The sequence below is a fragment of the Chenopodium quinoa genome, unplaced genomic scaffold (genome assembly GCF_001683475.1).
Source record: "Chenopodium quinoa cultivar QQ74 unplaced genomic scaffold, ASM168347v1, whole genome shotgun sequence".
Classification (NCBI taxonomy): Eukaryota; Viridiplantae; Streptophyta; class Magnoliopsida; order Caryophyllales; family Amaranthaceae; genus Chenopodium; species Chenopodium quinoa.
The window spans coordinates 4,637,376-4,709,464 of record NW_018745617.1 but is presented as its reverse complement, the minus strand read 5'-3'; the positions used below and the strand labels follow the sequence as shown (position 1 = coordinate 4,709,464).

At 39.1% G+C, this 72,089-nt stretch overlaps 4 protein-coding genes across 4 annotated transcripts in view; 1 reads left to right on the top strand and 3 right to left on the bottom strand.

Annotated features, from left to right (window-relative positions):
• LOC110716572 (fatty acyl-CoA reductase 3-like) overlaps positions 1 to 3,847 on the bottom strand; it is a 9,178-nt gene extending 5,331 nt beyond the window's left edge. The window contains exons 1-5 of the mRNA XM_021895198.1: positions 3,697 to 3,847; positions 3,492 to 3,595; positions 3,202 to 3,401; positions 1,029 to 1,129; positions 277 to 469 (exon numbers count right to left, since the gene is read on the bottom strand). Coding sequence (XP_021750890.1) covers positions 277 to 469; positions 1,029 to 1,129; positions 3,202 to 3,401; positions 3,492 to 3,595; positions 3,697 to 3,775 — 677 coding nt within the window. The 5' untranslated portion in view covers positions 3,776 to 3,847. The remainder of the gene's footprint in view (positions 1 to 276; positions 470 to 1,028; positions 1,130 to 3,201; positions 3,402 to 3,491; positions 3,596 to 3,696) is intronic.
• A 22,184-nt stretch (positions 3,848 to 26,031) lies between these two features.
• Positions 26,032 to 27,126, bottom strand: LOC110716764. Its single transcript, XM_021895397.1, has one exon. The coding sequence runs from the start codon at positions 27,124 to 27,126 to the stop codon at positions 26,032 to 26,034; it is 1,095 nt and encodes a 364-aa protein (XP_021751089.1).
• A 2,066-nt stretch (positions 27,127 to 29,192) lies between these two features.
• Positions 29,193 to 29,924, bottom strand: LOC110716763. Its single transcript, XM_021895396.1, has 2 exons — positions 29,703 to 29,924; positions 29,193 to 29,657 (listed from the first exon to the last, which is right to left on the bottom strand). The coding sequence occupies exons 1-2, from the start codon at positions 29,922 to 29,924 to the stop codon at positions 29,193 to 29,195; spliced, it is 687 nt and encodes a 228-aa protein (XP_021751088.1).
• Positions 29,925 to 39,127: 9,203 nt separating this feature from the next.
• On the top strand, positions 39,128 to 40,126 carry LOC110716762. Its single transcript, XM_021895395.1, has one exon. The coding sequence runs from the start codon at positions 39,128 to 39,130 to the stop codon at positions 40,124 to 40,126; it is 999 nt and encodes a 332-aa protein (XP_021751087.1).
• Positions 40,127 to 72,089: the final 31,963 nt, after the last annotated feature.

Sequence of the window (72,089 nt, the reverse complement as noted above, 5' to 3'; positions counted from 1 at the left end):
TACCTAATAATGAAAATAAAAATATCATGCCAAAAGTAAAGTTGTAAACAATGTTGTTCCCCAAATATTAAATTATATGATAAAATGTTATAATCAAACATCTTATTAGTCCAATCATACATGTTGATTTTGTAGGAGACAAATTATTAGAAAACTACTCACTTCACTTCTCTATATGTGATTTCACAATCTCATGCGAATCTATGGCCTATGACTTTAATTAAGGTTATAATCAAAGTTTAAAATTCAAAGGAACTAAATTCAAAGAATTCTTACCTTTGACTTCCCAAGTTCTTCATAGTTTGTCTAATAGCCTTCTCAGGAACATCATTGGCTTTAAGATTGCTTAAAGTTTCCGCAACAATCTTTTTCTCATTTTCAATATCCAAACCAACCATACCATTTAAAGCTTCACCCATGACATGTGCCTTTTCTGATATTATACCGGCTTTCTCTCCACATACATATGCTAAAACGAAATATAAATAAGTAATTTCATTAAAAATAAAAATAAACTATCAGCTTAAACTTTTACCTAAGTTAACACATAATATCAAAGTTAGGTCATATTCACTTCATCTTAAAAATTAATATTATGTAAAAAAATTTTAAGTTTAGTAAAAATAATTTAAGTTTAGTAAAAATAATATATTTTAAGTAAAATTAATTTCAATTTACTAAAAATAATTTTAGTTCAGTAAAAATCAATTATTTTAAAGAAGAAATATAATAGAAATTCAATAAAAATAATTTTAGTTTAGCAAAAATTAATTCCAATTCAGTAAAATTAAACAAAAACTATTTTAGTTTATTAAAAATAATTTATATTTAACAAAAATAAGATGAAGTGAACGAGACCTTAGTATGACAAGTATGTCATTACAGATTTAAAAATTACTCACAAGTCATAAATAGTAGTAGAATAGTTAACATTAGGTATAACAACTCATGTTTAGAGATCGAGATTGACTATAGATTCAATCCTAGGACAATTATATACAGTACAAAAATAGAAATTAATTTCTTACCAGTTGATACATGGATAAGTAACTTGATATTAGTACAATTCTTTGCAAAGTTGATAACATGCTTTGGTCCTAGGGTATTCACACCCAATGCAATGTCGTACCTACAATAATTAAAATATTTAATGAAATAATACATTATTAGCGTTGCTGACTAGACAAGCTGACCCACGAGCTCAAGATCTTTAAATATTAAGTAGGTGGTCCATAAAAAATGTAACATAAAAGGATTTTCCAAAATATGTAGTAAAGCATCTCAGCTGGCATGGCTTTGACGCTTTATCAATTGCTTGTCACACATTCGCAAGGTTAAGGAGAAAATCTTGGTCTCTAATAACTTGAGTTCATTATGACTTGAATAATGTTTATTAGTACTTAAATTGAGTTTAGATAGTATCACGGAACCTCAATAACAAAATACTCCGTACTACTTTTTCATTAATATCAACAAAAATTTGTTAGATTTAATTAAATATTTATAACTAATACTAAAAGATCAACCGCTGATATCATTCATTTATCCAACTTGTACACGTGTCAACTTCTTCTTCAAAATTTTCCCGCCTAAATTTTTTTTCCCTTTCACATTTTTTTTAATAAAAAGAATTAAATATTGACTACAAAATATTTTAATACATAATACTGTACATTAAACTGTTCACAATTTTTTTAATAAGCCTTTTGACAATTGTTTACCTAATACCTTACGATTTTTTTTATGGAGTATTATTTAAATAGCTCTTTTTTTTATGATATTTGTGCATCGCACGGAAGTTGATCTAGTTAGTATTAAGATTGATACTATTTAAGCACGATATAAACGAGCAATATTAGAGAAACAATTTTTCCAAGCCTAAGGCTTAATTAGACTATTAGAATAGTGTTGGTTTCATTTTCATTTTTCATTTGTTTTTAGAAAATTTGGGCCTTCAAATTTTTAATTTTTTGTAGATCTTGTTAAGATTTAATTAAGTATTAACCTATATATGCATTATTATTGTTCAGTAATTAAATTGTTATCTCTAAAATCCCATATATTCAGACAAAAAGACATTCTCTTCCGTCCCAAACAAGGTACCTTTTGCAGTATTCATATAAGGAAAAAGATAATGCAGTCTTTAAGGCTGCATATAAGAAGCTAAAAATAAAAAGAAAAGACAATAAATAAACATTTATTACCCCGATTTACTCGTGAATTGTCGATAAATTCCCAACTTAATATTAGTACTAAAAAAGGAAATATATTAAATGCTTATATACAACCCTAAGCACTGCTTATAGCATTAATAATATAACTTTGTGACCATATTTTTTTTACTTATATCAAAAAACAAAAATACCATCATTTTAAATGCTGTTAATATGAAGAATATTTAGTTGGATACAAAATGTATTGTAATTCTATAATTGTCAAACTTGTTTATAGCCATGTATTATATTTGATATTTTCAAAGATAATATATAAACTACATGTTCAGATTTTTTTTTTTTGTTTTTTTTTTTTATTTTTTTTTTTGCATTCCTTGAAATTAAACATTCAACCTTTTTAATTTCTCAATTTCTAAGTTCTACAACGACGTACTTTTATACCATTAGGTGAGCTAACTTTCCATTTGCTAATGAAAAGGAATACTAGTATATACTTGGTACATAAATAAGCTAAGAAAGATAACTTATAGAATAATACTCCGTAATACCTTTACTATTCCTTTTTTGCTTTCTTTTAATGCACCGTTTAATTTAATTTAAAACGTTTTCATGAAAAATAATTTTTCAATTAGCTCTCATTTTCTATCTACAAAAATTTAATAACTACACATTTTTGTACCATGAACATAGTATACGAATACGACCTTAGCTTTTTCACGAGCTAGTCGAGCCCTACTAGTTCTTTTTATTTCTATTTATTTATTTTTTATTTTTTTCACAATAGCAAATGCAAGAGCCCTACTAGTTCATGAGCAATATAATGAAAATAAATCAATTTTATCATGCACATTTTCTAAGTATTGGAAAATAGCATACTACGTCCGATTTTTTGTTTTTTTGTTGTAACTTTGAGGTATTTTGTGTGATATATAAAATATTCCAAAGTTGCAACTAAAAAAATCAGAGGTAGAATAAATAAACAAACAAATAAATAAATAAGAATGGACTTAGTATTGTAGAGTGTTACCTTTCGTCAAATCTTGTGGTTGCAGCTACGTTTATAACAATATCTATATCGTCGTACATTTCTTTCACTTGATCATCAGTAAGTCCTAAGTTCTCGTACGAAGTATCACCGGCAACTGCGCTTATTTTTTCCGACACGAAAGACTCGAAACTTGATCCCCATTTTTCTCTTAGTACTTTGAACAACTCCTTTCCTAACACCTACATCCACAACAACATTGTTATGATAATGAGCTACGTTGTTACATAACCTACTTACTAATTATGTAACTTTGTTTGTAATTGGCATACCTCATCTTGAACCCGAGCTTTGAGTGCTTGAGCATCACTAGCCCTTATGAGAAGGTATAGTTTGTTCAAATTTGGTTGAACCCGAAGTATCTTCTCCAAAAGAACTACATAAATAGATCGATCATCGTGCAAACAAGTTATAATAAAGAGAAAGAGATCAATCAATACGGGTAGCTATTAAAAGAGCGAGAATAAGAATACATACTCTTAGCAATGAAGCCAGTAGCACCAGTGATTAAGATAGTTTTGTTTGCTAAACACTCAGTTATGCTCCCAAAATCCATGATCAAAGTAACAAATATTAGTAGTAAAGTAGAAAAATTAAAGCTAGATTTACAAATGAAGTTATAAAATTAGCTGAAATGGCTCAACCTATTTATTGGAGCAGCTGAATAGATGTCTACATCAAATATATATTACCCAACGACAATTACCAATAATAAGCAATATGACGTTACATGTGAATAATAGTGGTCATACTCTTCAATTAAAAAATTAGGGAGTAACACGTAATACAATTATTTAAAGGGTCGTTTATTTTAGTCACAGTAAAAAGTATAAAAGAGCAAAACCAGTGACCAAACTTTTTATTAGCTGAAATCTTGTATATATTAATATGTTGATATGCCACGTTCCAAATCGTTAGGAATAGTCTCATCCGTGTGTTTTTGATAGATTTCTCATCAAACTCGTTATAAAATACGTAGTAATATTTTCTTAAATAATTTAATTTCATTTGGAATAAATAATTTTTTTAAAAATAAAAAATAAAAAATTGTCTAAACGCTCAGTATGTTTTAAGCTAAGTTATGCTTCGTTCAAAGACACATGGGACAAATGTATAGAGACAATCTACTGAGAAGTCTTAAATAGGAGTATTTTTTTTAAAAGGTAAGGAATAGGGTTTTACGTATCTCACATGTCAATGTAGGATTGCAGGTTATTCTAGGTTAGCAAGCTAAGTCATTATGAGGTGGAGAGAAGGGTAAAATTATCCTCACGTCAAATTCCATGTACTGAATCTTGATCCCACAACCTTATGATTATAAAATGCAATTAAGTTGCGCTTGGTATGAAATTGTAAGTATTGCCCTTCAAAATTTTTACCATCTAATCAGGGGTAAAGCCAGGATTTGAAACTTACTGGGGCCGAATTCTGATAGTTTAGTTTCAGATTTGACCCCAGTTAAACACCTGATTTGTAATCTCCCAATAAGGACTTTTTACATTCGGTTAGGCTCGGACTCAAAACTATTTATATTATTAATTAGCGGTGATAATTACTTACCATTCAAAACAAACCTTGAAGAGGAAAAACAGACAATATTGGAAGAGCAAAAGAGCAAATTTAAGTGTGAGAAGAACCCAAAGAAAAACTCGTTACTTAGAGTGTGAGGAAAGAGGCTTTTTTTTTTTTTTTTTTTTTTTTTTTTTTTTTTTTTATATTAAATCATTGGCCTAAAAAATTAAACCAAAAATTACTGTTCAGGGGAGTCTAACCTCAGAGGCTCAGACCAAACATACTTGACACAAGGATATATGTTAACTACTAAGCCAAGGAAATATCATTAACAAATGAGTTAGTTAATTTGTATATATTGTAGAAGTTTATAGGGGCCAAATAGAAATTTTAAAGACCACGGAAATGGGTTACGGGGGTCGGGCACCTGCCAGCCCCCCATGTAGCTCCGCTCATGCATCTAATCAAGATGACATCCAACTAAATAAAAATAAGTATACCAAGAATAACTTGCTCTAGTGGTAAAATTTGTGATTCACAACTATGAGATTGTGGACTTGTGAGACCAAACCCTACTAGAGTCACTTTAGGGCGGGGATTCCCTTACCCTCCCCCCTCCCCCCTAAATGTCTAGCCTACTAACTTAGGTCGGGTAGACCTGTAAGAAATATCGGCCTAATAGGAAACCTTTTCTTTATTACCAACCAAAAAGGAAAAACATAAGTATACATTTTGATCAAAATATTTATACTAATGCAGAGGCAGAGCTAATGAGGGACAAGTAGTAGCGGACCTACAAAAGCAAAAGGGGTATCACATGCTACTTCGAAAAAAAAAAACAAAAGTTGTTCAAAGAGACCGGTTATATGAAATAACTGGTCTCTTAGAGGCCACTAATAACAAACCTAGCGTTGTTCAGTGTGAATATAGAAGACACTTGTCATGTAAAAACAGGTCTCTTATATTCTGTTGTTTTTCACGTTCAAATAAAATAGGTCTCTTAGGTTTTTTTATTTTTTTATTTTTTTTTTAAAATTGAATCAAATTACATTTACTTATTTTTGTACATAATTTTAAATTTTTTAAAGACCCCCATGTAAGTTATATTTTCTTTTTATATATAAGTTAATAATACTTCCTCCGTTTTTTTAAGATGCAACACACCCTTTAGCGCGGTTATTAAGAAAGATGGGGTTTACATGATATAATATACTTTAAAATAGGATAAGTGGTTGTTAGGAGTGTAATTTAGTGGGCCATGTGCTTTAAATAAGGGAAATAGTATAGTTTTTTTTCCTAAAGTAACTTTCCTTTTATAGTGTGTTGCAAGTATTGTGACATTTCCTTTTTAGGAAAGTGTTGCAAGTAAAAGAAAACGGAGGAAGTATAAATTACCATATAGTTGTTTCAAAAAAAAAATAACCATATATTTTTAAACCTTATGAATAGTACATTCAGAATACATATATACAAAAGTATACTATTAAACCTATGGTATACTTTTTTTTAACGGATATGGTATACATTTTAATTTGATCTTATTGATAGCTAGAATATAATTTATTCCATATTTGTGAAATAAACACATTAATTCCTAATATAGTTACATATTTTAGAATTTATGAAAATTTTTAATACTTAAAAAATTAATCTTCCAAAATGAATTTTTAAGATTTAAAGGCTAATTATTAAAGGATAATACTAGTATATAATATAATTTTTTTTCTAAATTTGTTTTATTATTATAATTGTTATTATTTTATGCTACCCTTAATTCGAATTCCTTGATCCATAACTGGGGACAATGGGGGACAGCTATTCTTAATAAAAAATCAAGTTAATAATAAATAAATGTTATTGCATGCATAAAATAAAATCAACATTTTAGATGGCTCAGTGGTAAATCCAATTTGTAAAACTCTATCGGGTACGCGGCCATGGGCGTAGGGGTGAAAGTTCGGTTTTCGGTTTGGTTTATAGGCCAAACCGAAACCGAACCACCCTAATTCGGTTTTTGGTTTTTGGAAACCAAACCGCACCACTTTACTTTTGAAACCAAACCAAACCAAACCATATAAATTTCGGTTTCAAAAGAAAAAACCGAACCAAACCGAATTTTTTTGGGCCTTGTTTATTTGGGCTTTAATCTGCAATTTTTGTGGGCTTAAATCATATAAATATTATATTCATCAACATATGTAGTAGCATAAATGCTTAATGAGATTTAAACAACATTAACAAGTTCTAAAACTTCAAAGTTATAATTCAAAGTTTTAAAAGTTCAACACTTCATCCAAAAAAAAAAAAAATTGTTCAACATTACAACTTTAACAATTGTTTAACAGCAGTAGCAACAAGCAGCATAGACCAAGTTCTAAAAGGCAGTAAAAAAAGTAGCAACAAGCAGCATAGACCAAGTAGCAACAAGCAGCAGGGCAGCAGCAGCATCATAACAGCAGGTCAGCAGCAAAAGCAGTGATAGAGCAAGGCAGTAGCAAGTCTGGCAAGTGGCAACAGCAAGTCAGCAATGAGCAAAGAGCCACATCAGTCTATTATTTCAAGCACTTCATCAATATCAGCATCACCAACTGCCATATTCTTCAAGTCTATCATAATTCATAACAAAAATAACCAAGTTAAAAATATATACACATAATGAAAATAAGTAACTTATGATTAGATGTTCTTATATATTACCCTCTTCAAGAAGCTCAACTTCCTCTAAACATTCTTCAATACTTGGAAATGGTGAAGCACGTAACCAATTTTGAGCACAAACAAGACCTTCTACAACTCGAGGAGTTAATGAGCTCCTAAACTGATCTAGAACCCTGCCCCCAGTGCTGAATGCACTCTCAGAAGCTACTGTCGAAACAGGGACAGCAAGAACATCACGGCCAATTCTCCCCACAGTAGGAAACCTTGAACAATTGAACTTCCACCAGCTCAAAATGTCAAATTCATCAATATCCTCCGCTGTATCCTCCTCCAAATATTTGTCTAACTCTATTTTTGCATCTCCATCTCTCTCACACTTGTGTTTCTTATACTTACTCTTTAAGACTTCAATCTTTTTATGTTTGGGACTCAATGGAGTTTTGCCATCCTTACTTGAAGACACTTCCTCCCTATTCACATCATTACTAGAAGAAACACGATACTCCTCATACAAAGCATTCAAAGCTACCTTCACATTATCAACTAACTTTGATGCAACAATAGGGTCATAAATTTCAGTTATCATCCACTCAACATAATCAAGCTTATAACGAGGATCAAGGACAATGGCAATAAAAATCAGGAGGTTTATTTTTTCTGGATCACCCCAATACTTTTCATATTTTTCTTTCATTCTACAAGCCATAAGACACATATCCACATCATCACTTGAAACCAAATCTTTCATAAGTACAGCAACACTCACCAATTCATGAAAAAACAAATTCAAACTGACATATAAAGAGCCAGAGACATGCAAGGTCAGATCATAAAAGGCTTGTAGAAATTCAGAAAGTCTTCTTACATTATTCCAATCATCAGAATCTGGGCTACCCTTACCATCCCTCTCATTCAAATCAACTACATAGTGAGGGTCTTCCCCAGAATACCTCTCAAAAGCATCTTGAAGCTCAATAGCAGCATTCAACATCAAATAGGTGGAGTTCCACCTAGTAGGCACATCAAGGCACAATCCCTTTTTTGTGTTGATTTTTTCATCTAAGACACATTTTTTAAACCTTTGCAACCTAGCAGGAGATTGTTTGATAAACCTAACAGCATGCCTAACACGTTGAACCGACTCATTAACAGTTTTCAACCCATCAGAAACAACCAAATTGACAATGTGTGCAACACAACGCATGTGAAGGAAACGACCCTTAAGAACCCCAGTTTTCCACCCATTTATTTTCCTTCTCATATACCCAATTGCAGTATCATTTGAGCTAGCATTATCAACTGTTATGCACATGACATTTTCAAGCCCCCAATCAAGCAAACACTTTTCAATTTCTTTGCCAATATCATCACCCTTATGACTAGAAATAGGACAAAAATTCAGAATTCTTTTGTGTAATTTCCAATTATTATCAATAAAGTGGACAGTCAAGCACATGTAATTGATTTGTTGTATAGAGGTCCATGTATCAGTGGTTAAAGAAACTCTTGAATTACACCTTTTTAACACATTTTTCAGCTTTCGTTTTTCAGTTAAATATGTTTCAAAACAATCTTTGGCTACTGTAATTCGAGAAGGAACATTAAATCTAGGCTCTATTACACCACAAAAATGTCTAAAACCTATACCTTCAACAAACTTAAATGGAAGTTCATCAACAATCACCATAAATGACAAAGCTTTTCTAATACTACCAGCATCAAATTTGTGGTATGTCAACCCACTAGTACCACCACTTGGTTCTTTAGCACTTTTAAATGAAAGCAAACTTTGTTTTGAATCTTTAGGGGTGTTAAAGGGATACTTACGACATCGCGAAATATGAGCCCATAACACACTAGTGCCGTTTTTCTTTGCCCCACACTTGTAGCTCATCCCACAATACTTGCAAATTGCCTGCATTCCAGAAGGTAAGTCTTCTTTATCAAAGTGCTCCCAAACTTCAGAGCGTTCTTTCATCCTCTTCCTTTTTGCTCCCTGTTCTTTTTTCTGATTTTGAGAGACTTGGTCAGTCTCATGTTCGGATTGAGGCTGGTCAGGAACACCACCCACGTTGGTTGTCATTCAATAATTCGTGGTTGAATAACAATCTGTAAGAATACATGCAAACTCATAAATTAAGAATATTGGATCTTTTAAAGGGAATAATAATTATACCCCTAATAAACAAAATCAGTAGTAACTGGCTAACTAAACCAAAGACAATAACAATTTAGCAATAATAATTAGCCCCCTAAGATTCCACCCCACCACCCAAAAACAATCAAATTAAGCACTAACTGACTAACTGTACCCAAAACAAGTAAAATCAAAATTAACAATAATAACAAAGATCAACAATCTAATAAACACTTATCAAGACAATGATAATGCTATTAATCATGCGAACCCTTGAATTAATAACTAACTAATAATCTGAAACAATCTTCAACAGAGTCCAATCGAATAGAGCTTCAAAATACCAGAAAATTCAGAATGTTTTACTAGACCAAAACCCTAATCAGAATGTTTTACTAGACCAAAACCCAAAATACCCTTGAATAGACCAAAACCCCGAAGCATCAAAATACCAGGAAATTCAGAATGTTTTACTAATTTGTACAGAATAGAAAATTCAGAAACAACATCGCAATATGAACATCAAGCATAGATTAAAACCCTAATCAGAATGTTTAACAAATTTGTACATGTAATTTGCAGATTTTCGTAATTAACATTTAACACTAATCATAATTAAAACCCTAAAAAAATATGAACATCAAGCATAATCAAAACTTAAAAGCATACCTTTGGACGGTGGACGGTGTCACAGTGAACGCCTGAACGAGTGCGCTGTGCCGGTGAACGATGGAGAATTGGAGAGTGAGAATTCTGAGAAACACAAAAGAGATGATTGAGAAACTGAGAAGGTGAGGGTGAGAGACTGAGAAATTCGCAATGAGGGTAGGGTAAGAGGCGAACTGAGGAAGTCAGGAGAGAGAATCAGAGAATGAGGGTTAGGGTTTTTTTTTTTTTCCTTATATACTGGGCCTAAATTTCGGTTTTCGGTTTTTTTCGGTTTTCCATTTCCTCAAACCGAAACCAAACCGAAAACCGAAATATTTTTTTTTAAAAAACCGAACCGAACCACTTCAAAAAAAAAAACCGAACCATATTTCTTATTCGGTTCGGTTTTCGGTTCGGTTCGGTTTTAACCCGAATTTGTTTCACCCCTACATGGGCGGGATCAAACCTTTCCTATTATATTTTTATCCCCTTCTGAATGTGTGAAGTACATATAGATTCTTCCTGCATGCAACATTTTACCTTTTTCCTTTAACTTTTATCATCATTCTATACATGTGTAACCTTTATTTTTCTATATATATGTATAAGACAATTTGTCATCGAATTTTTCTTAACAATAAACTATAGTTGTAGAGAATCATAATATAAAGTGCATTTAATTACCTATATTAACTTATATTCAAATTTATCGAAAATTCAAATCTATCAGTAAATATTTCAAGATCCGTCACGGTTCAAGTACTAGTAATGTATCATTCGAAGGTAAAAACTAAAAAGTTTTGTTTTTATTTATTTTATCTTTTGAATTAATAAGTATTTTTGATGTTTGATTTATAAATTAAAACTTTAATTATTAATCTAGCTGCGTGTTCAAGTAAGTATATATTTTTCCAACACTTTTGTCAAACTATGTATGTATGTTCATTTGTACCCCCGACTTGAAATTCCTGGTTCCGCCATTGTACTCATCCATAGTACAAATTGTGTAGTATGCATATAATAAAATTATACTCCATTTACATTTGAGAAACGAAGTTGTATGTTCTATATATATATTTTTATTTTATTTGTTAAAGAGAGGGCAAAGCCTATAGAAAGAATAAACAAGCACAAACAGATAACAAGAAAAAAACGAAAACAGAAAGCAAGAAAAAAACTAAGCACTACAAGCAGCCCATGAGTACTACGCCTTCTTCACTGGAACAAGCCGAGCACGAGCCACGTCACTGAGGTCCTCCAATAAAACGACACCAAGATCCCTAGGGACCGCTTCAAACACTACCAACTTTTGAGATGAGTTGACACCAAAATTAGCTAACCAATTAGCCGCATGATTGACTTCTCTATAACAATGATGCGCTCTAACTTCCCAGCCCTGTCTCAATATGATAGCTTTGGACTTACGAACAATAAGAATGAAAGGGGAGTGAGCAGGATAGTGCTCAACCAAAAGACGAACCACAACCTCCGAGTCAATAGAGACTAGCACCTGTTGTATCCAGCATTCTAGGCAATTGCAAGACCCCTTAGAACTCCCAACAGCTCGGCCTTGTGTATTCGAATAAATGCCACAATCAGCATCAAACATCACGAATATCTCTCCACCACTTCCCCTAATCAATCCTTCAGCCCCTACTTGCCCCGAATTTCCTTTGGATGCTCCATCCGTGTTGAGTTTAACCTATCCCTCTCTAGGGAATTGCCACTTGATGAAAACTTCATTCCTTTTGCTTCCCATATCCTCACCAATTTTGTTGGAGTTATCTATTGCTCTATTAATATCATCACCTCTAGCAATGAGAAAGGCTTGTTGATCAAAGGGGATATTAACATCTCTTGAGAACACTCTTTCGTTTCTCCATCTCCACAGCCACAAACAACAAAATGCAAACATAGTTGGTCTACTATCTCCAGCTAGAGATTTACTAGAAGCTATACCATTGAGAAGCCACTCGGTACATGAAAAAGACAATTGAATTTCATAGTCTTTCCACTCCAATTTACGCCATACGCAAGTAGCAATAGGGAACCTTCTTAATATATGATCAATATTCTCTTCATCTACTCCACACACCCCACATCGAGATTCATTGGTCAATTTGCGAATAAATCGATTTGAGTTGGACATTAACCTATCTTGAACAGCCAATCACAAGAACATACGAATTCGTTGAGGAACTCTAGCTCTCTAAATACTCTACCAACCCTAAGATTTATCAAAAGGTACATTTTCTCCCCTTTTAATAATCTTGATATCGGAACTAATAGAGAAGCCCCCTTATGGGGTTCCCTTTCAGAAAATCTCATCTATCGCATCTTCATCCTCAGATAATTCATGAGAAGCGATGGTTGTCAATGTCTTAGCATCAAAATAATCTGCAATAGGTTCATATTTCAAACCAGTATTGACATCCCAAAACACACGCACATAAGCTTCTTGTATATCCAATGGAGGAGTAGGGTCTGCTACCTCCAATAGGGGGGATTTAATCACCTAACTATGCTTCCAGAAAAGCGTTTTATCCCCCCTTTCCACTGCCATACTAATTCCTTGTCCCAAAATATCAATATTCTCGATAATCCCCTTCCAAGCATTTAAAGCATCCGGTTTCTTTCTAAACATATCAATATCACATCGTCCTCCACAATATTTATTGCGAGGCACTCTTGACCACAAAGCATCTGATCCATCAACACTCTCCACCCTAATTTTGTAAGAAAAGCCTCATTGGCTTGTCTCATAGAATAAAGACCAAAGCCCCCTTCTCTCTTAGGCTTTGCAACCGTTTTCCACGCAACTAAGTGGATTTTTCGATCCTCATCATCACCACCCCAAAGAAATCACCTCGTTTTTTTTATCAATTTCATCACAAGTAGAATGAGGTATTTTAGTGGTTTGCATAGTGTAGTATGGTATGGAACACAAACAAGCTTGAACAAGAGTGTTTTGTCGTGCCAGAGACAGAGTCTTAACCTTCCACTTCGATAACTTCGAATTAACCTTCTCCACTAAGTATTGGTAATCTTGCTTGGTTGTTCTACCAGTATTGGTTGGAATACCAAGGTATTTACCTAGGTCATCCGTGACAGACATGTTCAAAGTGTCACAAATAGAAGCCTTAATATCATTGTGAGTATTGTCCGAGAAGAAAACACACGATTTGTCAAAACTTACTTTGCTTACTGATGCCGCAAATAACCTGTCAAGGCAGCCCTTCATACACATATATTCCTCAATCGACGCTTCACAAAACAAAATAAGGTCATCTTCAAAAGCAAGGTGGGAAATATCTGGGACATTCCTACTTGCCCTAGCCGCCTTCCAAGCCCCAAACCTGACTTCTTGTTTGATAAGATGAGCTAATCTTTCCATACATATCACATATAAATACGGAGACAAAGGATCCCCTTGACGGATACCTCGACTAGGGGTAAAGCTCCTCGTAGGCTCTCCATTATTCCACAAAATTTGTAAAGAGGTCGAAGTCACACAATTCATAACCACATTGACCATGGCTTGAGGAAGCCGAAGTTCCAAAATAGATTCTCTAATAAAAGACCATCGAAGACGATCATCAAAATAAATCTTGACGGCTATAAAACCCACTTTGCCTTGTTTACGACGCATATAATGCAACACCTCTTGAACAATAATAATGATATTGTCTGTAATTTGACGCTTAGGAACAAAGCTGCATTGAGTAAAAGACACAAGAGAAGGGAGAAGCAGTTTCAACCTATTAACAATGACCTTAGTTACAGTTTTATAGGTGATATTACAAAGACCAATGGGACAAAATTTATTTGCCTTTTGAGGTACATCAACCTTCGGAATGAGGACTAAAAAAGCATCATTCAACCCCGAAGGAAACGATTTACCCTTGAACACCTCCTTCACTAAACTAATCACACTTGGCGCCACTAAATCTTAACAATTCTGATAAAAGAGGGGTTGAAAACTATCCGGCCCAGGAGCTTTAAATGGTTTCATGCTCATAAGTGCTCTTTTAATCTCACAATCCGCAAAAGGTCTATTTACCAAACTCCAATCTTCATCACCAATTAAAGGAAACTGATCAGATAACAATTTTTCACCAGTAAAAGTCATAGGCTCTTCTTGAAACAAATTGTGCTAGTACTCCACCACCAAATCCTTTACTTGATTCGGACAATTCAACCAAACACATTCGAGTCTTATAAAGTCTCAATTCTATGATTCCTCCTTCGAATAATGGTAGAAAGGTGGAAATATCTTGTGTTTCGATCACCATCTCTTATAGCCTCCATCCTCGATTTCTAGAACCATGGACCCTCAGGCCGGTGGCGTGGCTCGGTGGTGGAGGAGCCTCAGGGGGGTGGCGCGGCTAGGAGGTGGAGCAACCTCAGGGCGGTGGAAGGATTTTTCGAACTATGTAGGTGGTTTTCGAAAGAGAAAGAAAGGGAAAACAGAGAGAGGAAGGGTTAAAGGCGGTTTTCGAAACCTCTGGTGGCCGCCGGTGAAGGTGACGGCTGTGGTGGAGGGAGAGAGAGGAAAGATTGAAGGATGTTCTTTGCCCAGCTCTAATGAAACAGTAAGCTAAGTGAGAAGGAAGGACTGAATGAAAGAGAAAGAGAGGAAGGAGAAGAAGTAAGAAACCGCGATTTTTTTTTAAAATGGGTCTGGTTCAATTGGAACCAGTTTAAACCGGTGCCTTTTTAATTTTAGGCACCGGTTCAGGCCAAACCGGTGCCTTTTCTCTTCTTCTAAAATCCCGCCCATTTCTACACCGGTTTTGGCCACCGGTTTGGCCTGAATCGGTGCCATATAGGGGGTGCCAATTACTATTTTTCTACTAGTGGAAAATTATTTTTAGTAGATAAAGGTTTCCTTTGCCTACTATCCTTATCATTGCTAGGAGGTAAAGATACCTTTTCCTTACTAAATAATCTACACCCCAGAACAAGATCTGTATGGTCCACACTTTCCTTCTCAACTTCCGAAGATTCTCCAAGGTCAACAATTGACTTCCCATAATTATCTTTAGTAGAATCCATAGAGGATAAACTCTCTTGAGCAATCTTCTGAACTTCCGAAAATTGATCTTCCCCCAACTTTGCAGTCTCTATTGTATAGGATAGCTCCCACTGAACTATCATCTGGCTCCCAGGGTGCGCACTCATCGCTGAAAAAGAACAACTCGAGGGGCTCACCAGCTCGATAGAGTCAGCCTCCAGGTGAGACTCTCCACAAAGGAGATTGTACACCTATAAATAGAGGACAAAGCATAACGGAAGAGAGGTTAGATGCACAATTTATTACACTCTACATCTCTCTAAGTACACTTTCTCTCTCTAAATATATTCTAACTTAGGCATCGGAGGGGGGTTCCTCGAGCCACCCCCGAGGGAAATTCACGTGTGCTGCCTTGCGTAGGTTACCAACGAGACCCAGCTCGTGCCAGCAAAACCCTTGGATCCACACCTAGAACAATTGGCGCTAGAAGGAGGGGTAGTATCATCTAACCTGAGGTTCACTAGTTGAGCAAGGGACTAGTTGATAAACCACCATGGCTGGAGAGGAAGCTTTGCAAACACCCGTATCTAAGGCTAGTGACGCTGACCAAAAACCACAAAAAACACCGTCAGTAACTCTTGATCCAAAAGGATCAACCGTAAAACCCAAATCAACCATCTCACAAAAATCCAATCCCACCGGGTCAACGTCTGCTGCAACTAAGGCGGCGTCAAAACCAATCGATCCAATAGGATCCAATTCTTCTTTTAAGTTTGGAATGCCATTGAAAGGCGCGAACAACAAACCCATCATCTTAACACCAGTTACCCAAAAACCGCAACCCGTTAATATGCCAGCCCTTTTGCCGAACCTCTTTAAGTGCAGTAAAGAGTAGCTGTCAGTAATGATGACGGTCCTTACCAATTTCGGTAAGGGGACGAGCTCGCCACCAGTAAGAACAGCTGCAGAGCCAGCGCTTAAGAAGACAACACCCATAACTCTCACCCTGGAGCAAAAAGAGCTAGTCCAGCTGAGGTAGAAGGTGCTGGAACTAGAAGCTCGGAATCTGAACAGAGAATGGAGTGTAGATGAGGCAGCCTAAGCCTGGGGCAGCTCGGAGAGATGAGTAACTCGTAGCAGGTCACAGGCCTCTAAGCGAGGACCAAGTCGTGACAGGGGGAAACGAGCGTGAATTCAGGTCATTCCAGATGATTCCCCATTTCGTAGGGAGATTCTGAAAGAGTCGATGGAGAAAATAAAGATGCCCAATTGCAGGTACAGTGGAACCACCACACCTAAGAACCATGTGTCAACATTTGAAAACCACATGGTAATGTACACCATGACAGACTTAGTCTGGTGTAAGGCATTTCCGCCTACGTTAGAAGGTTTGGCAGTAGAGTGGTAGGGAACCATTCCAAAAGGATCCGTATACTCTTATAACCAACTGAAGAGAATGTTCATGGAGCTATTTGTCACCTTGGTGGATCGAACCAAAATGACCATCGAGCTGATGTCGTTGGTTCAAGAAAAAGATGAACCTCTGAGAGAGTTCATCACTAGGTTCAACAAAAGAAGCAACAACAATCCCAAACATGAGCCAAGAGGTAGCGCTGCTGGTTATGCAGAGCAGCTTGTAGCCAGACTGACCAATTAAAGCCTATATGGGGCGGAAGAGCCTCAAAACACTGACTGAAGCGCTGGGATAAGCGTACGAGTTCATAAAAGAAGATGAAACATATAGGGTAATGCTGAACAAGAAAGCACCTATTGACCATTTAAGCGGGAAGAAGTCACCTGAGCTGAGAATACAACTAAGGTGGACCAGCCCAGCAGAGCTGAGCAAGGTCGGAGGGACGTAGACAGAGTGGTCGGGATGAGAAGGTCGGATAAAAAACGAGGAGGCAGACCAGGGAGGTTTAACCACTACACCCCGCTCACTCATTCAAGATCTCATATTTTTAGCACGAACAAAGTTGATGACAAATGGCAGAGACCGCCTAGAATGGTGAACATAAATTGCGACCCAAGTAAGTGGTGTGATTTCCACAAGGACCACGACCATACCACTGATGAATGCACCCACTTGAAAGACTACATAGAGGACTTAGTCCGCAGAGTATATCTGAATCAGTTAAAGCAACACTCTGAACCTTCAAGAGAAGTGAAGAAGATAGGTCTGGCCATGACCGTAGAGGAGGTCACCGTGGTCAAGCTGAGGGTAAAGACCGAGACAGCAAGCCAGAGGGTTGAGTATATGTAATCAAGTGGGGAGAAGTGCATGGTGGGACCATGAATAAAGCGGGGGCCGACTTACGAGCAATGATACACCATATCAATTACAATGAGAAGCGCCGGTGGCTGCCTCACCCCCGCAGCCACAAGCTACATTTGATGAGCATGACCAAAAGGAATATTTTACCCTCCTGATGACCCTCATGAGAATCGCAAATTGGGAGGTGGACAGAGTACTGATAGATAGTGGCAGCTCAGCCAACATCATATACATCAGCGCATTCAAGAAGCTGAAGCTAGACAAGAAGGACCTGAAAAGGGTAGGTTATGAAGTCACCGAATTTAACAGGTCCGGGCTCCCAGAGGGTATAATCGAATTGTTAGTCCGAGTAGGGGAAAGGTCAAGGAAACGCTATGTCCGAGCAGACTTCCTAGTGATAGATTCCCCATCACCCTACAATGTAATCATGGGATGACCGCTCATCCATAAGATAGGCGGAGGGGAAGCCAAAAGATAACTCAATAATGTTACATAACAGGCCTAAAGCAGCCTGCTAGGACCAGACAACAGCCAGGTTCAGAGCCCAAGTCCGCTAAGCATGCTGCAAGAAAATCAAGGAAGAGGAAGCGAGAAGAGTATTAAAGGAAAAAAGACAAGCAGAAGTTAGCTATGGAAAACTTCGAACCTGCAAAAGAGGAGGTAGCTAGACCACTTCCCAACGGGGAGGATGTAATTGTCATGCTCACAGAAGGTGAGAATTCAAGGACAGTAAAAATTGGAAAAGTGTAGGGAATATTTCAAGCATCCCACACTTGAGCCCCACTATGATCACACACTTAAGTATGGTGGCGTCCAAAGGGAAGGAAGCTAGAGCAAAAGAGTCGCTAACAAGTTTTAGGAACTTGTAAACTGTTCATAGGGTGAAGGTTACATCCCTTCACGATCCATGAGATCGCTAACTCCATAATTGTCTAGAACAATGACTGGATATTTCATATTTGGGGATGAAGGTACAAATCCAACCTAAAAGAGATAGAACCTGCCCTAAAAATAGGCCTCTACTTTATTCTTCTCATATTCATGTGCGCTTTCGGACTAACATACAATCAATAGGTTAACCCTAAACCTGCTAAATCTATGTTGGTTGAATATTAATGCACAAACAAATCTAATTGTTCCAGGTATGGATCCAAGGGTTTTGTTAGGTGAGCTGGGTCCCGTCGACAACCTATACACGGTAGCACACGTAAATTGCCCTCGGGGGTGGCTCGAGGAACCCTCCTCCGAAGCTTAAGTTAGAGAGTGTTTAGAAAGAGAAAGTGTACTTAGAGAGATACAAAAAGTACAATAACTTTAGTGTCTAACCTCTTTTCCGCTGTACCTTACCCTCTATTTATAGGCGTATTATCTCCTTTATGGAGAGTCTAGCTTGGTCAGCCCTGCGGGCTGACTCCATCAGGTTGGAGAGCCCTTCGTAGCTACCTTATTTGCAGTGAGTGCGCACCTTGGAGGCTGGGCGATAGTTCAGCGGGAGCTATGCTATACAACTAGCCCCTCAAGATGTGGTATGAGATCACTCATGCCGACTCTTTATATGCAGCGTAGCCTTCTTAACTGAGCCCAGTTGGGAGGAATAGCTCAGCAAGAACTATCCCCTACAACTAGCCCCCCAAGAGATGGCGTGAAGTTTATTCATGCCAGCTATTCTGAGCGTATATCCTTATCAGCTATGGATCAACGGGTTGTCTGGCTGAATTATCCTGCACACTCCTAGCCCCTCAAGTCTCTGGGTTGTTGCTGCGATCCGGAGACTTGGGAGGCAGGTCCTGTTTTTGATGACGATGCCTTTGTTGTCGTTTGGATTTTGTATTGTCTCTGTTCTTGCCTGTTGGACGCACATTCGGCTGGGACTTGTTTGGACTGCAGGGGGAGTTTTTTATAACTCCTACTGAAGTCTAAGAAATGACGAGCATACGGAGAGGAATTTCGATCACTCCCGCTTAAGTTTGAGAAATGACGAGCTTGGAGGAATTCCAATCACTCCCGATGAAGTCTGAGAAATGACGAGCTTGGAGGAATTTCGATCACTCCCGCTGAAGTCTGAGAAATGACGAGCTTGGAGGAATTTTGATCACTCACGCTGAAGTCTGAGAAATGACGAGCTTGGAGGAATTTCGATCACTCCCGCTGAAGTTTAAGAAATGACGAGGTTGGAGGAATTTCTTTCACTCCCGCTGAAGTGCATGTTTTTTTTTTGGCGGGAATAGTATTTTCATGTGTGGGATATGTGTTGATGATCCAGGCTGTCAGTTTTAATTTACTGAAGTGACATGGCAGTTTGGCTTTGCTTCGTTTCTAACTGCCCCTTTACTTTGTATTAAATTCACTGTCCACCACTTTTTACACATTTCTTTTACTTCCCTTATTTTTTCATCTTCCCCTCTTCATTACTTTTTTACTTTAAAATCTTCGCTCTTCATTTCTCCTGTTCAGGTGCTCGTGTTCCTCCATTATTGTGGTAAGTTTCCGCTTTCTTCGTCTTTGTTTTTGCTTCAACTTTCTCCCATACTCGCTTTTCTCTTTTATTTTTCCACTCTTACTTCTTTATTAATTTGTTTCTTCTTCTGTCTTTTTTTTTTTTTACTGCAGTTTCGAACTTTGTTTCATTTAGGCTTTTGCGTCCACCATTGTTGTTGTACTTTGTTGCTTCTGCAACTTTTCTCCTAAAGGTACTTACTTTGTACCTTTTTGTTGTATGTATTTTCCCAATTTCGCCTCTTTTTGTGTTTTTTCTAACCAAGGTTGTATCTTTTGATTCGCCCTAATTGAATTTGCCCAATTTTAATCCCCTTTATTGTTGTTGTAACTGCATTCCTGGTTCTTTTCCTTTTATTTCTTCATTGTTCTTGTTTCCTTAGACTGATCTTCGATTTGCGGCGCCCCATTGCTTTTTTCTTCTCTTCATGGGTGTTTTGTCTTTGTAGATTTCATAATGTCCGACGCTTTTGATAATCAAAACATAAGTGAGCCTCAAGTAGCCATTGAATCGGATTCAACTTCCCGATCATCTCCTTCAGGTGAGCGCCCTGCGCACACTCCTCTTGTTTCTCTTTCTTCTTCCCCTACTCCTATAGAAATGGTTATTCCTTCTTCCTGTCCCCCCGCTGCGAGCGGGACGGGTACTGCTGCGACAACCACTGCTGCATTTGGGTCAGGCAGTAGTAGCCCCGCTGAGGGTAGTGCCTTTCGCCCTTTCCAACGTGAGCCTCGCCCTGATTTCTTTGATCCCTACTGCGAGCGAGTGCTTATTAAGGATGGGATTCCTTTGTCCCACCTTACCCATTTAAGGCTGCGCACAATGCGCATAAAATGTTAGTTGATGCCGTTAAGGCTAATCCCCCTAACGTGTCTCTTGTTAGTCCTATTCCCCATGTTCAGCCTTTAAACAGTTTTGCTTGGCTTGATGACATGGCTGATGTGAATCGGTTTGACCATTATGTAGTGCGGGGTGGAAATATTGATACTCCATCACCTTCTCCCTCCTTATCTGCTCGAATGAGCAGGATGACTGAGTCCCCAGGCGATTGTTCTCTTTTCGATTGTCAGCCCACCTATGTGGTGGAGCCTGTTGAGGAGGGAAAGACTGAGTTTTTCTTGGATGACAAGTGCTACGAGCCAAAGAACTGTGTGTTGGACTCTCTCTGGCGCAAGGATGCAAGAAGGTTGAACCTTGCTTCTGTTGGGGAGAAGTTTTATGGTTTTGGGGAGGGCTACGAGCTGGTCTTGCTCACTGATAGTGCGAAGCTCTCTGCTCCCCTTGATGAGCACATTGTTGTGTTTGCGTCTTAGCTAGACTTGGGTCTGCGGTTTCCTCTTGACCCTAATCTGGAGAAGGTGTTCCGTGCCTTCAACATCTGTATTTCGCTACTGTATCCAGCTTCTCTTCATACCCTAATTTTCCTGCTCTGGTTCTTACAATTTCGGAGGTACCCTAATTCCTTGCACTTGTTTAAGTCTTTAATCAGCTTGAAAAGGTCTGCTTCTGGGACCGAGTCTAGGTGGTACTATGTTGCTCCTAAGGAGGGCAGGATCTTATCCTACCTAAAATTTGGTCGTTTTAGGGATTGGACTGGCAAATTTTTCTGGGTGAAGGTGCCTTTCACTTTTGCTGCGCCGCGCATTTTTATGGAAATCCATACTAACATGGCTGGAGTTACTGTCTCCCCCTGCGAGTCTGCCCGTGAGACTGAGGCTTTTAAGGCTCTACAGGGTGCGGGGACAGGTGATTCCAAATTTCCCAAGATCTGGCTACCCAACTCCATATACATTGTGGGTAACAAGCAGCTCTCTGCTATGCGTTTGTGTCGTACACATGAGCCGGGTAAGTTTCTTGGCTTTCTTTCGTTTTCTTCTTCTTTTTTCTCTTTTGTCTAAGTCTTTTACGTTGTTTTATTTTCTTGCCTTTCCCCCTTTTCAGGCTATGACAAGTTGGATAAGTGTATCCTTGGGCTGGCTAATAACTAGAGGGACCCTTTAAATGCTACTCCTGAAAATCCTCCTGAGCTCTTTGACACACTAGAGGTGTATACCGGCCCTCTGAAGAATGAAGTGCGTCTTGCTCCCGGTGAGCTGCGGGCTGTTTTTGTTACCGTGACTGTTGCTGACCGCGTAGGGTCCAGCCGTGCTGAAGTTGAGCCTTCATCCTCCACTGTTAGGAGTAGACATGATACTTGGCCTGCCCCTCGAAAAGCGGCTTCGGAGCGTGAGGCGTTAGTGGCACATGATGCTTCTCCTGAGAAGCAATCTGTTGCAGCTTCCGGCTGGGTGGCACCTCAGACCTCTACTGCAAAAAGGCAACGTGATCAAGCTTCTGATGATGCAAAGACTACCACTGATGACTTTGCGGATAGTGTTCTAAAGTTTCCCTCTAAGGAGGCTGAAACTACCGCTGCGGGCTTAAAGCCCAATTTTTCAACTGAGCATGTTCTGCTCTTTCCTTCTGATGTTGACAATGTTACTGCTACGAAGGACGCTGCTGATCCTTCTGCTGAAGTTACCGATTTCTAGTTTCCCGATGAGACTGTCAAGGAGCTTCCCAAGTTTCCGCCACGCCCTACTGAATTGAGAGGGCGGCTCCAAAGTGCGTCCAGAGGTGGGAATGCTCATGCAGGGGGTGCTCAAAAGCAAGATCAGCTAGTTATAGACCTGGAGGATGATCCTGTGACCTCCGCCCCTATTGAGGATGAACCCGCTACAAAGAAGGCTCGTACCTCCTCCGGCCTTGATCCCTTCGCTTCTCATTCTGCTAACACTAGGCTCCCTGGAGGGAATGCTGACGGGGGCATTGACACTCAGAATTCCAGTGAACTTAATCACTTTGTTCACCAATTCTTGAGTAATGCTTTTGAGAACCCCTTGTCTGCTACCTCGATCTTTGCTAGAGGTACTTTTTGCCCTACTAGAGCTATTAAGTTTTCTGAGGTTCTCATTGATGTCCATCTTCTCCTTGTCCTTTGTCCTGTTGGAGCTGAGGATGCTCCATTTTGGCCTGAGATGAACGTGAGGGCTAAAGAGTCTCTGCTTGTGGACGACTCCCAGAATGGCGATACTTTGGGGTACCGTTTGAATCAAAGAGTCCGTCTTCCAGCTGATTCTACGCGCAACTTAGTTAGCCTCCCTGCTGCTACGGCTTGCCATGACCTACAGAAGGTTTTTTCTCTTTTTCTTCGTTCGTTCCATTGTTAGTGTCTTATTTTGTTCTTTCCTTCCACTGATTTCTATCTTAGCTTACTCTTTTCTTTCTCTGTCCTTTTTTTGCAGTTTGTCAGGTTTGTTGGAGATTTATCCAATGCCTTGTTGGCAGTGGAGAAGGAGTATCATAATCAAGGACTGATCCTTTCTCAGAAGAATTTGGAGGTTCAGCAGGCTCGGTTGAGAAGGAAGCTATGGTTAGTGAGGTAACTCCTCTGAGGGAGAGGGCGGACGCCCTGCAGCTCTAGTTGGGAGAATTTCAGCTCACCCAGACCAAATTGAAAGAGCTGCGAGGAATAGTTGGGGACCTCTCAGGCCAAGGTGCAGGCGTTGGAAACAGAGATAGCTGACTTGCGAGCTGGGCATGTTACTGAACTAGAGACTACTAGGAAGGAGGCACTTAAGGCCTTCACACTCTCCCCGTTTTTTGCTAAGTTATTGGATGATCGCCATGATGGTGGTTGGGAGGCTGTGGCTCGGTGCGTGAGTAGCTTATACGGTGAAGGTGCGAAACAGCAAGCTCGTTTCAACACCTTCTGGGCCAAAGTAGAGTTTGTGGGCGAGGCTGGTTTGTTTGATTTTTCTGTTTACCACCCTCGTGCTGCCAGTTGCAAGGTTCCTAAGCATGGTGTGCTGAAATTGGAAGTTCTTCATTGTCCTGATGTTGCTAAAGCTATTGGGGTGGAGTTCTTGGCTGGTGGACAATAAAGGTTATGGCGGGTGTCACCTTCCTACTCCAGTGGTTACTCCGAGTTTCCTTCACCCAGATTTGTTGTAACTAGGTAGTTTTTGTTACTATCTTTGGGGTGTATAGCCGCCAATGATTATGTTTCTTTGTGTTTCCTCATAATACTTTGTCTTTTGTTGCCGGGTCTGTCCAGCTTAACTTGTATTTGTGCCTTTCTGGCTTTACTTGCTGAGTGTTTCCTTGTCTTAGTGGACGAGGGCTCAGCTTTGCATATGTTGTAACTAACCTGATGAATGTTTACCCTGCCTTGGTGGGTAGGGGTTCAACTTTGTATTGCATGTATTTATGTTACCTTGTTCCAGATTTTGCTTTGGGTGCTTGTGCCTTATGTACTCTGTTTAGGTTTGATAGAGACTCGTCTGCATGTTGATTAGTTTATTCAGTTGCTGCCTTTCTGGGCGTTACTTGGTCTGCTCTGCTGAGACTTACTTGTGTCAATTAGCTTTTTAACTGCTCGTTTAGTATCGTTCAGCTTTGTTTTGCTGTGACTTATTTATGTCGTTCAGCTTGTTTTGTTGTGAATTATTTATGTCGTTCAGCTTGTTTATGTTGCGACTTGATGTTGTGTGCCACTTACTCCTTTTTGTAAGGGCTTATATTTATCTGCTTCCTCCTCTTCTCCCTCTCGAAGAGGTGAGCTGGGTGGGACTAAGAGAACCTTAGTGTTTCCCACATAGCTCATCGTCTTCGTTTTCCCTGCCCTCTCCTGCTCAAGTTGAACGTGCCAGGCCTCCCCCTCAGGCGTCCCCGAGGTGGTGCCCTGTTTTACTTGGAGCATGTGAGGTTGGGTTTTTGGGAGGGATGTTTCTTCTTAGCTTAACGCTATTTTGTTGCTTTATGCTAGAGTGTTTTAGTACCCTCAGCACTTGCATTTTTGTTGCTCTCTTCTTTCCTTTTGTTTTTTTATCTTTACTTCTGTATGTTAGTATATGATGCTAAAGCATGATATATCAAAACAGGTTTACGCAATATACTCCTCACGTAGAGGCTTGTATTTCGTTAAATTAAAAATGGCTCATCTACCTTATTTAACATAACATGAACTTAATAGAGTTCTTGCAAAATTGAAATAGATGTCTCCGTTTCTACTTAAATTCTTGCCTTTTAAACAAAATATTTATTTAACACATCATCATTAAAACTATTTCTTAAGACCTGACCTTCTTGATCTGCGAGGAGGAATGCGCGTGGTCCTAATTGCTCATGAATGATGAAAGGACCTTCCCAATTGGATGACAGTTTTCCATGCTAATTTCCTCTTCCCACAGCTGCTGTCCTTTTGAGGACCAATTCTCTAGGCAGGAGCTCCCTGCGCTTGACCCTTTTATTGAAAGCTTTGGAAATCCTGCTCTTTTGGGCTGCCAACTTGAGGGCTGCTTTTAGCCTTACTTCCGGCAGGAAGTCTAGCTCTTCAAGCATGCGCTTTTCATTTCCTTGATGTTCATAATGTTGTATCCTCAGGCTGGGAATCTGCACCTCCTCTAGGACAATCACATCAGCCCCATAGGCCAGGGTGAAAGGGCTTTTACCAGTAGACTCTTTCTTAGTGGTTCTGTTTGCCCATAAGACCTTTGGGACTAGGTCAGCCCATAGGCCCTTGTGCTCCTCTAGCTTTCTCTGCAAGGCTGTTAGGATCAGCTTGTTTGCTGCCTCAGCTTGGCCATTACTCTGAGGGTGGCAGACTGAGGCACTTGCATACTTGGTGCCCATGTCCTCCAGATAATCCTTGATTGTGTCGCAGTCGAATTGACATCCGTGGTCAAATACTATGCACTGTGGCACTTCGAATCTTCTAATGATGTTCTTCCATATGAACGTCCTCACTTGGGGGGCCTTTATGTACTTGGTCGGCTCAGCTTCTATCCACTTAGTAAAATAGTCTGCCGCCACTATGAGGTATTTTCTATCCGCTGACCCAGTGGTGAACGATCCCAATATGTCCATTCCCCACTGGGCGAACAGAATCGGGCTGAGGATTGGAGTCAAATCATTTGCTGGCTGGTTTATAATTGGGGAATGCTTCTGACATTTGTCGCACTTTTTCACATATGCCAGCGCGTCTTGAGCTAGAGTTGGCCAGTATGCGCCTCTTCTTAGAACTTCTACTCCTATGTTTTTCCACCAATGTGGTTGGCATATATTCCTGAATGGGCTTCTTCCATAATGCTTTCCTGCTCCCACTCGGGAATACACCTCAGCAATGGTTTCGAGAAGCCTTTCTTGTTAAGCTCCCCGTTTATTACCACGTACCAATTGGCGTCTTTATTTACCTTTTTAGCTTGGACTTCGTCGTCTGGAAGCGAGCCATGAACTTTGTATGCCAGAATGTCTATGAACCAAGCTTGCTGCTGCCCAATGCAGTTCACCTGCTCCTTTTCGGCGATGCTGCTTTCCTCTCGGACTTCCACCATCATCGTCCTTGTGAGGCTCTGCAGGGTAGAATTGGCCAACTTTGACAAGGCGTTAGCCTGGGAGTTTTCCGCTCTGGGGACCAAGCCTATCTGGAAGTGAACCAGCTGGGCTGCCAGTTCTTTTATTTTAGTTACATATTTCAACATGGTGGGCTCCCTGATCTCGTATGCCCCCTTCACTTGACTGGCGACAAGCTGGGAGTCAGTTTGTAGATGGACTTTCCTGGCTCCGGCTGTGATACTCATACGCAGGCCTTCTAGCGTTGCCTCGTATTCTGCCTCGTTATTTGATGCTTTGAATTTGAACTTTATGGCGCACTTAAATACATTTCCCTCTAGGGATGTCATTATGATTCTTGCCCCGCTCCTTCCTTGGGCTGAGGATCCATCTACTTCTACCTTCCAGATCCCAACGTCATCTTCCTTCTCCTCATAACAGGCTTCCACGATGAAATCTGCCAAGGCTTGTGCCTTGATGGCTTCCCTGGGCTTGACCTCCAACTCATACTTAGAAAGCTCGATGGCCCATTTCAAGAGTCTGCCTGATGCGTCCATCTTCTGCAATGCTTTTTCCAGTGGGTGATTTGTGAGGATTTGTATTACGTGCGCGTCAAAATACGGTTTCAACTTCCTTGCTGTTGTGACCACTTCGGAGGTCTCAGTCAGTACGTGGATCACAAAGTATATTGGCCTTTGTTGCTTTTGCCTTTCCGCCAAGAGGACGGCTGCGATTGTCAGAATTGACGCGGAAATGTACAACTGCAATTTTTCTCTCAGCTCCGGGCTGATCATTGTTGGGATCTTAGTTAGATGCTCCTTGATACCCTCAAAAGCTTCTCTTTATGCGGCTCCCCATTTAAATTCTTTGTTCCCTTTCAACAGCTGGAAGAACCTGGTCAGTGCGGCCATTCTGCCTGTCGATCGCATGATGTCTTTAATAAATGTAGGCTCAGGTAGGCATAGGACTGCCTTAACCTTCTCAGGATTTGCGTCTATTGCTCTTTCACTGATTAGGAAACCTAAGAACTTTCCTGAACTCACCCCGAAGATACATTTCTTCGGATTGAGTTTGATGTTGTACTTTCTCAGAGTGGCAAATGTTTCTTCTAAATCCATGATATGCCCTGCCTACGTGACGCTCTTTACAATTGAGTCATCCACATATACTTCCACATTTCTACCCTTCTGGTGCATAAACACTTTATCCATTGTCTTCTGGAAAGTTGATCCTGCATTCTTCAACCCAAAGGGCATAACTATGTAATTGTACACTCTCCCTTCAGTGATGAATGCGGTTTTCTGTCTATTTGGGGTGTGCAGGCTGATCTGATGGTATCCTGAGAAGGCGTCCATGAAGCTCAGCATGGCGGGCCCACTGGTTGAGTCTATAAGCTGATCTATTCGTGGCAGCGGGTAACAATCTTTCGGGCAGGCTTTGTTGAGGTCGATGAAATTAACACACATTCTCCACTGACCATTCGCCTTCTTGACCATGACTACATTGGCCAACCACTCTGGATAATCACAAGGTTCAATGAATCCCGCTTCCAAAAGCTTTTCTACTTCCTCCTGGATGGCTTGGTTTTTCTCTGTGGAGAAGCTTCGCTTCTTGTGCCTTACTGGCTTGATATCCTCCCTCACGTTCAGCGTGTGGAGTATGACCGCGGGGTCAATTCCAGGCATCTCATCTGCTGAAAACGTGATATCCTCAACAGTTCTATGAGGTGCACACCTACAACTAGGTCAATATCCTTCCCGATTTTCACCATTCTTGATGGGTCGCCCTTGGTGAGCTCAACTGTAACGTGCTCCCCGCTGCGAAGGGGCCTGGTCATCTCCTCTTTTGCGGGCTCGAAATTTTCCATGGCCAACTTTTTCTTATCCTTTTCCCTACGGTATTCTCCGCGCTTCCTTTTCCTTAACTTTCTCTCAAGCTGCTCAAGGGATCTTAGTTCTGAGACCGGCTGCTGCTTGATCCTGGCGGGCTGCTTTAAAGCAGTTATGTAGCATTGTTGAGCCGTCTTTTGGCTTCCTCTGAGCTTTGCTGATCGCCCTTCGTTAGTTGTGTAAGCCATGGCAAGGTGGTATGTGGAAACCACTCCGCCGATCTTGTGAATGAGCGGCCTTCCCATGACCACATTGTAAGGTGAAGGAGAGTCTAACACCAAGAACTCTTCCCGCACATCATGTCTTTTTGACCTTTCCCCTACTCGAGCTGAGAGCTCAATTATGCCCTCAAGGGTTAATCCGGATCCGTTGAACCCGGTGATTTCATAACTCACTCTTTTCAGATCTTTCTTGTTTAGCTTCAACTCTTTGAACGCGCTGATGTATATGATATTGGCTGAGGTGCCTACATCGATCAATATTCGATCCACCTCCTAATTTGCTATTCTCATCGTCACCACCAGCGGGTTATCATGAGGATAGACTATTCTTTCTTGATCGTATTCATCAAATGTAGCCCTCGGCTGCGGAGGAAGTGGTGGCCATCTACGCTTCTTATTGTAATTTATTTGATGTATCATTGCCCGCAGGTCTGCTCGTGCTTTGTTCATTGTTCCCTCGTGCACTGGTCCTCCACTGATTACATACACTTTTCCTTCTGGCTTACTGTGTCTGTCCCTGTCCTCAGCGGGACCCCTATGACCTCCTCTGCGATCACGACCTACTCTATCTTCATCCCTTTCTCTGGGAGGATCAGTGTGCTGCTTGAACTGATTCAGGTATCCTCTCCTGACCAGATCTTCTATGTTATCTTTCAAGTGCGTGCACCCATTAGTGGTATGGCCATGATCTCTATGGAAGTCACACCAATTGCTGGGATCACGGTTCATGTTAACCGTTCTCTAGGGTCTCTACCACTTATCATCAGCTTTGTTCACATTGAAGATGTGAGACCTCGAGTGGGTTAGGGGGGTATATTGATCGAACCTTCCTGACCTTACTTCTCTCCTTGGATCTGGCTTTTTTACCCCCACCTCTCTGTCCGCCACTCTACGACCTTGTTCAGCTCTGCTTGGCTGGTCAAGCCTAGCTATATTTTCTACCTGGGTGACTTCTACCCGCTTAACTAGGTCGCTTGGCGCCTTCTTGCTTAGCATTGCTTTATCAGTTTCGTCTGCCTTGATGAACTCGTGCGCTTTACCCTGCGCCTCTGCCAGCGTTTTGAGGCTCTTACGCCCCATATACGCTCTAAACGGTGAGCCCGGCAGCAAGCCGCTCTGCATGGCCAACAATGCTACCTCTTGGCTCATATTCAGGATGGTTGTTGCCTCCTTGTTGAATCTGGTGATGAACTCCCTCAGGGGCTCATCCTTCCCCTAAACCAGTGACATCAGCTCAGTTGTCATCTTGGTTCGATCTACCAAGGTTATGAAATGCTCCATGAACATCCTCTTCAGCTGATTATACGAGTATACAAAACCTTTAGGGATGGCTCCATACCATTTCGGAGTTAATCCCTCCAAGGTTGGTAGGAACGCTTTGCACCAAACCGAATCCGTCATGGTATAGAGCACCATGTGGTTCTCCAAGGCTGATATGTGACTCTTAGGTGTTGTGGTTCCATTGTACCTACAGCTCGGCATCTTTATCTTCTCCATCAGTTCTTCAGAAATCTCCCGAAAAAAATGGGGAATCATCTGGAACAACCTGGATCCGCGCTCCCTTGTCTCTGTCCGGGCTGGGCCCCCGCTCTGAGGCTGGTGACTTGCTGCGGGGAACTCGCCTCTCTGGGCTCCTCCCAGCCTGGGCTATCTCCTCCACACTCCATTCTCGGTTCAGGTTGCGAGCTTAACGAGCTCCTTCTGCTCGGGGGTGAGGACTGGGGGTGCTGGTTTCTTTACTGCTGGCTCCGAAGCTGCCGCTGTTGGTGGCGAGCTTGTTCCCTTACCCATATTGACTAGGACTGTCGTCTTTGCCGCCAGCTGTTCCTTATTGCACTTAGAGAGGTTCTGCAGAATAACTGACATGTTTACAGGCTGCGGTTTTTGGGCTATTGGTTTTGAAACAATGGGTTCACTATTCGCGCCTGCCAACGGCCTTCCGTATTTGAAAATGGAATTGAATCCTATCGGATCGACTGGTTTCGACGCAGCTTTAGCTGCAGCTGACGTCGGTCTGATGGGGTTGGATTTTTGTGAGATGGTTGATTTGGGTTTTTCGGCGGATCCTTTTGGATCGACAGTTGCTGCTGGTGTTTTTTGTGGTGTTTGGTTGGTGTCGCTGGCTTTGGGTACGGGTGTTTGTACAACTTCCTCCCCGGCCATGGTGGTTTGTCAACTAGTCCCTAACTCAATTGGTGAACCTCAGGTTAGATGATCCTCCCCCTCCTTTTAGCGCCAAGGGTTCTGCTGGGTGAGCTAGGTCCCGTCGGCAACCTGCACACGGCAGCACACGTAAACTGCCCTCGGGGATGGCTCGAGGAACCCCCCTCCGAAGCTTAAGTTAGAGAGTGTTTAGAGAGATAAAGTGTACTTAGAGAGATATAGAAAGTACAATAACTTTAGTGTCTAACCTCTTTTCCTCTGTACCTTACCCTCTATTTATAGGCGTACTATCTTCTTTACGGAGAGTCTAGCCTGGTCAGCCCTGCGGGCTGACTCCATCAAGCTAGAGAGCCCTTCGTAACTACCTTATCAGCAGTGAGTGCGCACCCTGGGGGCTAGGCGATAGTTCAGCGGGAGCTATCCTGTACACTATTATTAGCAATCACTTGAATTATAATCACATTAACCTAAATAAGATTATTAATTATCTTATTAAGCATGAATACATGTACAAATTCCCTTAAAACATGCATAAAAGGCGTGATCAAGCAATAACAGTAATAATATAATATCAAGCAACCTGATAATAATAATAATAATAATAATAATAATAATAATAATAATAATAATAATAATAATAATAATAATAATAATAATAATAATAATAATAATAATAATAATAATAATAATAATATCAATCTCAATCTCAAAGCATAATAATATTAGCAAGACCCTAAGAATGATACTAACAAGATTAATAAAAAAACCCTAGCATGTCACTAAATATTAAAGATCAAAGCTTTAACCCTAACATGGTACTAAGATGATAGAAAGAAAGAATAAGAAGCATCAAAGAAATATACATGATATTAGAAATATTAGTAATTACCCTAAACATGATACTAGGAATCATAAAGACATCCTAACATGATACTAGGAATCATAAAGACATCCTAACATGATACTAGGAATTAAAATAATCAAAGCATGATTTCTATATCAAAAGAATAATTAAAGCAATTAAACTACTTACTTGTATGCCTCGTGTCTCTTTCTAATAACAAAATACACGCGTTAGTAACTTTAAGGAAAATAATAAATCAAACAATTAAAGTAAATAATTGAAATAGGGATTTGGGACCAAACCCTTAAAAATTATCAACCTTTCACGTCTAGGGAAAAGGCAACTTCGAACTTGGCTAGGTGTGTGTAGAACTAATGTATGTGGAATTTTGTAAGAGGGAAGGTTTAGAAAAAGAATAGGGAGAGAATAAGGTTCTAGATTTAGAGAGAGAGGAATAAAATTAGATGATTGTTGGTGAATGATTAAAAAGGGGGAGATACGACCCCTATTTATAGAAAAATAGTCCGAAAACGATAGAAAAAAATCAAGTCCCATTCGGAATAAAAGACATCCGGTCGCGAACGACAGGAGTTAGCGCCAGACGACAAGCACCAGCTCTAGGCGACAGCTGTTAGCGCCAGGCAACAGCTATTAGCGCCAAGTGACAGACTTGTTGTCTTACGCTGAGCAAGAATTAAAATGCGCTTTGCACGCGGAATCCTCTTCCTAATATGATTAAGTAGCAAATTCCGCGTTTATTAAATTAAAATCTGGTTCATCATAAAATACTTATTTTATTCCAAATAAATTTTTTAAAATATAATTATCAATCCTAATTCCATTAGAATTTAAAAGAACCTTCTAGATATTCTAGAAGATTAAAATCAATCCTAATAGCTTTAGTTTTGGGCCCAATTTAGTTTTGGCCATAACTTCCTCATTATTCATTGGAATTGGGCTTATAATATATCGTTGGAAAGCTCTTTTTGAGTCCTATCCAACTACATCATTATTGGACCCCTATCATGGACCAAAATAAATTGGAATGACTATTTTCTTAAATAGAGTATAAGAAGAAATATTTTCAAAAGCATAAAGAGAGATGTTTTAATAAAAACAATCACATCACTATACTTTTCACACTTTGACTTCGTTTGATAATCAAATGATGTGAAAGGTATTCATCACTGGGTTTGGTTTTGGGGAGACACATTTGGGTGTCTACAAAAAGACATCGACCTTGGAGTTGGAGTGCACCTCATAGAGCTGCTAAGAAAGAACAAAGACATCTTCGCATTCTCAACAGATGAGATGCCAAGAATTGACCCTGCAGTCACGTTTCATAGGCTGAATGTGAAAGAGGATATCAAATCAGTTAGACAGAAGAAACGAAGCTTCTCCATGGAGAAAAATCAAGCCATCCAGGAGGAAGTGGATAAGCTTTTGGGAGCAGGGTCACGGTCAAGAAAGAAAACAACCAATAGAGGATGAGCGTTGATTTCAAAGGTCTAAACAAAGCATGTCCAAAGGATTGTTACCCAATGCTGCGAATCGACCAGCTGATAGACTCAACCAGCGGACATGCCCTGCTAAGCTTCATGGACGCCTTCTTAGGGTATCATTAGATCAGCCTGCATGAGCTAAACAGGCAGATGACCGCTTTCATCACCGAAGGGGGAGTGTACAATTACATAGCTATGCCCTTTGGGCTGAAGAATGCTGGGGCTACTTTTCAGAAGACAATGGATAGGGTGTTCATGCACCAGAAAGGCAGGAATGTTGAAGTATACGTGGACGACTCAATTGTAAAGAGAGTCATGTAGGCAGGACATATCATGGACTTGGAAGAAACATTTGCAACCCTTAACAAGTATAATATCAAACTCAATCCAAAGAAATGTGTTTTTTGGGTTAGCTCCGGAAAGTTCCTAGGCTTTCTGATCAACAAGAGGGGAATCGATGCCAACCCAGAGAAAGTGGAGGCAGTCCTAAGCCTCCCAAAGCCCAAGTGCACCAAAGACATCATGCGACTAATAGGAAGAAGGGCAGCACTGACCCGGTTTATAAGCAAGTCAGCTGACAAAGCCTTACCATTCTACGAGTTGTTAAAAGAGAATATGGAGTTCAAATGGGTAGCAGCGGAAAAAGAAGCTTTTGAGGGGATTAAGGATGACATCATGCGATTAACAAGAAGAAGGGCAGCACTGACCCGGTTTATCAGCAAGTCAGCTGACAAAGCCTTACCATTCTACGAGCTGTTAAAAGAGAATATGGAGTTCAAATGGGTAGCAGCGGAAAAAGAAGCTTTTGAGGGGATTAAGGAGCATCTGACTAACCTCCCAACCATGATCAGCCCGGAGCTAAGCGAAAAACTACAGTTGTATATCTATGCCTCAATTCAAATAATTGCGTCGGTTCACCTTTTCGAGAGACAAAAACAGCATAGGCCAGTGTAGTATGTGATCCACGTGCTGACTGAGACCGAGACGAGATACCTGTTGGTAGAGAAGCTAGCTTTTGTAGTGGTAACAACAACAAGGAGGCTAAAACCTTATTTCGACGCGCACACAATCAAAATCATCACAAATCACCCGCTTGAGAAAGCCTTACAAAAAATGGACGCTTCAAGCAGGCTCTTGAAATGGGCCATAGAGCTCTCTGGATACGAATTTGAGGTCAAACCTAGGGCAGCCATAAAAGCTCAAGCCCTAGAAGACTTTAAAGTAAAACCCTCTTAGGAGGAGAAAGAGGATGAAATTGGAATGTGGAAAGTGGTAGTGGATGGATCTTCAGCCTAAACGGGAAGTGGAGCAGGAATCATAATAACATCGCCAAAGGGCAATGTATTTGAATATGCCATTAAGATCAAATTTAAGGCGTCAAACAACGAGGCAGAGTATGAAGCAAGTTGGGTAGGCTTGAGAATGAGCATCGTAGAAGGAGCCTGAAAAGAACACCTGAAGACTGAATCTCAGTTAGTTTCCAGTCAACTAAAGGGGGAGTATGAGGCTAGAGATCCCATAATGCTGAGATATACAACTAAGGTGAAAGAGCTAGTGGCTCAGCTAATGCATTTCTAGATAGACTTGGTCCATAGAGCGGAAAATTCCCAAGCTGATGCATTATCAAAATTAGCAAGTTCCACCCTAAAGAGCCTCACAAGGAAAATCATTGTGGTAGTCTAGGAAGAGAGTAGCATTGCAGAAAACGAGCAGGTGAACTGCATTAGACAGCAGCGAACATGGTTCACAGATATACTAACCTATAAGATTCATGGCTCGCTGCTAGATGACGTGGCGCAAGCAAAGAAAGTCAAGGACGCCAACTAGTATGTGGTAATGAATGGGGAGCTTAACAAGAAAGGCTTCTCAAAGCCATTGCTAAGTTGTATCCCAGAGTGGTAGCAAGAGAAGATCATGGAAGAAGGACACTCAGGAATATATGCCAACCACATTGGTGGAAAGGCCTTGGGCGTGGAAGTGCTCAGAAGGGGAGCATACTGGATAATTCTAACATAGGATGCATTAGCATATGTCAAGAAATGTGAAAAATGCCAAAAGTATGCCCCAGTCATAAACCAGCCAGCAAACGATCTGACTCCAATTCTCAACCCAATCCCGTTTGCTCAAGGGGGAATGGACATCTTAGGACCCTTCACCACTAGGTCAGCGGGAAGAAAGTATCTCGTAGCGGTAGTGGACTATTTCACCAAGTGGATCAAAGCTGAGCCTACCAAGTACATAAAAGTGGTTCAAGTTAGAACGTTCATATGGAGGAACATCATAAGAGGGTTTGGGGTACCGCAGTGCATAGTCTTTGGTCATGGGTGCCAATTTGACTGTGACACCATCAAGGACTACTTGGAGGAAATAAGCACCAAATATGCAAGTGACTTAGTCTACCACCCGCAGTAATAGCCAAGAAGAAGCAGCAAATAAGATGATAATAACGACCCTACAAAAGATGTTGGAAGAGCACAAAGGCCTCTGGGCTGACTTGGTCCCAGAGGTATTATAGGCAAATAGGACAACTAAGAAATAATCTACTGGGAAAAGCCCTTTCACCCTGGCCTATAGGGCAGATGCAGTAGGTCTAGTGGAAGTGCAAATCCCCAGTCCGAGGATCCAGCACTACGAGCAGCAAGGAAATGAAAGACGCATGCTGGAGGAGCTGGACTTCCTGCCAAAGATGAGGCTAAAAGAAGCTCTCAAGTTGGCAGCCAAAAAGAGCAGAATTTCTAAGGCTTTCAACAAAAGGGTAAGGCATCGAGAGTTGTTACCTGGACACCTGGTTCTCAGAAGGAGAGTAGTTGGGAGAGGAAATCAGCACGGAAAGCAAGCAGCTGAGTAGAAATTGGAGAACTTTACTTTAGTTATGCAAGAATCTTGTTTAGCCCATATCATGTTAATCAGGACAGTTTAAGCCATTTAAATTAAATGAAATGCAACCCTCTATGTGAGGAGTATATTGCAAAAACTTGTTTAAATATTGTATGCTTTAGCATCGTACAGTAACACGCAGAAAAAGCCATATAATTGGTAAAAGCAGAAAGCACCATAAAAAGGTGCAATAGAACAACATTAAGCAGAGGAGAGCATCTTCCCCTAAAGTTCAACTTACCTTCTCAAAGTAAAACAGGGCACCACCTCAGGGACGCCTGAGGAGGAGGCCTGACATGTTCAACTTGGGAAAGGAAGGATGAATGAAATGAAAAACAACGATCTGAGCGGGCTGCACTAAGGTTCTCTTAGTCCCACCCAGCTCACCTCTTTTGCAAGGAGGAGAAGTAGAGGACAACTGATAAGCCCTTACAAAAATAAGTAGGAGGCATAAAACAATAAGTCGCAGTGCAACAAGCTAAGCAACACAAATAAGTTGCAGCAAAGCAAGCTGAACGACATAGACAAGTCACAACAAAACAAGTTGAATGACATGAAAGTGAGCAGCGAAAAAGCTGAACGACATAAACAAGTCACAGTAAAACATGTTGAATGACATGAAAGCGAGTAGCCAAAAACCTGAACGACATAGACTAGTCACAACAAAACAAGCTAAATGACATGAAAGCGAGCAGCCCAAAAGCTGAACGACACAGTAAGTCGCAGCAAACAAAAGAAAACAAAAGACATAAAACACAACAAATCTCCATTAAGTGCAATAAAAAGGCTGAGAAACTAGAAAGCCTCATGCAGCCAAATAAGGAAGGTAAGACAAAAACACAATTCGAATAAAAAAGCAACAAGAAAAAGCCCAACGTACGAGGCTTCACCAGGAACGACAAGGTGGCCGCTTAACTAAGATTTAGGTGCTACTACACCATAGTTCAGCGGTATGTTCCATCAAATACGCATGCATCGAGATAAGCAGTAAGCAAAATAAAAGGAAGGTTAGCAAGTTCATACACTAAACATTTGAACCTCTGCCCACTATGACAAAGTAAACATCTAGCAGAAAAACTACAATATTCATAAAGCTGAAACCCCATGCACCAAGGCAAGGAAACATTCAGCAAGTTAACTAAAGCAATACAGAATCCAAAGTTAAGCTAGACAAGCCCAGCAGTCAGAAAATCAAAATTTTAAAAGACAAGCACGCAGAAAATATTATCTTTAGCTGTTATACACCCCAAAGATAACAACAAAAGCTACCTAGCTATCACAAACCTAGGGGAAGGAAACTCCGATGAACCGCTGGAGTTAGGGGGAGATAGCCGCCAAAACCTTTATTGTTCATTAGCCAAAGTCTCCACCCCAATGGCCGCATCATCAGTGCATAAAGGCACCTTCAAATTCAGCACGGCATGGTTAGGGACTCTGCAGTTAGAAATGCGAGGATAAGTAGCTGGCAAATCAAACAAGCCAGCCTCCCCAATTACCTCAACCTTGGCCTAAAATGCATTAAAACGAGCCTGCTGCTCCTCACCCTCGCCATAAAGACAACTCACACAATGGGCCTCGGCCTCCCAGCCTCCATCATGGCGATCAACAACCAGCTTGGGAAAATCAGGAGAAAGCACAAAAGATCTAAGTGCCTCCCTCCTAGAAGCCTCAAGCTTAGTAACTTGCCAGCTCGCAGATCAGCCATCTCTGCCTCTAACGCTTGCACTCTGGCTTGAGAGGTCCCCAACTTCTCCTTACATTCTGCCAGCTTGGTTTTGGTAAGTTGAAATTCTCCCAGCTAGAGGTGTAGGGCATTTGCTTTTTCTCTCAGCGGAGTCACTTCACCAGCCATTGAATCCCTCTCAAAACGAACCTGCTTAATCTCCTTATCCTTCTAAGTAAGGGTTAAATTTTTTTGATACTCCTTCTCCACCATAAGCAAGGCATTGGACAAGTAACCAACAGACTTGACAAAATGTAAACAAGCAAAGAGACGAAAGAATGGTTACGAACAAATGCTGATCTTCTGCAGATCATGGCAAACAGTGACCACAGGGAGACTGCCTAAGCTACTGGTAGAATCAGAAGGGAGACGAACGCTCTGAGTCAGACGGTATCCCAAAGTGCCGCCATTCTTAGGGTTGTCCACAAACAAGGATTCGTCAGCCTTGACATTTATTAAAGGCCGGAGCGTGGAATCAATAAGCACTTCTAAGAACTCAATGGGTCTAGTAGGACGAAAGGTGCCCCCAGCAAAGAGTGAGGTCGCAGAAAGTGGATTCTCTAAAGCATCACCCAAGAACTGCTGAACGAAACGATTAAGTTTGCTAGAATTCCGAGTGCCAGCCTCCCTACCAGCATGCTCAGCCAAAAGGCCAGTGTTGGCATAGTGAGAAGCGAAAGGCTCAAGAGGAGAGGAAGTTCAAGCCTTCTTAGCAGCTGGCTGATCAACATCAACCGTGGGAGAGGTCACAAGATCATCCTCTAAATCTATAACTAGCTGATCTTGCTTGTGAGTACTCCAGATTGAGAGTGACCGCCCCTGCTAGCACTACAAGAATACGCGCGTTTACCGATGGCCACTAAAATCCATCGGTAAAAATATAATTTACCGATGGTTTTATCAAGCCATCGGTACATTTTAAAATACCGATGGCCTTACCATTGGTATATTATTTCCGATGGTTTTCATCCATCGGTAAAATCTTATTTTTTAAAAGAAAATTAATTTTTTTACCGATGATTAAAAGCCATTGGTAAAATAAGAATAATGATGGCTTTATACTATCGGTATTTAAAAAAATTGGAGGAAACCCTAATTTATTAAACGGAGCGCCCCTCTTTCACTTTCTATTTCTTCCTCCTTCATTCACGCCTCTCTTCTTCTGTCTCCTCTATCCTCTCATTTTTTTTCTTCTCTCTCTTCACTTTTCTTCTTTTCTCTTCTATCTTCACCTTTTCCTCTTATCCTTCTCTTCTCTGATTTTCCTCCTCCTTTCTCTGCAGAAACATCACAATTTTTTGGGGTTACCACCATTACCATCACAAGGTTTATGCAAAGATTACGGGTTACCACCATTGCCAAACATGGTTTTTGCGAGGTTTTCTCTCTAAGAGCTCGTGAAAGTGCGAGCTTAGCAGCCATGACAGTGAGCACTCGTACTAAATCTTCTTCGGAAATTGCGCAAAACAAACAAAAACACAATCAGAAACAAAAAAATAATAAGAAAAATAAGGAAAAACATGGAAACCCAGAAATTAAAGTGAGAGAAATTGGGAACCCAAATATCGATCGATTTATGGAAGAACAAATTCTTTCACCAAGTACTTCAATAGTGGAATTGGAGCATCAGGAGAGGACAAAAAGGACTTTCTCTGAATGGATTAGTGCCATGGAAGCAAGTTCAAAGCAGAAATCAAAGGAACAAAATCTGGGTATGCATCGAACCCTTGTTCTTCAGGTAAACTCTGTTTCACATAATCTGCAATCTGATTTTGATGCGTCAAATATGCATGCAATTGATGATGATGAAGTGAAAACTAAATGCCCTGAATGTGTTAAAATTGATTTAGAGGACATACAGGATGAAATTGATTTCTGGAATTCTGCAATTGTAGTATATGTATGTGGTGCTAATCCCCCATTAACTGTAATGGACGGATTCTTTAGAAGGATATGGAGGAATTTGGGGATAGATAAAGTGGCTTTGAGGGAGAAGGGTATTTTTATGGTACAATTTAGAACCATGAAAAACAGAGACAGAGTATTGGCTGGACCCAAAATCTTCTTTGATAAGAAACCCATATTCATGAAAGCCTGGACTCAAGATATTGAGATTTCAAAGGAAGAATTTAGAATTGTTCCAACTTGGGTTCAATTATGGGGTTTAGTTGTGAAGTATTGGGGGGAAAAATCTCTCAAGAAGATTGCGGGGAGTTTGGGAAACCTAGTGAAAATGGATGCTTCTACTGAAAAGAGGGAGAAATTGCAATATGCTAGAGTCCTATTGGAGGTAGGGATTGATCAACATTTTCCGGATATGATTGAGTTTGTTAATGAAAAAGATGTGAAAGTGTCTATATATTTGAAGTATGACTGGAAGCCAGTTGTTTGTATCACTTGCAAGAAAATGGGGCATGTGGCTTCTGATTGTATGAAAGGGAAGCAGAGAATGTGGGTTCCAAAGAAGAAACAAGAACAGCAGGGACCTAAGATTAACTCCAATGTTGTGATAGGCAAGGAGAAGGTAACCCCAAATGAGGATGGGTTTCAGATGGTGACTAGATCTGCATCCTAATGAGGATGGGTTTCAGATGGTCACTAGTACTAACAATAATCATCCTAATGGGAGAATTGTTGTAGCTTGGAAGGCTCAGTCTTTTGATGTTAATATCTTACTCAGCACTGATCAGATTATTCATTGTGTTGTTAAAGCAAAAAATAGAAGTGTTCATTTCCATCGCACTTTTATATATGCTTTTAATAATGCAAAGGATAGAGGTACTCTTTGGGATAGTTTGAGAAGTCTGCATAGTTCAATTGATGACCCTTGGTTACTCCTAGGGGATTTCAATTGTGTTTTGAATGCTGAGGAGAGAATTGGGGCTCCTGTTTCCTGGAATGACATGGCAGACTTAGACAGTGTGTAGCTGACTGTGGTTTTGTTGATATGAGATACAGTGGGAACTTTTACACCTGGAATAATAAACAAGAGGGTAAAACTAGGGTATTCTCTAAAATTGATAGGGGGATGGTGAATGGTAAATGGGAAGATATTTTTGAGCATTCTGAGATGTGTTTCCTTAATGAAGGTGACTTTGATCATTGTCCGGGTATTGTTTCAGTTTTTTTTGAACAAGCTACTGGAAAGAAACCTTTTAGATACCTATATATGTGGAGTAAGGCTCCAGATTTTAAAGACATTGTTTCTGCTGCCTGGAAAGTGCAGATGCAAGGCACTAGATGTACAAAGTTACTAGAAAATTAAAGGAGGTTAAAAAAGCTTTAAATGGCTGGAATAAAAAGGGCATTCAGGATGTTGAGGTAGCTTATAAGATGGCTTTTGATAATATGCAAGTTTGTCAGAGTGCTATGCATCAAAACCCAAATGATACTGTGAAGAGAAGCTTGGAAAGTGAGGCAAGGAAGGAGTATTCTATTACCCAGCAGAACTATGTTTCTTTTTTGAGATAAAAGTCTAAAGTGACTTGGATTCTTCAAGGAGATCAGAACACTGCTGTCTTTCATGCAGCTTTGAAGAAGAGACAGTTGCAGAATAATATCTACACTATTCATGATATGGCAGGTAATTGGATTGATGATCCTGGTGAAGTCCCAAATGCTTTTCTGCAGTACTATGATAGTTTTCTTGGCAATTCAGATGATTGTAGAATGCAGGTGAATGAAGCTGTTGTGCAATCTGGCTTGATTATCTCCCCTGAGTTGAAATCAAAGCTGGATGTAGCTTTTACTATGTAGGAGATTAAAACTGCAATGTTTGCTATTGATGATAACAAAGCCCCAGGTCCTGATGGTTTTGGTAGTAATTTCTACAAAGAAACGTGGGATATTGTGGGGCAGGATGTCAGTGAAGCTATTCTGGATTTTCTGGATCATGGCAGAATCCTTAAAGAGATAAACACAACTGCAGTGACTTTAGTTCCAAAAACTAAATGCCCTTCTAATGTTACTGAGTACAAGCAAATAGCCTGTTGCAATGTGATCTACAAGTGCATCTCTAAGGTGCTTTGTGAGAGATTAAAGAAGGTTCTGCCTCACATCATTGCTGATAATCAGAGTGCTTTTGTTCATAGCAGATTTATTGTGCACAACATCATGGTTTGTGAGGATTTAGTTAGACAGTATGGGAGAGCAAATGTGGCTCCTAGCTGTTTGATTAAATTGGACTTAAGAAAAGCCTATGACACGGTTGAATGGGAATTTATTGAAGAAATGTTAATTGCTTTGGAGTTTCCTGGCCATTTCATACATCTAATTATGACTTGTGTTAGGACTCCAAAGTTTTCCTTGAAGATTAATGGCTCCCTTCATGGTTTCTTTTCTTCAAAAAGAGGTTTGAGGAAAGGGGATCCCCTCTCTCCTCTCCTTTTTGTGCTATGCATTGAGTATCTTTCAAGAATCCTAAAAGTGGTGAGTAAACACAAAGATTTCAGTTTTCACCCCAGATGCAAGGCTTTGGGGTTGACTCATCTTTGTTTTGCAGATGATCTAATTCTTTGCTGTAAAGGGGATCTGAAATCTGTAAAGTTGGTTATGAAGGGTTTTGATGCTTTTTCTAAAGCAACTGGTTTAAAAGCTAGCCCTGAAAAAACTTCCATTTTCTGTGCTGGAATGTATGCTGTGACTATGCAAGAGATCCTTAATCTTACTGGGTTCTCCAAAGGGAAGCTTCCCTTCAGATACTTGGGGGTTCCTATCTGTTCTAAGAGAATTTCGGCTGTTGAGTGTGAGCATCTGATTGAAAAAATGTGTGCAAGAATCGGAGTTTGGAGTTCCAGACATTTGTCTTTTGCAGCAAGACTGACATTGATTAATTCAGTGTTATTGAGCATTCAAGTGTATTGGGCTCAGATTAATGTAATATGCAGAAATTATCTTTGGGGAGGTGATATGAAGCACAGATCAGGGTATATTGCTTGGGACATCGTTTGCAGAAGGAAAAAGGAATGTGGTTTGTGTGTGAGAAGCATAGAGGACTAGAATTCTGCAGCTCTGGGGAAACATGTTTGGGCAATTTCTCATAAGCAAGAAAATCTGTGGGTAAGATGGATTAATGCAGTCTATATTAAAAATCACAACTGGCTTAATTATCAGCCAAATGCTGATTCAAGTTGGTATTGGAAGCAAATCTGCAGAGTTAAAGATAAAATGAAGAGTGTGTTAGATCCTGCTTAAATTGGGCAGGGTATGTACAACATTAGCAGGATGTATAAGGTCCTGAGAGCTGATCTGACTGGCTGCAATTGGGATAAGTTGGTCTGGGAAAAATGGGCTGCTCCTAAGCATAAGTTCATTGGCTGGATTGCTTGGCACAACAGATTGATGACCAGGGACAGATTGCTGACGTTTGGTACTCTACAGAGGCTAGTTGTTTACTCTGTGGTGATGTGCTGGAGGATCATGAACATTTGTTTTTCAAATGTAAGTACAGTCAGATGATTTGGAAGGAAGTCAGTAATTGGCTGGATACTGGGATTAAACTAGTTAATCTGGCTAGTGCTAGACGTGCCATAAGAAGAGTTAAGAAAGACTTCTGCAGAAGGGTCTTGCATATATGTATACTGGCTTGTATATATCAGATCTGGAAGTCAAGAAACACTGCTTTGTGGGAGCAGAAGATTTTTTGTATACATACTGTTGTAAAGAGCATTAAATTTGATATTGTAACTAGACTTAGGAATATGAACACAAGAAAGATAGCAAAGGAGAATATGGAGTGAAGAGATAAGCTTGTGTAGTTTTTGTTTGTTTACTAGGTTCCTCCTAGTCTAGTTCTGTTCCTCTTTGGAACTTGGTTGTAAATCGATCTTTTTTGGCAATAAAACCTCTTAATTACCAAAAAATGAAAAAAAAAAAAATTACGGGTTTTTTGGTCAAACTCGACCATGAAAGCTCCAGATATGGAATTTTCATGGTTGAGTTTAACCATTTAAACCCAAAAAAGAAGAAATTTGAAAGGTATGTGGATTTTTTGTTTAATTTTGAAAGTTAATTTCGTTTGTGGATTTATTTGTGTTATTTTTGTGGGTTTAATTTTATACCATTTTCGTGGTGTGTGTTTGTTGAATTTTGTGTGTTTATTGTTTTTTAACTTTAATTTTCATCAACGTTTGATTTTTTGTTAATTTTTGTGGTTTCTTTCGGCTTGATTTTTGTGGGTTGTTTTGTGTTGATTTTTAGGGTGTTTTGGGTGGTGGTTGCTGGTGTTGAGTGGTTTATGGCGCTGGTGATAGATGGAACAGGGTTGTGGTGGTGGTCGGCGGTACTAAGTGGCTTACGGCGGCGGTGTTGGGTGGGGTAGGTAGGGCCGTAGGGAGTGTGTGGGGTAGGCAGGGGGGTGGGTAGGGGTTTTAATTTTTTTTTATATATAAATTTTTAAATTACTGATGGCCACAAGCCATCGGTATTCCAAATATACCGACGACTTTGACCATCGGGAACAAAAACCGATGGCTTTTTCCATCGGGATTTAAAAATGCACCGATAGTTTGTAACCATCGGTAAAACCATCGCTATTAAGTTTACCGATGGTTATTCCATCGGTATCATCGATTTTCCTGACGTATTATAAGTCGATGGTTTTTTACAATTTTACCGTTGGATTTTGTCCATCGGTAAATGGATCATTTCTAGTAGTGTAGCACTCCGCAAGCGACCTCGCAAACCAGAAAGGCGAGGTGGAATCTTAGGTAGCTCCATAATAGTTTCATCTACAAGCTGAAACTCGAAAGTAGTGATAGAGGGGACAATAATGTCCTTCGCCGCAACATTAGCGTCGAGGCCGGAAGAAGAGAGCAAAACATGCTCAGAAGAAGTTGTGGGTTCCCCACCCACCACATTAGTAGTCTCAACTCTCTTAGGGGTGGAACTTGAGAACACTATTAGCAAAATCATCAGCATTATTTTTTTAATCATCAAGAGCTTGATTCTGTAGCTCATTTGCCACAGAGATCCAAGGTGCCACCTGGCTGAAAGCCGTAGCAAGTCGCTTCTCAGGAGAAGCACCTTGCGCCACTAACCCCTCAGATTCTGAAGCAATTTCCCTAGCTACAGGCCGAGTCTCTCGCTAGCTCCCAATAGTAGAAGAGGAAGGCTCAGCCTCAGCACGGCTGAACCCTGTGCGATCAGAAGCAGTCACAGTGCCAAAGACAGCCCTTAACTCAGAAGGAGCCAAGCATACCTCCTTCTTCAAAGAGCCAGCATAGACCTCAAGAGTCTCAAAAAGCTCTGAAGAAACAGTGAGAGTGTCCCTCTAATTATCATCCAGCCCAAGAATATGACTATCTAACTTGTAATAACCTAAAAACTAGGCAAAAATGAAAAAGGGAGGGCAAAAAAGTATAAGCGCGTAGCGCAGAAGAAATTAAAAAAGAGAAAAACACTAAGAAAATATGCAAAAAGAAAAACAATACTTCCTAGACAGATGAGTAGAGTACGACCGCATGGCAGAGAGCTGCTCATTGCCTACAATGTGTAGAGAGTTGGTGTAGACACCCATTTGTGTCTTTCCAAAACCAAATCCAGTGATGAGTACCTTTCACGTTGAATCATAATCGAATGAAGTGAAAGTGTGGAAAGTCTAGTGTTGCCGTTAGTTTTTTATTTCTTTTCTTTCTCTTTGTTTTTGAAAACTTATTTTAAGAAAACAGCCAATCCAGTTTGGTTTGGTCCATGGCAAAGGTCCAATAATAGTGTAGTTGGGTCGGGTTCGAAAAGAGCTTTCTAACGATATATTATAAGCCTAATTCCGATGAATAATAAGGAAGTTATGACCAAATTACTAAACTGGGCCCGGTTTGATATTTATATATGGCCCAATTATCTAGAGGAGGGCCTAATATTGGTTTATCATTCCTAATGCAATTAGAATTGATTATAGTCATCTAGATTCTTCTAGAAGGTTCTTTTCATTCCTAATTTAATTAGCATTGATAAATTACCTCTAGTTGACTTTTTAGAGTTTTAATCAGAATAAAAGAAGTGTTTTTAAGGAAAACACGATTTTGCCTTTGGGTTTGGTACCACGCGCGTGGTTGACCTGGCGTCTGGCTCTAGAGTCCAGCGTTTGGCTCCACGCGCGTGGTTGACGCTGCGATCATGTTTTATTCTTTTCAAAACTCTGATTCGTTTTTTATCATATCCGGCTAATTTTCTCTATAAATAGCCCCTAAAACCTCAGTTTTCAATCATCAAATCTCATCAATTTCCATCACCAACTCCCATCAAGAAATTCTTGATATTCTCTCTCTCTTTTCTAAACTAGCTTTCTCTCAAATACAAAATTCTGCATTCACAAGATCTAGATACACCTAGCCAAGTTCGAAGTTGCCTTCGCCCTAGGCGTGAAAGGTTTTAATTTATGAGGGTTTGGTCCCAAATCCCTATTTCAATTATTTAATTTAAATGTTGATTTAATATTTTCCTTGAAGTTACTAACCTGTGTATTTTTTTATTAGAAAGAGTTACGAGGCATCCAAGTAATTGCTTTAATTTATTTATTGATATTATGATATAGAAATCATGTCTAGATTATTATTATGATTCCTAGTGTCATGTTAGGATGTTTTGATCTTCCTAGTACCATGTTTAGGGTAATAACTATAATTTCTAATATCAAATATGACAATTGTGATTCCTATGATGCTTCCTTCTTTTTCTAATATCATGTTAGTATCATGTTAGGGCAAAAACTTTTATTTTTAATTAGTGACATGCTAGGGTTTGTTATTAATCTTGTTAGTATCATGCCTAGGATCTTGCTATTATTATGCTTTAACATGATTATGATAAATATGATTATTTTTATGATTATTATTGTTATTGTTAATATTAAGTTGCTAGATTATATTTATTGTTATTGCTTGATCACGCCTTTTATGCATGTTTAGAGGGAATTTGTACTTGTGATCACGATTAATGAGATAATTAATAATCTTGTTTAGGGTTGATATGATCATAATTCAAGTGATCGCCAATAATAGTTTTATTTGTGCATTAATATTCAACCAACATAGATAAACAGGTTTAGGATTAATCCTAATTATTGCATGTTAGTCAGAAAGCGCACATTAATGCGAGAAGAATAAAGTAGAGGTCTATTATTAGGGCAGGTTCAATCTCTTTTAGGTTGGATTTGCACCTTCATCCCCGAAATACCAGTCATGGTTCCAGACCTATTGGAGTTGACGATCTCCTGGATCGTTAAAGGGTGTAACCTTCACCTCGTGAACGATTTACAAGTTCCTAAAACTTGTTGGCGACTCTTTTGCTCTAGCTTCCTTCCCTTTGGACGCCAGCATGCTTAAGTGTATGATCACAGTAGGTTTCATGCTTGTGGTAAAGCTTGAAATATTCCCAACAATTTTTGGCGACTTCGCTAGGGAAGATTTCTATTTTAATTCCTGAAATTTATTTTGGCCGTGATTTAGAATGAGTGGATGAGACTCAAAAAGTTCTAAGTATTTCATGTGCGTAATTTTGATTAACATTATTGTCATATGCATAAAAAAGATCTCATTGGAAAGACCATCCGTAATGAGTTAAAAACATAGGATTTTTACACGTAGGAAATTTGAGGAATATCTTTCACAACTAGGATCGAAATAATGCTACGTGTTACTGGAAAATTTTATCGAGCACTAAAGCTGCTGAGGCATGTAGGAACTAGCATTAGAAAACAGAGTCTGTCGCCAACGATTTGACTCTGTCGCCAGGCAACAGAACCAAATTGCGGCGACGGCCTTTGTTCGCTGGCGCCAAGTTATTCCAATACCGAGCCAGAAATATGCGTTCTAATTTTGACCAATTTTTAGCATTCTTTGCTCGATCCTACTTCCTGATTGAGTTTTTCTCACTTTTTTAAAACTCATATGTGTTCTAAATATGGGCATAACCCTCTGGGAATCCATGCTCCATCTACCTGATTGAACGCTCTGTGCAAAAAAGGGTACATCCGAGAATGTTTAATTCACCAAACCATAGAAGCGATTTTTTAACTCGCGGTGTCCCATCCACTCACGCCAACCCTTCAAAGGTAAGGCTTCCGCGCGGTGTATCCGGACAATTAACCATGGACCCTATTTAACTAACCCATATCCCGAACTTTAGAGAACTAGAGCCATGGTTAGGTTGCGAACCCATTGCATCATGTTGTGCCTACTTGCCTAATTATGCATTATTTGTCGTGCATACTCTATGTGTTTTTCCTAACCGTTTGTTTGACTTGTGTTTAAGATTAAATAAACTGATTAATGACTAAAAGGACTTTGTCTAATTAATTAATTAATTAATTTGAGTAATTAAAGTTTAATAATTTAATTGAAATTGACTTAGTACGACTTTAGGCATGTCTTGTAGAGTAATAATACCAAAGCAGTCCCAGATCAACGTTCCAGCAATGGCGCCATGATTTGGACTGCAGCGCCACACTCTATTGTGCAGCACCTGGCGACAGCTCTGTCGTCTGGCGCTACACTGCAAAGTGCGGCGACAGTCTTGTTCTTTTGGCAACAGTTTGGTATGTTACTCGAGTCATCAATATAAGTTTAATTAAACAGTTTGCTAATCAGTTCGATTATTTTGTTAATAACAGTACTTTCGTCAAGTCCTTAATTGAGTCCAGTCGCATAATCTAGCCACATGGTCTTACACAAGAGTCTTAACATGTCATCTACACTCACAACACTTACTAGTCATAGCACACACTTTTAGTATATATCACCATGACCATGTCTTAGGTTCATGCATGAGTCAGTTTTTTCCTTCATTTTAGTTGGGGGTACATTCTATTCCTAATTTTTTAAATCTCTCCATCTACATCATCTTTCTCCATATCACAACCTTCATTCTTCCTATCTTCTTCCATCTTTGCATGTTGAATAGAATTTGAGTCAAATAATAACAGTCGATATCCCTAATTTCCCTTTCCATAGTACTTGGTCAAGGAGAGAAGGGAGATTAATCAAAGACAACACCTTTGTTCAAGTCTTAATTTTTGATAAACCGATTCTTCAAAAGAGGAAAGCTGAAAAGATAATGGCAACTCAAGAAGAAGTCAGCGAACTTAGGAATCAATTGACTGTCGTAACTGAAGTGTTGAAGGCGTTAAGTCTTCAAATCAATGACCTTGTGAAGCAACAAAAAATGGAGCTCATGCAAGAAAGTTTGAGCAAGATATTTAATGACTACATGTTCCAGGGCATTAGTTCACAAGGGGTCTCGGTGGACAAGGAGCTTCTTCCGCAGAAGTTCAATGCCACAGACATCCCTAAATTTAAGGCAACATATAATCCTTATCTTCAGTTAAGAGCCTTTGAAACTATAATGAACATTAAGAGGATTGATAGGAAAGTCTTTCATTCCTTGTTTTCCTTATCTCTTGAAACCATTTGCCAACAATGGTTTTTCTCTCTTAATAAAGAGAAAACTTCTACCTGGGAATCGATAGTAAACGCTTTTATTGATAGGTATAAATGAAATATTCAAGTCGAAACTGTTATAGACAACTTGAGATGCTAAGACAAAAAGAGAATGAAGGCTTTACTTCTTTCTTCAATAAGTGGAGGGAAACTTCCGCTAAGATGATTGAAGTACCCTCTGAAAAAGAATCTGTGAGGATGTTCGTCAAGAATTTTCAAGAGAAGTATTCGAAGCACTTAAAGTATCAACATAATTTTAATACTTTCAAGGTCGTCTATGACATCGGTATTGAAATCGAAGATGACCTCGCAAACAAAAAGCTACTAAAAATAGTAACCACAGTGGGTGGAAAGGAAAGAAGAACGACAATCCTTCTTCTTCCGAAAACGCCTACTCTAGTAATAATGTTAGTACCTTTGACCATAACGGTGTCTTAGCTATGGATAATCAAGGATACAAAAAGAAACCCAGGAGAGAGTTTACACCCATTGAAATGACCTATGATGCTGCTTTTGATCGTCTCTACACTAGTAGAAAAATTGCAATAGGCAGCCCCCATATGGCACTGGTTCAGGCCAAACCGGTGGCCAAAACCGAGTTAGAAATGGGCGGGATTTTATAACAAGAGAAAAGGCACCGGTTTGGCTTGAACCGGTGCCAAAATTGTAAAAGACACCGGTTTGAACCGGTGCCAAATGAACCGGTGCCTAATTAAAAAAAAAGTGCGTCTTTCCTACTTCCTTCTCTTTCTCTTTCATTCATTTTCGCTGCTTCAATTCACTGCTCTATTCTTCTCTTCACTGTTCCATTCTCGAAACCCCTCACCTCACCTACGAAACCCCTCACCTCTCCTGCACTCTTGCCGCAACATTTGCCGGCCATCATCACCGCCACCACCCCTGGCCTTCTCTTTCTCCCCTGGCATTCTCTTCTCCCCTGCCGTGATGTTTCTCCCCTCAGCTCAACCCCCTCCACGCCGACCTCATCTCTTCGTTTCCTGCGCCACTTCCCTAAAGGTCGACGCCGCACCACTGCCTTGCTGAAGGTTGCCGCCGCACCACCGCCCTGCTGAAGGTTACCGCCGCACCACCGCACCACTGACCACTAAAATCTCAAATTGAGTGTTTTAGGTATAATTTTTTTTATTTATTCTCAATAATTTTCCATTTATGAACTTATATTAATTTGTTTTGCATGTGCCTGCCTGTGCTGCTACAGCCATGGCAGCCACCTATCGAGGCAGCAGCAGCCCAGGCAGGCTGCAGCAGACTGGTAGCCACCTGTCGTGGCTGCTATAGCCTTGGCAGCCACCTGTCAGGGCTGTTGTGGCCTCAGCGCGGGCTACCTTCGCTGTTTTGGCAGCGGGGGCGGCTCCCTCGGGTGTCCTAGGGCGGCGGAAGTTGCATATTTTTTTTTAAATTTTTTTTAAGCAATTTTAAATATATAAAGCCATTTGAGCCGAAATGGCTACTCACTTGCCTATTTTCTTCATTTCTCAACTAATAAACTTATACATTCTCAAACCATATCATAATTACATATGTATAAGTTATTGTGAGTTGAAATTGCATAAAAGAAGCAAAGTTCTAATTTTTTTGGCGCATTTTATCAAAATAAAGCCACTTCGAGCCGAAATGGCTACTCACTTGCCTATTTTCTTAATTTCTCAACTTATAAACTCCTTGCATCTAAAAAAAACTCATAATCACATATTTATAAGTGTTTGTAATTTGAAATTACGTATAAATCGCCAAGTTCTAAGGTTTTGGGTCCAATTCATCAAAATAAAGCCATTTTGAGCTGAAATGGCTACTCACTTGCCTATTTTCTTCATTTCTCAACTAATAAACTTATACATTCTCAAACCATATCATAATTACATATTTATAAGTGATTGTGAGTTGAAATTGCATAAAAGAAGCAAAGTTCTAATTTTTTTGGCACATTTCATCAAAATAAAGCCACTTCGAGCCGAAATGGCTACTCACTTGCCTATTTTCTTCATTTCTCAACTTATAAACTCCTTGCATCTCAAAAAAACTCATAATAACATATTTATAAGTGTTTGTAATTTGAAATTACATAAAAATCGCCAAGTTCTAAGGTTTTGGGTCCAATTCATCAAAATAAAGCCATTTTGAGCTGAAATGGCTACTCACTTGCCTATTTTCTTCATTTCTCAACTAATAAACTTATAAATTCTCAAACCGTATCATAATTACATATGTATAAGTTATTGTGAGTTGAAATTGCATAAAAGAAGCAAAGTTCTAATTTTTTTTAGCGTATTTCATTAAAATAAAGCCACTTCGAGCCGAAATGGCTACTCACTTTCCTATTTTCTTCATTTCTCAACTTATAAACTCCTTTCATCTCAAAACAACTCATAATTAATATTTATAAGTGTTTGTAATTTGAAATTACATAAAAATCTCCCAGTTTTAAGGTTTTGGGTCCAATTCATCAAAATAAAGCCATTTTGAGCCGAAATGGCTACTCACTTGCCTATTTTCTTCATTTCTTAACTAATAAACTTATAAATTCTCAAACCATATCATAATTACATATTTATAAGTTATTGTGAGTTGAAATTGCATAAAAGAAGCAAAGTTCTAATTTTTTGGCGCATTTTATCAGAATAAAGCCACTTCGAGCCGAAATGGCTACTCACTTGCCTATTTTCTTCATTTCTCAACTTATAAACTTATTCTTTCTCAAACTATTTCAGATTTCGAATGGAAGCAAAATTTCAAAGAGAAAGAGGGTGGAGAAGCCTAAAAGAATTGATCAACCTAAGAAGAAGCTAAGTGAACAACGGTCCAAGAGTGAACAAGCGTCGAAGTTGCACTCTTCGAAAGGTTCACCCATGCCACCTACTCCACTTGTTGAAGACATTGTACTTCAATCGGTCTCTGCTGACATGACCTTTCTTCACAACCGTGCTTGTCATTTGGTCGATCCCATGGAAGTTGCACTTCCTAAGGCAATGTTCCACTATGATGAGGATGCAGTTGCATGGATCAGCAAAGAAGATGTGAAGGAATTTCTACGTGGTGCAAAGCTTAACATTTCCCTCATTCATACATTCATGAGGTACTTAAATGCCCACATAATCTATACTTTTTTCAAGTTATTCAAATTGATGGTGATTATCCTACATCTGATAAATTATTCAATGTTCATGCACGTAGAGCACTACAGGAGCACTTAACTGACACTGATTCTCCTTGTAAAGTTGGGTGGTTATGCCCCGAGTAGTTATCCACTACTAGAATCATGGAAACCCCCATGACGTGTTGTACTATGTTGAACAGAGTATCAGGGAATCAGCGCGTGCGGGAGACAAGTTCATATTCGCCCCATGTTGTAGAGAGTAAGTCTAACCATGCCAAATTCAATCGATTTGGCCTCATTATATGTTGACTCCTAAATATTAATTTTCTTGTCTATTGTGAACTTATGTAGGGAGAATTGCAGCCTCATGGTGATTTGTAATTCCACTAACACAATTTATCACCTTGATTCAGCTCGATCATCGGAGAAGTGGCTCGTGAAGTCTATATTGCAAAAGTGAATATATATAGCAACCTAGTGATGATTATTGCTAATAATAACTAATTTAGTAATCATACGACTAATCAAATTTGAATGTACTTTTTTTTTTACTACAGTGTTATGAAGAAGCTACATTGTCGTGCTCCAAAGGGTTCAACATGGAAGTCACCGTTGGTAATTTACATGATATTGTGATTATCTTGAAAATCTATGTTAGTAAATATTTTCTCATTTCCTTTGCATGTTTCACTGATGTGATTTGTTTATCATATGCTAGTGCGCACAATAAGAGAATGGACTTGATTGTGCTTTGTGTGTGATGAGATTCATGCTTGACATTGTGACTCATTGTACGGACACTCAACAGCTTGATGAAGTAAGTCCTAAAACTTATTGAAATGCTATATTGATGTGATTTCTAGCCTTAGACACCTAATATTACCCAACAATGGCATGTTATGAGAAACAAAAAGACCATTTCACAAGAAAGGTAGAAAATGGGCTGAATAGAAGTCATATGGGCCATATTAGGGCCATTTTGTGTTAATATGCTCTTTTGATGTGATTTCTTTCCTTATACACCTAAAACTAGATAATATTGACATGTTATGAGATAAATAAAGTTCATTTAACAAGAAATGTAGGAAATAGGCAAAGTAAAGTCATATAGGCCATATTCGGGCCATTTTGAGTAAAAAGCGTCATAAACCTTAATAAAATTCTCTCCTATACAATTTTAGGGCTTAAACACATACAACTACCCAACATGACATGTTATGAGAAAGAAATAGTTCATTTGATAAGTAATGTAAAAAATGGGCTACATAGAAGTCATATAGGCCCTATTTGGGCCATATTGAGTAAAATGCGTTGTTAAACTTATTAAAATGCTATATTGATGTGATTTCTAGCCTTAGAAACCTAATATTACCCAAAAATGACATGTTATGAGAAACAAAAAGGCCATTTCACAAGAAAGGTTGAAAATGGGCTGAATATAAGTCATATGGGTCATATTAGGGCCCTTTTGTGATAATATGCTCTTTTGATGTGATTTCTTTCCTTATACACCTATAACTAGATAATATTGACATATTTTGAGATAAATAAAGTTCATTTAATAAGAAATGTAGGAAATGGGCAAAGTAAAGTCTTATAGGTCATATTCGGGCCATTTTGAGTAAAAAGCGTCATAAACCTTAATAAAATGTTCTCCTATATAATTTTAGGGCTTACGCAGATACAACTACCCAACATTGACATGTTATGAGAAATAAATTGTTCATTTGATAAGTAATGTAGAAAATGGGCTACATAGAAGTCATATAGGCCCTATTTGGGCCATGTTGTGTAAAATGCGTTGTTAAACTTATTGAAATGCTATATTGATGTGATTTCTAGCCTTAGACACCTAATATTACCCAACAATGACATGTTAAGAGAAACAAAAAGGATATTTCACAAGAAAGGTAGAAAATGGGCTGAATAGAAGTCATATGGGCCATATTAGTGCCATTTTGTGTTAATATGCTCTTTTGATGTGATTTGTTTCCTTATACACCTATAACTAGATAATATTGACATGTTATGAGATAAATAAAGTTCATTTAATAAGAATTGTAGGAAATGGGCAAAGTAAAATCATATAGGCCATATTCGGGCCATTTTGAGTAAAAAGCGTCATAAACCTTAATAAAATGCTCTCCAATACAATTTTAGGGCTTACACACATACAACTACCCAACATTGACATGTTATGAGAAAGAAATAGTTCATTTGATAAGTAATGTAGGAAATGGGCTACATAGAAGTCATACGGGTAATATTTGATAAAATACATATTGTTTTGCCTAATTAATTAATTTTAACATAATGTTTTTGTATTTCAAGTTTTGCAAGCTCCAAAAGGATGGTTCGTTGACAATCAAGGAGCTTAATAAAGTTTGTGACATGTTGGCGTCTTTTATCACCTTCAACATGTAAATGGCATTGTAATTGTAAATTATTTATGTTAACTTTTGAATTATATAACTTATTATTCATTATATATGTACTTACTATTATTTGTATATGTAAGCAACTTTTTTATTTTTGTATTGCGTTTGGGAATATTTATATCTATACATATAATTGAATTCTTGTTTTTAATATTATTTTTGTATCTTACTGTAATAATTAATAATATTATTATTAGTTATTATAATAATAATATTATTAATTATTATATTTAATATAATTGCTGGAATTACAGGTTATTATTATTGCTGGAAACAGGTTTTTTTTAAAAAAATATTATTGCACGAAAATTGAAAAAAACAAAAAAAAAATGGTGAATAGGCACCGGTTAGGCAGCAACCGGTGCCTAAAATAGCTACCACCAAAAAAAAATTGGCGGGAGAGCTGTTTAAGGCACCGGTTAACCGGTTCCTAAGTGGGCATATAACACTGGTTAACCGGTGCCTATTTCACCCTATGGCAGCGGTTTTGAACCGGTGCCAAAAATTGGGGTTTTGGCACACCCCACATAGGTAGCGGTTCAAACCGGTGCCTTAGACCGGGTTTGAACCGCTGCCAAATCCCGTTTTTCACCTAGTGCTATGATCGCGGATTAATCAAACCTATTAGTCCTACCGAGGATCCAACGCCAAAAAATCGATCTTGGAGATGGAATCCCAACTCTTATTGTAACTACCATCGAGGAAATGGTCATACTACCGATCAATGATACAGATTATAAAATCTTATTCAAGATCTCATAGAAGCAAACAAGATCCCATTGCCTCTAGCTAGCGAGAGAAGACTGGGTGATGATGAAGCCAACGACACAAGACAGGAGGCGAGCGTCAACGACAAGATTTCATGACCTCTTTTTTCTGTTTCTTTTCTATTTTTCCCTTTCCCCAATAAGTTTAGCATAGGCATCTTTCTTTTCCTATAGATTAATTTCGTAGGTTTTTTCTTCTCCTTTAATAAAAATGAGCATTTATTTTCTTGCATATGATCATTGCATTGCATTAAAAAAAATATATATCCATGTCGAATTAAGCACAAGGTATACCAATGATTTGAGGCACCCCTTGTAGCCACATCATATCACCTTTCACCCTTCAAATATACAATCCTTTCTTGATACACAACTTTGAGCCTCGTCTAGCGATAGACCTTTCTTTTTTCAACCCATATCTACCTAACCTTGGAATGGGATGGTGTGTAACTTATGCAATTTCAAAAGCTTGAGTAATTTTTAAAAAAAAATTAATAAAAAAGGCAATAAAAAAAATTAAAGTGTACAAAAGGGCCAGTATTCCAATGTCTTTGACATGAACATGTCTTTGATATGAACACATCTCAGATTACGTCTCTTATCGAGTGCTCGGTACCGTGCATGACAAACATGAATGCCAAGTGATTGATAGACCGCATGATCGGGATTGCCCACACATATAAAAATAAAATAAATGCTAAAGCAAAAAAAAAAAAAAAAAAAAAAAAAAAAAAAAAGAGAGAAAAGAGAGCTAAAAAGAGTAGAAAGCCTCAAGCATAAAAATACAAAGATTCAAAAGCAAGGTTACACACCTTGGGAGCTTATCTAGAGTCTTGAGCCTTTATCCCTTTCTTCTTTAACCTTTAGCCTAACCACGTTACAACCCTTCAAAAGACCTTTTTGAGGTCTACACATACTTATGCGAGGTTCGGCTAGAGCTACGTGCGGCCTGATACCTAACGGATACATAGGCAACCTCACATTGAGGTGCGACCGTAATAAACATGCATTCATATGATCATATCAAGGGATCTCCAATGCTCATCCCTATCTACTTAGAGCTAGACTTGGGGGCTTGATCCTTACATCATTAGCCTACCTAGCCTAAGAGTCACCATCATTGGACTCTTCTAGAAATAATATCTTTTTCCACACACTTAGCCCTTGCGGCCTAATTTATTGTCACTTTCACACACTGCACATATACATGACCAAACATACTTCCCTTAGGAACCCTTTGTCATGAAATCTTAACACAACGTTTAAGCATGCCTTGTCATATAAACATCACTCATCAATCAATCATCATTACATCACAAAGTATGAAGTACTCAGCCTCCGCGCCTAAGTTACCTAAATACTTTCATTATCGAGTCAACTAGGATAGTCTAAAACGTTACAATCCTTTTACTGTGAGAGACAACGTTAACGGATTAATCTCATTCAACATGAATCTTCAAAAAACTTCACTTCGATTCTTTTTCGTGTCTTTCTTTTTCGGGAGAAAGTCGGTACCCTCCAAAAAATGACGAATTTTTTTTTGCTTTTTTGCATTTTCGAGTCGCACGATCACATTACAATGCACACACGAGTCATGTACACATTGAGTCATGTCGTGTTATCACATTGAGTCAACACTAATTCTTAGGTCAACCCTAAAGAAAGATAAGCAAAGTCCTATAGTCAAAGATATAAATGCGAGGACATTCCCGGATTTTTTTTTGCGAATATGACACAGGAGATTCCTCTAAGACAAGAGGAGTTACATAGATCAGTAAATTAGAGATGAAGAGCTTTAATTTACAAAAGATTTGAGCGAATTTGGTTGAAAGGAAACCAACAAGCTCAAAGTTCGGAGCAAAACCAAGCAATAGCGGCAGCAAGAGCAAAATAGGGAAGACCCGACTCCAGCGCCAGACGACAAGGTTGTCGCTTGGCGACAACATCTGTCGTTTGGCGACAGAGTTCAACGCCTGGCGCTATATCCCAACGTTTGGCGACAGAGCCAATTCTTGGCGCCAGTGATATTTCAGCAGCGATAGAGCTCAAAGCCCCTCAAAACGATTATTTTGATCTCATACATCAATTTCGGGTTCCTTGGTACGCTAGATAGCCCCTATAAGAAAATTGACATGATTACTGGTCAGCTTGATTACAATCGCGGTAAGTGATTGAACTGACGATGATCGTCTCACTTAGCTTAAGCGCCTAAGCATCGGCTCATTAAAAATACCAAGGCATCGGTTCAAAAGCAAGCGCATCACTTATACGACAATTTTGACCAGATTGGATTGTCATATCCAACCGACAATATTTTCAAAATATGGATTGTCGCGCATCTTCTTCAATGACAATTTTTCAAAGATTGGATGGTCATCTCTGGCAAAGTTTCCAAGCGTGGATTGTCGTGCTCCTTCTCTGTTTGGCAATTTTTTCCAAGTTTGGATTGTCATCTCTGGCAAGTTTTCCGAGATTGGATTGTCATACACCCAGTTCCCTATGGAAAAATTTCCCAAAGGATTATTGTAGGTCTGTACTCATCATAAATTTCGGTAAAGATTCCTCAATGTGGATTGTCATTCATTTCAGTAAGTGGCAAATTATCCCGAAGTGGATTGTCGGTCAACTCCTTTTTACAAATGTTCCAAGACGCGGATTGTCAATAGTGGCAATATTTTCCTAAAAGGATTGTCGCAAAGCGTTTGCTAATTTCCAAGGTGGATTGCTTTCAAGAGTTATATTCCAAGATGTGGATTGTCGATCGTAGCAAAATTCTTATGACAGGTTGTTACGAAGCATTGACAACTTTCCCTAAATCGGATTGTCATACAAGAGTTGTGTTGGCAACTATTACCACAGAAAAGAGGATTGTCATCACCTAAAGTATTAACAGCAAAATTCAAGCAGCATTAAGAATAAACAAGCGTTGATCTTCGGTAATTTTCTTTGGAATAATATCGCAACAACTGGAGATGACTTCAAGCAAAGATATCTTTGACAACATTGCCTAGCTTGCGGAGGGTTGTCATAAACAACTGGAGGTGATTTCAAGCGAAGTTATCTTCGATCATATTCCCTGGCTTGCGGAATATGGTCACAAGGCGGTAGAAGATCGTTTTAAGCGAAGCAATCTTCGATAGTGTTCTCTAGCTTCCAGAAGACTATCACGGCGGAATTAGAGGCAGTTACAGGCGTAGCAGTCTTCAAGCGGTATTCTCAAGCTTGCAAAAGATCGTCAAAACAAACAACAGGATGACATTTCCTAGCTTGCGGAAGGTTGTCACAATGACGAATGCAGCAACAAATCGGTTACCCCAGAGACATGTGCTCGACGGTGCAAGATATGCGTTTCATAACTATTTTATCTGTTTTAACAAATGATAGTTTGCAGGTATCGGCGTTACAAGAATGATTTAGGATCGCATAACGTTATGAATCATTCTCCGTCCCTATCGCTACTTTGACTTTCGTTTTTGAAACTTGCGTTTCTCCAAACTCAGTCAAAGTGGGGGCTTCTGTAGACACCCATTTGTGTCACCCAAAAACCAAACCCAGTGATGAGTACCTTTCACGTTGAATCATAATCGAATGAAGTGAAAGTGTTGAAAGTCTAGTGCTACGGTTAGTTTTTTATTTCTTTTCTTTCTCTCTGTTTTTAAAAACCTATTTTAAGAAAACAGTCAATCCAATTTGGTTTGGTCCATGGAAAGGGTCCAATAATAATGTATTTGGATTGGGTTCAAAAAGAGCTTTTCAAATTACTGAACTGGGCCCGTTTTGATATTTACATGCGGCCCAATGATCTAGAGGAGGGCCTAATATTGGTTTATCATTCCTAATGCAATTAAAATTTATTATAGTCTTCTAGATTCTTCTAGAAGGTTCTTTTCATTCCTAATTTAATTAGCATTGGTAAATTGACTTTAGTTGACTTTTTAGAGTTTTAGTCAAAATAAAAGAAGTGTTTTAAGAAAAATATGATTTTGCCCTCTCGTACGGTTAAATTTTATCAAATAAAGAAAACGCGTGGAAATTTATTTCTAGCGCCTAGCGCCATACCTGGCGTCTGGCGCTAGAGTCCAACGTTTGGCGTCACGCACGTGGTTGACGCTGCTATCGTGTTTTATTCTTTTCAAAAGTCTGATTCGTTTTTTATTATATCCGGCTGATTTTCTCTATCAATAGCCCCCTAAAACCTCCGTTTTCAATTATCAAATCTCATTAATTTGCATCACCATCTCCCATCAAGAAATTCTTAATATTCTCTCTCTCTTTTCTAAACTAGCTTTCTCTCAAATACTAAATTCCGCATTCACATACAAGATTTAAACATACCTAGCCAAGTTCGAAGTTACCTTCGCCCTAGGCATGAAAGGTTTTAATTTTTGAGGGTTTGGTCCCAAATCCCTATTTCAATTATTTAATTTAATTATTGATTTTATATTTTCTTTGAAGGTACTAACGTGTGTATTTTGTTATTAGAAACAGATACGAGGCATCTAAGTAAGTGCTTTAATTGATTTATTGATATTTTAATATAGAAATCATGTCTAGATTATTATTATGATTCCTAGTGTCATGTTAGGGTGTTTTGATCTTCCTAGTATCATGTTTAGGGTAATAACTATAATTTCTAATATCAAATATGACAATTGTGATTCATGTGATGCTTCCTTCTTTTTCTAATACCATGTTAGTATCATGTTAGGGCAACAACTTTGATTTTAATTTTTAGTGGCATGCCAGGGTTTGTAATTAATCTTGTTAGTATCATGCCTAAGACCTTGCTATTATTATTCTTTAACATGATCATGATAAATATGATTATTTTTATGATTATTATTGTTATTGTTAATATTATGTTGCTAGATTATATTTATTGTTATTTCTTAATCACGCCTTTTATGCATGTTTAGAGGGAATTTGTACTTGTAATCACGCTTAATGAGATAATTAATAATATTGTTTAGGGTTAATATGATTATAATTCAAGTGATCGCCAATAATAGTTTTATTTGTGCATTAATATTCAACCGACATAGAAAAACAGGTTTAGGGTTAATCCTAATGATTGCATGTTAGTCAGAAATCGCACATTAATACGAGCAGAATAAAGTAGAGGTCTATTATTAGGGCAAGTTCAATCTCTTTTAGGTTGGATTTGTACCTTCATCCACTAGGCAAAATAATGCAATGGCCACCGGTTTAAACCCCCCCAATGCCACCAGTTTTGAACCGGTGGTCATTTGGGGGGTGGCAATACATCAATGCAAGGCCACCGATTCAAAACCGGTGGCAAAAAGCCTTATGGCCACCGGTCAACCGGTGGTAATAAAAATTATGGCCACCGGTTAACCGGTGGCAATTTAAATTGGCGCTATTTTTTTTTTGTGGGAAAAACTGACTTTTGCCACCGGTTAACCGGTGGCAATAATAGGGGTATAATTTATTTATTTTTCGTTTTGCCTGCAATTATTCCTGCAACTGATCCTGCTATAATATTCTGCCATATTATTACTATAAATTCTGCCATAATATAATTATTATTAATAATCATAACAAGAATTTAAAAATATATATTTAGACATTAATAATTACAAAAAATAAAATGCAATACAATAAATAAAGTGTGATATACATAAATACAAACAACACTAACTAGTCAATATTGTAGTCTAAAAGTTAATAATTAACAAAGTATAAATTCAAAATGATGTGACATTTACAAATTGAAGGTGATGAAAGATGCCAACATGTCTCGAACTTCATTAAGGTCCTTGCTTGTTAACGGATCTCCCTTTTGCACCTTGCAAAACTTGGAATATATATAAATTATGTTAGAATTAATTAAATTAGTTAAGTTAAACATTTGTAAATAAATATGTAAAAAATTAAATACTTAGGTCAAAATGGTCTAAAAGAAGGCCTAAAAGACTTCTACTTTGCCCATTTTCTACATTTTTTAACTAATGACCATGTTCTTTCTTATAACATGTCAATTATACTTAGTTATAGGTGGCTAAGCCTTGAAATCACAGAAAAAAGAACATTTTACTAAGTTTAAGGACGCATTTTCATCCTAAAAAGCCTAAATAAGGCCTAAATGACTTCTAAGTTCTTTCTCATAACATGTCAATTATACTTAGTTATAGGTGGGTAAGCCTTGAAATCACAGAAAAGAGCATTTTATTAAGTTAAAGGTCGCATTTTCATCCTAAATAGCCTAAATAAGGCCTATTTGACTTATACTTGCCCATTTTCTACATTTTATAACTAATGACCAAGTTCTTTCTCATAACATGCCAGTTATACTTATTTATAGGTGGCTAAGCCTTGAAATCACAGAAAAATTACTAACTTTAAGGTGGCATTTTCATGCTAAATAGCCTAAATAAGGCCTAAATGACTTCTACTTGCCCATTTTCTACATTTTTTAACTAATGACCAAGTTCTTTCTCATAACATGTCAATTATACTTAGTTATAGGTGGCTAAGCCTTGAAATCACATAAAAAGAGCATTTTACTAAGTTTAAGGTCGCATTTTCATCCTAAATAGCCTAAATAAGGCCTAAATGACTTCTACTTGCCCATTTTCAACATTTTTTAACTAATGACCAAGTTTAAGGTCGTACCTCATCAAGATGTATGGTGTTGGTACAATGAGTCGCTATGTCAAGCATGAATCTCATAACGTATAATCCACAATCAACTCCATTATCTTGTTGTGGGCACTAGCATAGGAACAAACCAAATGAATCAAACGTCACATAAAATCCACAATTGTTTTAGCAATGTTTATTAAGATAATCACAATATGATGTGGCATTACCATAGGTGATTTCCATGTAGGACCCCGTGGAGCACGACCATGTATCTTCTTCATAATACTATAGGAAAGTAAATTCAAATTTGATTAGTTTGACTACTAAATGAGTTAGGTTAAGATAATCAACACTAGGTAGCTATATTTACTTTGGTAGTACAAACATCACGAGGTACTTCTTTGTTGATCGAGCTGAATCAAGGTGAAAGATTGTGTTATTAGCAGGACAAATCACCATGAGGAACCGATTAAACCTACATAAATTCACAATACACAAACAAATCAATAATTAGGGTAAAACATATAGTTCAAATGTAGAAAGAATTGAATTACACATGGTTAAACGTACTCCTCATAACATGGGGCGAATATGAACTTGTCTCCCGCACGCATTGATTCCCTAATACTATGATTAACATAATAAATCACCTCGGGGGAGTTGTGTAAGATTCTAGTCTCGGATGTCTGTTTGGGGCATAACCACCCAACTTTACAAAGGGGATAAGTTCACTTAAGTGCTCCCGTAGTGCTCTACTTGCATGGACAATGAAAAATTAATTGACATATGAAGGATAAACAACACTAATATGAATAACATAATTAATTTAAGTGGCATGTGCCCGTACCTCATAAATATTTGAATGAGAGAAATGTTAAGCATTGAACCTCTTAAAAATTCCTTCACATCTTGTTTGTTTAACCATGCACTTGCATCCTCATCATAATGGAACATTGCCTTAGGAAGTACAATTTCAATGGGATCGTCACTAGGAAAATGACTAAAACGATTGTGTAGAAAAGTTAAATCCTTAGTGAGCGATTGAAGGACATTATCTTCAACAAGTGGAGTAGGTTGCATGGCCAAACCTTTCGAAGAATTCTTTTTCGACACTTGTTCACTCTTCGACCCTTGTTCACTCATCTTCTTTCTAGGTTGATCAACGCTTTTAGGCTTCTCCACCTTCCTTCTCTTTGATGGTTGGCTTTTTTTTCGAAATCTGATCAAACAAAGATAATTAGAGTTCAAAATTTTTTTGGCCGGGGGTTAAGCTAGTAAGTACGCATGCAGATTTGTTATTTTGCACAACATCAAAAAAAATATTACCTCGTTGATCAACCTTACCCAAGCACGTGGCCATTGCACATAGCTACCTTTTGCTTCTCAAAGAAGAGTAATCCCATCATCCACTATAGGCACCGGTAGTGGGATATTTTCGAACCCAGCAATGTAAGAATTGATCCCGGCCGAGTAATTTTGTGGCCTAAGCGATTGGAAATGGACCATATCACTGGTCGTCGCTTGTGCACTACCATACGCCACCAAATGCAACTCTCCTCCATTTGATAGCCCCGGGGCTAGAAGTGTACACTCGGTCTCTACCTACACCAGTAACGAAATTCACTTGTAAAAACAGAAAGTATCAAAAAGGGTCTTTTCCTACACAATTGATCATGTAAAAAAATTCACTATGTTAAAACCAAACACGCTCCCTCGAATCCTAAATTCACCTCTAAATCCGGAAATTCATGGGGTGTTGGATTATCAACCTCCCTCGAGTCCGCACGTGTGGGAGTAACAACCTGCAATAATTAATCAATAATTCCACATTAGATCTCACGTTACTCACTAGGCCAAAACTAATAGATAGAAAACTACCTCATATATCTCCTCTTCTCCATGTCCCTCATCTTCTCCTTCTCCTTTTGGGTGACTACTTTAGTCGACCGGTGTAGTCGGGGGGAACGGCAAGGGTAAGTTTATTTGCCTTGCCCAAGCATTGAACTCACCTATTAACTCATTGTGTACTTGTTCCTTGATGGATGCCACCTTGGCATCCAATTCTTCTGGTGAGTTAACACTTGCTCGAGATCTTCCCATTTTTGTGTATTCTGAACCCATCACCTTTTCCCATCCTAGCAATGTCCCTCCCATACCTACTACCCGGCCTGGATGGTAGGGCTTTCCCTAAGCCAAGGTGAAAAGGTCTTTCTCTATAGTCGGGACCAGCTTGCCTTCAACAACTTCTGTAGTGTACTCAAGCTGTAGTATAAGAAAAAATGTTAACATGAATACATATACTTTTTTTGTATGGTAAAGTTATGCTAAAGTTTCAAATAGCTTACAAGTTTATCAGCCACTTTTTTTTTCGGTTCCTTGATGACACATTTTCCGGTGTCCTTATCAAAGGAATGTAGAGAACAAATGAAATCGCCAGCACGACTAACTAATGTCGTGATCGTGGAGTTGGAGGGTTCTTCAGATGAGCCTTGAATCAAAGTGGGGTATATACCCTCCTTCTTCCAAGTTTGCCTCCATTCACCAAATGTCTTGGCCCCCGTACGATGCTGGTACTCCTTCTTCTTAGCATTTTCCTTGTTTTGCTCTCGAAGTTCCTACATAAATAGAAATGTTAGCATCATTACTGCAAAAAAAGTCGATATATTATACAATTCTCATTAGATTTAGTAGTTCTTATAATTGCTTTGGGTCGAGTTTTTTGAATAACAAAGTCTTTCCACTCGTCCTCCGTCACGCTTGGCCATTTTTTCCACGGTGGGTCTTGTTCCTCAACATCTTCCTCATTTCCACCTTCACCATCATTCCCCTTGGAAGCTTTCTTCTTGTGTTTCTTCTTCTTAAAGATCCATCCACTGGTCAAGTGGGTCTTGAAGCCTCTGAATCTCTCCGCTAGTAAAGAATCAAACACCCTTTTCTTCTCGGGATCATTAGGAATATTAAACAGCTTCTGCAATCACAAATACAAGCAATTATTATTTTCCATTTACAAACAACCATTAGGTGAAATTATTTGTAATTGTGTAAATGTGCATTTAAACAAACCACTTGCCTTGGTATCATCCCATAGTGTTTGAATCAAGCCTAGAGGTACTTGCCGCCAACTAAGTGTTATGGGGATTTTGTGCGAACTTATGCCAACTTGGTTTGCATATTTCCGAATCCATTGGCCAGTAGGTCGGCCTCTTTTGTCATACTCCAGCACCATGGGACCGGTTGGCTTCTTAAAACTAGTTGTCGGACCCCTACCCTTTCTCTTAGATGGTGCCTTTACCCCCACTCCACCACCTATGTTCAATTGCTCATGTCCTTGGCTTTGAGTTTGAGGAGCAGTGTTCTCACCAACAATTTCAACATTTGTAGAATCAATAGCAGGCGCACATTCAGCTAAAATTTCATATTCATCAAGCCTGCGCTCAAAAGCATCTTGTTCCTGATCTTCTGGCTCACCCAAATCAGTCTCCTTGTTGACATCATATGGCTCGTCCTTGTCCTCATCCTCATCCTCATATCCATCCTCATCATCCTCCAAATCCTCTACTAGTGGGTCATAATCGTCCTCCATGAGTTATAAACACCTGTCATTACAAACATAACACGATATTAGGTCCATAAGAGATAAAAATGTTGACATATAGGTCATAATACATGTTAGCATATAAAATATTAAATTCTATCATATTTGACGCATTTTGACGTAACTTGTTATTTTCTAGTACCGTTAACACTAAAAAAATTAAATTCAATCATATTTGGTGCATTTTGAGATATACTTCATTCATTAACAAGATTTTGTGAAAATTTAGCAACTAAGATAACAATATCATTCATTTTCCCCAAAACTATTCATAAAATTACCTAACTTCTGATTAAATTTAATAATACTTTTAATTGCTAACAATCTCAAATTAACTGTTATAGTACCTCATTCTAATATTCCTTCGTTGTGGTCTGACCGCATATAACATGTCTGGTCGTCTATGTCATTTGATGCAATAGGTCTAGGAACAGTGAAAGGTGCTTAGGATTCTTTCTCATCTTCAACATCTCCAATGCTTAGGATTCTTCTTTTCCCAGCTAGCACAATGGACCATTTTGAATCGACTGGGTCAGTTACATAGAACACTTGCGTAGCTTGAGATGCTAGGATGAACGGTTCCGCACTATCATTCAAGTGGCCAAGATCTACAAGAGTAAAGTCATCATACTTGACATTACACCTGATATTATCAACCCACTTACACTTGAAAAGAGCAACCGTGAAGTTACAATAATCAAGCTCCCATATTTCTTGAATTCGACCGTAGTATGGCAATTTTGCATCGATAGGAGATTTATCCTTAGCACTTGCAAACTCCCTTGACGATGCCACAAGCGTTACTCCACTATTTTGGGTCGACGAAGATTTCAAATCCCGACCCTCTGTCCAAAAAGTGTACCCATTGAATTCATATCCCTCAAATGAGCGAACATCATCCCTAGGACCAAAAGCAAGCCACCTTACTGTATCGGTGACACTATCATCCAATCGACTCATCACTCGTTCACTAAACCAACTCACAAACCTCTTATTATGCAACTGCATTAGTGCCCTTTCACCTTTCGATGGAAATTCATCACGCAAACTAGCCATGTGCTCCTCTAAATATGGGTGAACATCTGCAACATGGTGCAACACATAACGGTGTGCTTGTAAGAACTGATCTCGATCCGGTGACATTTGTTTCGACCCAATTGTGCCACGACCATCCAATCTCCCTTCATGTCGAGAAGCAGGAAGACCAATAGGTTCAGCAACGGATAAATAGTCGGCCACAAAATTACCAATCTTCTCACTCACGGTCCCTTGAATCATGCTTCCTTCCGGATGAGCCGGATTCCTTACTTTTTCTTGCAATTTGCCCATGTGTCTTTCAAAAGGATAGCACCACCTCAAGAAAACTAGACCGCACAACTTAATCTCACGCACGAAATGAAGAATGAGATGCACCATTATGTCAAAAAATGAGGGTGGGAAATACATCTCAAATTTGCACAAAGTCACAACCACATCCGTTTGCAAAGCATCAAGTGTACAAGGATCAAGCACTTTGCTGCATATTGTGTTGAAAAACGAACATAGGCTTGTAATAGCTTCCCTCACGTACTTCGGTAAAATACCACGTATTGCAATCGGTAGAAATACTTGCATCAACATGTGACAATCATGGGATTTCATACTTGTCAGCTTGAGTTCTCCACTTAAGGATACATATCTTTTCATGTTAGATGCGTACCCAGATGGAACCTTAATGCCGTAAAGACATGCACAAAACATCCGCTTTTCTACCCTTGACAATGTGTACCAAGCCGGTGGTAAATAAGTCTTCTCAAACTTGCCTTTACCCTCATCTCTACTCTTTGAAGCATCTGCGGCCTTTCCCTTTCCCTTGCTCTTCCCCTTTCCTTTTTTTGAAACATTTACAGTTTCTTGTTCTGGTTCCTTTCCCTTTCTGTCCTTCCCCTTTATAACCTTGTCTTGAGGCCACAATTCCGGACGTATCCCAATCTCTTGCAAATCTAACCGTACACCCTTTCCATCCTTTGTTTTGCCTAAATATTAAAAAGTGTTCCCACAAGAGCATCACACACATTCTTCTCTATATGCATCACATCAAGAAAGTGCCTAACATCATGTTCTTTCCATTACGGAAGCTTCCACAAAATTGATTCTTTTTTAAAAAGAGTTGTTGAGACCGGAGCTTTTTCAGATTTTCCAAACACTGTTCGTATACCCTTAACTCGAGCATAAACCTCAACACCGGATAATGGCCTAGGCGCAGTCTCCTCTTCCACTGTCCCATCGAAAGCCTTTTTGGCCTACGGTACGGGTGATCACACCTAAGGAACCTTCGAGTCCTTATGTACACATCTTTGTGACAATTCTTAAGGTATATGCTTGATGTTTCATCAATACATATGGGACATGCTTTTCTCCCTTTAACCTTGTACTCACACAGGTTTCCATATGCAGGGAAGTCATTCATGGTCCACATAAGGGCTGCACGCAATGTGAACACCTCGTTCTTATGAGCATCAAAACAAGAAACCCCTTCGTCCCACATCTTTCTCAAATCGTCAATTAGTGGCGCAAGGTAAACATCTATGTCATTTCCAGGTTGCCTAGGCCCCGTTATTAGCAATGAAAGCATTATATACTTTCATTCATACATAACCAAGGAGGCAAATTGTAGATCACTAAAAGAACCAGCCAAGTGCTGTGTTGGGTACTAAGAGTGCCAAATGGATTCATCCCGTCTGTGCACAGCCCAAGTCTTAAATTTCTGACTTCATTACCAAACTCCAGAAACTTTAAATCAATGTTCTTCCATTGCGGGGAGTCAGCCGGATGCTTCAGCATTCTGTTTTTCTTCCTTCCCTCGGCATGCCACCTCAAGTTTTTAGCGTCTTTTGGTGTTGAGAATAGACGCTTAAACATTGGAATAATAGGAAGAAACCACAACACCTTAGCAGGAGGTCCCTTCGTACCAGGATTGCAACTCATGCGCTTATAGCGCAATTGCTTGCATCGTGGACACTCCTCCAATTGTTCATACTCATTACGATACAAAATACAATCATTAGGACAGGCATGTATCTTCTTATACTCTAAACCAAATGGACACATAAGCTTCTTTTCATAATAGTAAGACTTAGGAATTTCATTCCCATCAGGTAACATCTCACTTAATGCGGTCAACAAAGAAGTAAAACTAACGTCCGTCCACCCATGCTTCGACTTAATGTTAAAAAGTGTTAGCACGGCAGAAAGTTTGGAGTATTTTTTGCACCCTGGGTACAAAGGCTTTTTGGAAGCCTCCGATAGTAATTCAAACACATCACCTTTGACATTATGCATCATCTCATCCACATCCTTATCCTAGACCTCATCCACTGGATGATCCTTAGCTTCATCCTCACCACTATCAATAACATATTCATCATTCTCGCATTCCTCATCCACATGAATCTCATTGCTTCTATCATGCACATCATTCCCATCAAGATCCTCACTATACTCTCCACTTTCACCATGCCAAATCCACACATGGTATTTAAGTCTAAACCTACGACAAAGTATATGATCTCTAATGATTTTAACACTATTGACCACCTCCACATTATTACAATCAACACAAGGACAGTGTAGGCCTTCCTCACCAATTTTGCGCTGATAAGATAAAGCCATCTCGCAAAACTCTTGAACCCCATTCCAAAAATCCATTGTATCACGTCTACCATACATCCAACTACGATCCTTTCCCATTTAGTAAAGTGTCTCTAAACAAATATAGCAACATATTATCAATAATGTACAATTGCTACATATCTTATGTAAATCAACTTCAAGTACACACCGTGAATATACCATTCATATAATGAACAAATGCATGTTTTCAAAGTGTCCTTATCACTCCAACCTAACCCATCCTTGAATTTCTACTCTCACTAGTGAATGTATGTCAACTTTCCAATTTTAATGAAAATCCGGTAGCACTTCCCCCCAGTTCTCCAAGTACAAGATGTAGATTATTACTTACCCACATATGTACCCAGAGAACATGGAGAATAAATGGACAACCAAGATGTTCCTTAAAATCGAAAAAAAGACATACATTCACCACCTAAGTGAGAGTAAACATTCAAGAACAGTTCCAACCGGGGACTATTCAAGACTTTCTCCTAATGAGAAAGCCTTGAACGGGTATCTAGGCATATGATGATGCAAACATTCAACATATTATTGTAATTATTTATAATTAAACAAGACACAACATGTAATATCATGAACAAACTTTTATCAAATGGATAAATAGAAAGAAATATAGCTCCATAAAGTTTATAGTTCATACGAATATAGCAAGTATAATGGATGTAATGTCTCGAACTTCCCACTTGAATAGCTAATAAACTTGTGCTTCACTAGCTACATAATATGAATCTACAAAAATAAAAAAATAAAACAAAAAATAAAAGTTAGTAATTTTGTCAAGAACTATAAAACAACCTAAAATTACACATTAAAACATACTACCAACTTCAACTTCTATCATGCACCTGGTCAGTGGTGGAGGAAGTTCCCCCGAAAATTCGAAAACCCGTGGCTGCTTGCTGCTTTGCTTAGTGGTGGAGGAGGTTCGGAGGGAGTGCAGAGGTGGTGGATGGTGGTGCGGTGGCTGTGGCATCACTGGTGGAGTGTGTGGTGGTAGGGTTTGGATGCAAGACTGATTCGTCGTTGCTGCGGCTCGAATTGGAGTTTTGGTCGAAATAAAACAGTGAAGCTAAGTATAGAGAATGGGGAAAGAGAAGAAGAAGGGGCGCGGTTTTTTTAATTATTTAAATATTGCCACCGGTTCAAAACCGGTGGCCTTAATCATTATTTCCATGGGTTTGGTTCGAACCAGTGGAAATACTATTTGCCTTCTGCGCGGCCATTTTTTAAACCACCGGTTTACAAAAATCGGTGGCCTTTAAGCGGTGGCATTTTCAATTTTTCTACTAGTGATCCCCGAAATACCAGTCATGGTTCCAGACCTATTGGAGTTGAAGATCTCCTGGATCGTTAAGGGGTGACCTTCACCTCGTGAACGATTTAAAAGTTCCTAAAACTTGTTGGCGACTCTTTTACTCTAGCTTCCTTCCCTTTGGACGCCACCATGCTTAAGTGTATGATCACAGTGGAGTTCAAGCTTGGGGTAATGCTTGAAATATTCCATACAGTTGGGCAGCTAGATCTTAGGAAATTTTACATCACATATGCCCACTCCTTGCAAGGCATCAAAAGCCTCAGACTCACGAGCAAGCTCGGGGGGAGAAACAGTAACCCCCTCCATATTGGTACGGATTTCTTAAAAGTTGCGTGGCACAGAAAAAGAGGAGGGTACTTTAATCTAAAAGAACTTGCCAGTCCAGTCCCTGAAGCAACCAAGCGTTGGGTAAGACAGAACCCTACCCTCCTTGGGAGCTACATAGTACCACCTAGACTCAAAGCCAGAACCAGACCTTTTCAGGCTCATCAAAGACTTAAACAGGTGAAGAGACTCAGGATATCTCCAAAATCTCAAAAACTATAGCAAGCATATCGAGGTGTGCAAAGAGGCAGGGTGCAACAAAGCAATGCATAGATTAAAAGCATGAAACACCTTATCCAGGGTGGGGTTAAGAGGAAACCTCAAGCCCAAGTCCAAATGGGAAGCAAAAACTGCAATGTGACCAGCTCCTTGATGCTTGCTTCAATCCATTAATGGATTTCTGAAGTTTTCACACCTTTCCCGGATTTTCTAGATCTTCAAAACCCTCAGGTTGTGTCATATACACTTCTTCCGTCAAGAAGGCAGTTTTGGCATCCATCTTCCAGATTTCATAGTAGAAAAATGCAGCAATCGCTAGAAGAATCCAAATGGAATTAAGCATAGCTATTGGGGAAAAGGTTTCATCATAGTCAATACCATGAATCTGTCTATATCCTTTTGCAACCATTCTTGCTTTATGGATGTAAGCATTTCTATCCTTGTCTGTTTTAATCTTGTAGACCCACTTGCATTGAATGGGTTTTACCTCATCAAGCAAGTCTACAAGGGTCCACACAACATTTTCAGACAATGATTCCATTTTGAACTTCATGGCCTCAAGCCATTCATCTGAGTTAGGGCTCGCCAAAGCTTGCTTTTAGGTTGTAGCTTATTCATTCTCCAATAAGAATATTTTAGAATCCTCAGCTAACATAACCTCAACAAACTGTTTGTTTCTTATTCTTACAGACCTACGTAGGGTAGGCGTAAAAATAGAAATATTCTCTTCAACTCTTTGAATATTTTTGCAACAATTAGATTCAAGTGGGATGATAGAAGTATTTCTAGTTGAATTAGCTTGCTCCGACACATATTCTATCGTATTAGTCGACTGATGCGCCCTCGCCTCTGATGTGGTGTTATCCACATCCATTTGTTGCTCATCTCGAATTTCTTCGAGAACCACTTTACTCCCACTTGACTTTGTAGAAAGGAATTGTCTTTCTAGAAAGACACCATCGTGAGTAACAAACACTTTGTTATCTTTGCAATGTAGAAGTAATACCGTTTAGTCTATTTGGGATAACCCACAAAGAAACATTTTTCTGATT

What these genes read in the sequence shown, in the direction of transcription:
- LOC110716764 (XM_021895397.1), bottom strand. Translation starts at nt 27,126, where the DNA reads ATGATCAGCCCGGAGCTGAGAGAAAAATTGCAGTTGTACATTTCCGCG.
- LOC110716763 (XM_021895396.1), bottom strand. Translation starts at nt 29,924, where the DNA reads ATGCCGAGCTGTAGGTACAATGGAACCACAACACCTAAGAGTCACATA. An exon ending in TGGAGCATTTCATAACCTTG is followed by an intron (nt 29,658 to 29,702) that starts GTAGATCGAACC and finishes TCACTGGTTTAG; the next exon opens with GGGAAGGATGAGCCCCTGAG.
- LOC110716762 (XM_021895395.1), top strand. Translation starts at nt 39,128, where the DNA reads ATGGAAGAACAAATTCTTTCACCAAGTACTTCAATAGTGGAATTGGAG.